At 39.7% G+C, this 72,089-nt stretch overlaps 2 protein-coding genes across 3 annotated transcripts; both read right to left on the reverse strand.

The window, feature by feature from the left end:
• Nucleotides 1-48,240: 48,240 nt before the first annotated feature.
• On the reverse strand, nucleotides 48,241-55,928 carry LOC146590601 (myelin P2 protein). Of its 2 annotated transcripts, none has more exons than XM_085314284.1 (4): nucleotides 54,916-55,928; nucleotides 50,337-50,509; nucleotides 49,990-50,091; nucleotides 48,241-48,472 (listed from the first exon to the last, which is right to left on the reverse strand). In XM_085314284.1, the coding sequence occupies exons 1-4, from the start codon at nucleotides 55,064-55,066 to the stop codon at nucleotides 48,422-48,424; spliced, it is 477 nt and encodes a 158-aa protein (XP_085170410.1). In that variant the 5' UTR covers nucleotides 55,067-55,928; the 3' UTR covers nucleotides 48,241-48,421. The 2 variants fall into 2 exon arrangements, with proteins under 2 accessions (XP_085170410.1, XP_085170411.1); XM_085314285.1 differs by lacking the exon at nucleotides 54,916-55,928 and adding an exon at nucleotides 52,021-52,179.
• A 2,168-nt stretch (nucleotides 55,929-58,096) lies between these two features.
• On the reverse strand, nucleotides 58,097-61,759 carry LOC146590602 (fatty acid-binding protein, adipocyte). Its single transcript, XM_085314327.1, has 4 exons — nucleotides 61,608-61,759; nucleotides 60,090-60,262; nucleotides 59,752-59,853; nucleotides 58,097-58,325 (listed from the first exon to the last, which is right to left on the reverse strand). The coding sequence occupies exons 1-4, from the start codon at nucleotides 61,678-61,680 to the stop codon at nucleotides 58,275-58,277; spliced, it is 399 nt and encodes a 132-aa protein (XP_085170453.1). The 5' UTR covers nucleotides 61,681-61,759; the 3' UTR covers nucleotides 58,097-58,274.
• Nucleotides 61,760-72,089: the final 10,330 nt, after the last annotated feature.

Genomic DNA, 72,089 nt, shown 5'->3' on the forward strand with positions numbered 1-72,089 from the left:
AATATCAAGATATACATGAATGCAGAATCTATATAAGGTTTAACACTGGGCACTGAATCAGATATTAATTAGGCAACGAGGATCAAGTTTGTGTTGACCTGGCACCTCCAACAACTGAGTTTTCAGAAGTGTGCMTGTTCTTATAAGAATTTGTCACAGCACAGTTGTGGTGGCTGCTGCATTGGTCTTTGGGGAAAATGTAGGAACTAAAATCCTTTCAGAATATCTGTGAGAGTGAAATAAAGAAAGTGGCATGGAAAAAARTTCTAATGAAACAAATAAAAAAGTTTCAGATAGACCTGTTGACTGATCCATTGATAGATTAAATAAATGGATTGCACTTGCTTAGCATTAAAATTGTACATTTCCTCTAAAGACAATTGTAGAATTAGATTTTTCTGAAACTTCACTTGATTTGAAAAAAGCAAATCATTACCTATGAATTCTAGAATGAAAATTAAATTATATTTTAATGGAAAATTAAGCGAAATTTTAGTAGCAAAGGCTAGTCAGAGAAATGTCAGACATGCAAATCCTTGAGCTTGCTAGAAAAAGGTGATGAAAACTGATATAAAGAGAATTCAAATGATTGGTCACTTGAATTCCATGCAGTTTGAGAAATAGTTAGTCTGTGCCCTAAATTCTACAGAGAATTCCAGTTTGAAACACTTAATTTTTTCCTTGGGGAATGAGACAGTGTAAAGTATGTACACAGGTTTCCAATTGGCTTTTAGAGCAGAATCATGCACTGAAGAGAGACAACTGAATGTTAAATACAGATTTCTCAACATGTTGCTAGCATGATTCCTGTTGCAAGTAAATTGCACAAAATGAAAATAGCTATAAATAGAACAACTCAGTATGAGAGAGCAATATTACAYTATGTGCTTAATGACATTGATGTTTTCAGCTGGTTAAATCTCATACAGAGGAAGTTGTTCTCCTTATTGAACAACRTATTTTTATTCTCCATCTTGCAGCTGGTAGAAAAAAGCATGATTATGGTAGATTTTTCAGCAAAGGTTCGTTCTTCTCTTTCTCTCTCCACTTCTCATTTAGCAGTCAGCCATATCTCAGCTAGCCTTGTAGCTGCTTGAAAACTGAAAAGATATTTTTCTAAAACTTGATATGATTTGGCCCCTTTTAGTCTATAGGTGGGAAATATACACAAAAAATCACTGTTGGAACAATGGAACATTGTCTTCTATTCCCTAAATTATTAATCTCCTAATAAATCACACACGGTGACTGCACATGGCTTTGACAAGACTAAATTATTGTCCATGTCTTTAGAAATAAATGAGCAAAACTACAAGATAGTGACACTAATGTTCTGTATTGCTTCGAGCTAGTTACTTATATATAGATCTTCAAAGGTGCTTAGGTGCCTTTTAACGTCTGACTATAGTCTCTGTGCTTTCCTTTCTCATCTGAAAGATATCATGAGAATACTTCTCTACTTCGAGGGTGCCTATTGGGATACTCAGACACTAAAATAATGGGTCATAAAAGTACTTTAAAGAAGAGGCTGTGAGAAGTGGAGAAACTCGCTAATGGATTTTTAWAACTACGCTAATCACTTCCTCCCACTAATGTGGATTTAAAATTATACAAACAGGACCACACCTTTCTCAGCCCCACCTGAAATGATATTCCTTGCCTCTGCACTCAATAAAATATTCATGTGGCACAAGTAGAAGCAAACATACATTGCTCTTTCGTCCCTCATATTCTGAGCCTGAAACCCAAAGCAACCTGTCCTTTACAGCTYCTACCTTCAGCTTTGCTGGACGTCTCCGTTGTGCAGCACCACCTCTCAGATTCTGCTTGCACARTACCTCATAGCAGCTCCCTCAGGGGATGAGGCCCTTTGAGAACCACTCTGAAAGCACTCAACATGTAAAAGACCCTGAATTTACCATTTTTCCTCTCAGTTTTCGTCAGGGTGTTGCTATTGTTAACACTTCAGAGGAAAAGAATCCCTCACATGTGAAATTAATCCAAACATAAAGGAAGTATTAGGCACTTTACATACTTTTAAACTTTTTTCATCCAATGGAATAAAGGAGAATACTTGATCTTTTTTCTTTTTTCTTTTTTCTTTTTTTCCCTCCCCTCTAAGGACTTTGTGCTGTTTGGAAGTTGTTGGAAGTTTCTTCTCCAAGCTTAAACCCCCTGTCAGCTCCTCCTCTGATACCAGAGCCCTCTGTTTTAAGGTTAGGCCAGTGACTGAAGCTAATTGCATCCTTCTTGCATGGGAGGGACCACACTGACATGTTCCATTTTCCTGTTTTGAAATCAAAAGATCTCTGCAATTCAGAGAACTGATAGGTTAGCTACAGAAACTTTGCATGTGACAGTATGCATCATCCGAAGTCCTGGACACACTGATGGAAGAGTACTCTCATTGTTAAACACAATATTCTTGATTCAATTACAAAACAATTGCAATCCAAATGCAAAACCAGAATATTCTAAGTATATAAGGTTTTTTTACACAYATTTAAAAGCTTCATAGAAGTGTTGGTTGAAAGAGACTTCTGGAGGTCATTTAGACCAACCTCCTGCTCTAAGCAGGATTATCACCATTCCAGCCTCAGGTTAGCTACAGGTTTCTCATRGCTGGATCTTGAAAAGTCCAAGGATGGACTTACATACAGACAGATTTGATTCGTCCTTATTCTAGGTAGCAGGTAGGATATTGCATAAGAAATACTTTCAATGGGTTGTCCACACAAGGACCAAAGTCAGAAGTTACACACTGGAGCTGAAACTGCTCCTTGCTCTTCCCTCCAGAGAACAGCTCAGCTAGGGAGGGGTGGAGTTTTTGTAGTTAGGAATAATCATGGTGGAAATGATATGTTATGAGAGTTATCAAGTACAGTCTGCCCAAGGTTCCTCTAGGGATAATAACACTCAGTAACCTTTAGTTTTCAGGGTCTACAAAAGAGGCACAGCTGGCTTCAGAAAACCTGTAAATCCCAGCTATTGCTAACTGGTAAAGGCAGTACTGCAGAACAGTATAAAATTATGATTATCACCATCTTTGAAGCTATATTAATTGCCATGGAGTGGGCTCAGAAGGAAACAGCTTGCTATTATCATCCAGGCAGCCCACTAGGAACGTCACTGTTCAGTTTCTGAGAGTGTGCACTTTTGGATGAATGGACAAGCAGTGCTGGCTTCTGATGCCTTGTGTGGAGGGGGCTGAATTACTGAATTGTGTGTTCCTCTTTGATGGAAAAATGTCATTTACAATGTAGGTTTGTCACGTGTAAAACTTTCAGTAGGTTTCTTCAAAGTCTGATTTTTGCCTCTCTGAATACTTCCCTTGTGTCTAATAACTTTTATCTTCCTTCACAAATTCCAGAAAACTGAGCAGGAGAGATTTCTTCCAGTATGAAAGCTGCATACTCCTTAATACATTGCCTTTCATGTCAAAGAGAAATTTTGTMTTAAAGGTGCCTTGGAAAAATGATACACCAACAGCAGTAGTTGCTGATTGTAGAGAYCGGATAAAACGGTCTACACTGCCTTCCCAGCCACTCTGATCTGAATCTGAGCTGTACATGCAGCTCCTCAAATTCTCCACACCYGAAGCCTTCGGGTTTTTTAACTGAATCAGTACCAAAGGTAGTGGAGAATTTTGCAGTCCAGTTCCTGATATAAAACAGAAGAAGATCCAGCAAGAGGGATGAAAAAGAAGCTGTTGTTGTGTATTAATGACCTTTCCCCTAAACTGGCCTTGATTTGTACTGCTAACCCAGGCTGTAAGGCTGTAAACAGTTTCTAGTCTATCCAATAAATATTCTTTGGGTTTTTTTTGTTTTGTTTTTTTTTCAGTTTTTAGAATAGTTTCACCTGATCTCAGGTGTTGCTGGTGTCATTTCTCATTAGCAAAATTTGTAAAACTCACTGTTTTCCCATGAATTTCCTTCATTTGTTTATTATTCATTTGATCTCTTGGATTTAAGCAACTATTCATTTTTAGATTGCCTGTGAATGTTAGAAAACAAAGAACTTCAAGGCATGGAAATAAGGTTTATTGTCTTTTTTCACAAAAATACTTTTAAGTCTGGAAAATTAATCCCTCRGATTTTTTTCATTAGTATTGCATTGCGCAGCATAAGCAGCTAAAATTTCAATAAGGCTGTGATATCAACTAGTTTTCTGCCTCCAAGCAATATAAATAGCATTAACTTTCCACTTGATTTCTACAGGCAAATTAACAAACTATTTATACAACCAAAATAAAACCAAGCAATATTACCCCTTTTCTTTTTAAATTAGAATTTATGGTAATACCAAACCTCAGTCTTTATTTTTAAAAGAGCAACTACCATCTAGAAAACAACATTTTGTCTCTCTGGAGATGCACTTTTGTTGAACTCATTTAAACTAAAAGTTGTCTTTGAAAAAGGCTATTTGAGTTTACSTCCCTTCTTTCCTAGGATACAAGCAGTCAAGCACTTTTTTTTAGCTCAGATTTTTCAACCTTATCTCTCACTGTTCAAATTATATTCAACTAAAATATCAATAACTTGAATAATTGGCACCTAAAATGGTCTGTTTGAGCCTTGGCATCTAAGAAAGCAAGAGGAAAGCCAGCTTTTTCGTGCCCATGTGCCATATTTAGGAGATGAGATGCTGGACCCTGAGCTCCTGCATCGAGCACGTCAGAGGGACCTCCGTGAAGCAGTTTGGCCCTCACGGTCACCTACTGGTGGCAAAGCCATGCAYGACATGACACGTGGGTGGACGCAGGAGGAACCCCCAGGCCTCCGTATGGGGACAGCTCTATCTGCAGCCAGGAGTTGGCGGGGCTGGGTGCGGCTGCTGGACACTGCCACTGGATTTCGGTCTGCGATGAGCCCGTGGGAAAGCAGCAGGGACTGGGCCTGTGCCAGCGCAGAAGCGCTGCAATGAGACAGACCATCCAGTAATCCTACTTAGACATTTGCAAGCTCTTTTTTTTTTCTCCTGRTGGAAGGCTGACTTGGAAATGCACATTGCCAGAGTCCCCAGCTTGCTCTTGGGTGGCCTCCAGGAACTGAAGCAAGAACTGCTATTACGCAAGTTCAAACGATAACCTCGGAGGCCCTGTACTTAAGGATTTGAAACTTTTCTCTTTCTCTGGAAGCCGCAGTAAATACTCTTCTATTGTAGGGGATTTTCAGGATGACTGCTGGCCTTGGTGCCGGCCGTGCAGGTCTGTGAATGACCTCCCACCTCGCCTGGGCTGGCTTTGCCGGGAGCAAGCAAGAGCTGTGCTGACCGAATGCAGCACGCACCCTCCGCCTGGGCGCAGATTCCCTGCGAGAAGGCCCTGTTATTTTTCACAAGGGGAGAGGAGGCCCACAGCATTTCTCACGGTCACATAAAATGTCTGCGGAGAGCTGGGGAACTGCGTGTGGATTGCCTGAGTTTCAGACTCCGAGCGTGGGAGAGTCTCCTGAGAGAAGCAAAGTGTTTTTTTTTTTCCTGTCACCTCTTTCTGACCCCTGACACAGGCGAGCCTCATACCTGTGCTGCTGCTCTCACACATTGGAGGGTGACCCAGCAGGACACATCCTGGAGTCTGGTGCTGTTGGTGCCTTCCAGTGTGCTTCCTGGACAGACCACGCGCTTAAGGTTGCCTCTCCCACCTACAGCTTGGAAAACCAAAAATGAGTGCKTTCAGACTGCTGTCCCATTCAAGTYCCATTCAGGAATTGCCCTCAAAAGAGAAAGCTGGATGACAGAAAAGCCCAGTCTTTCTGGGCAGGCTCAGGGTGAGAGTAACTATAGTGCCTGCTTTGTGGTACCCTGGGTGTAGGCAGCGTGTATGTGTCTCCAGGACAACAGATGAAGAAGAGAGCAGGCAGCCAGGCTTGTTTCAACACCTCTGCACAGRTGCCTGGCACTGTTCGAGGTGCCCTGGGCCATCTCAGGCATCCCCATGGGCTCCACCATGGTCCCATGCCCTGTGGCYTGCTGGAGAAGCAGCTGGGGGCAGGAGGTACCCAGGGCATCCACAGTGGCCCTAGACACCTACATTTAAGACAGCTGCATCAAGGCCTATGTGCTCGCTCCTTTCTCTGAAAAAAATCAGATCCTTGGCTCTRGAAGGACTCTCTGAAGTCCTTCTCATGTGTGAAACAACCAGTCCTGAGAGCTGCTGTGGCAGACCTTGACTTGGAGGGAGAGGCAACATTTGTGTCCCTGGGACTTGGAAGAACTGTCCTCTGTGTTAATTCCTTTTTTGTTTGACTAAATTACTTTTTCATAAAGAAAGCCAACCAAAATGAAAAGTAAAATCAGTTGCAATTACACAGCTAGTTATAAAAAATGTTTTTTAAAATTATTTGTTCTCCAGCCAAACAAATGGAAATATCTTTCCAAACCAATGTTATCTTCCAGTTTAACCTCTTCATTATTCAGTTGTATCTTTCAATTTAAYTTTTTGATAACCTCTTATGTAAAAGAAAAGATTAGTACCCAAACTCTCATTTCCAAATGAATTAGAAATTCATTTGTGATGCAATTAGAAAAATCAGCATTAAATATTTTGAATTAAAATCAAGACTGTTTTTTTTTCTGGATAAATGGATTTGATAAATTAAAGTGGACAAACAAATTGATAAAAATGACTCAAATGTTAAGTTTAAGTGATGAGATGCTAGATTTTTACYTAAATTAATGGAAATTCTTTTATTTTAAAAAAATGCTTTATTTCAGTAGTTTAATTTTAAATCAAATATCTTGTTTCTCTGCCATTTCCTTCATATTCAGATGAGTTGGAGATACAGCTCTAAGGCACTGGCACGCTATCTGAGATAGCTTATTTCCAAAACAGCTTTGCCAATCAGAAGCTTGCACATGTAAAGAGAATTTATACATGTACTTGGAAAGAATGTCAGAATTGGAAAACTGGATGTCTTTGGGTATCAGGGCCAATAAACATCTCATGGATAATGAGATTTTGCACTATGTATTGCATCCGGTGGATAAAATTATATATTTTTTTCTCAAAAAAGTTAGATTTATTAGGAAGAGAAAAAGAGGGTACACTCCTACGTGCATGTGTACAGTGTGTGCTCACTCCTGGAGAGAAAGAAATCTACTAGCAAMATAGTTTTGTTTGTTATCTATCCAATTTTTCCTTTAGTAATAACATATTTTACACTGGGGAAAGCAAGGAATTTGCTATGATAACACTGGAAAAGAAGAATGCATACACGGTTGCAGTTTCATTTTACATGTGTGTACACAAGCAAATTCGTCTTTCTTATAGTACCCGTAACTCCTGTGGTTGGTTATGCACTAGATGCCTCTTTTCATGAGAAGCACAATTTGTATTTTTCAAACACGTTCATCTTTCTATTTGTAAATGACTTGAATTTGGGCTCAAGAGAAAAAAAAAAGAAAGAATATTGAAAGTGTTTCTTGTTTATTGGCTTAATTTTACAGGGAGAGTGAAAAAAAAAATCCTTCCTCATGTCAGAGTCGCTCACTTTTTGGGAGCAAATTTGACACCAAAAAGAAAAAAAAAAGCATTAAATGAGACACAGACATAAGCCCAACTGAAGAGAATTATCCTATAGTGTACTGGTGAAAACTGGGCTTGATTTTAGTAGTTAAAAATCTCTGAAAACCTCACATTTCCAGGCAGATAAGACTGTTGGTCCTGYACATGGCATTCCCTGATGGAGCACACTGCAGCTAGGAGTGCATGGTGAGCTGCTGAGGYGGTGGCAGAGGTGGCTGGTGGATGTCCCTGGGTCTGTCCGTCAATATGTGGGTTGGGTCATCCRTGATGATGTCCCTGCTGTGGGCATTGGTACCAAAATATGATGCCCAAAATTTACTTCTAGAAAAAGCTCTTTTCAGATCAGCTGATTGAACTCTGGCACTTATGATGGCCCCTTTAACATGGGCTGAAGGTCAAATCCTTCAGCAGATCCCTGCCAGCGCCACACCAGCACTCTCACTGGTGACTAAGACTTCCTCTTTTCAGTTCTTCCTGCCCGTTAATAAGCTGCCTCCTATCCTACCGTGACATATGATTTTTACCACTCTTTTACCATTTTTTTCTCCTTCTGGTTAAACTTAACAAATTAAGGAAGTACTCAAAGTATAGCATCTCAACAGATACCTGACCTGCAGAACTAGTGAATATCCTTTATAGGAACTGTGGTTCTGCTTTAATTGTAGAATTAAGACTGATTTTATGTGCAACTGAAACAGTAATAAATAGTTTTTTGYAGGCTACCCTAAAGTGACTCCACACAATATGTGTTTGTTGAATACCCTGCACCATGGCATCACGGTGGCTATAATTCTGACAACCTCCTTCATAAAGGTATCTTATTCATTTCAATGATGTCTGTGGAGAATACTTGATGCTGTGATTTACATCTYGGCTTAAATTTTCCATTGGGCTAAGGAACGGCCTTTATTTCCGCAGGCGCAGTCTGTGCCTTCTGTGTTTGCGCCATCAGAATGAATGGCCAGGGCAAATCTCAGCACTTACGCTTGCAGCTACTTTGGTTGAAAGGGAGGTGTTCTGAACTTATGAGCAAAAATTATCCGAGACTGTAAAATGACACATTCAAATGACGCGTAAGAAGAATGATGTTGAAGGAGATATATTAAAGCATATTTTCTAGAATCAGCTAACTAACTAGCTAACTGGAGCACTCAATGTGAAGAAAAGGACCCAGAGGGGCTGTCCATCAAGTAGGTAATGGATACAGGTACCAGGACTCCAGCTAGTACTGTGACTGGAGAATATACGGCAGTGGAAGAGAACAGATGGATGGGACCTGAAAGTAGAGGACAGTCTGCCACTGCACTACATCTGGCACTTCAGCACATCACTAGAAAGGTGCTATGTTAAATCTGCTTTCACATGATGCCTGAGACATTTTAATTTTCCATTTTTAAAGTGCTCTGTAAAAAAACTCAAGGTGTGTCTGTATTCTCTGACTCCTCTTCTGCATAAGGGGGGAAAAACAAGAAGATAAGGAAGAAGAGATAAGGAAAAACCATCAGGGAGGCCCAAAAGGCAGAGAGAATGCTACTTCTCAAGACATTTGATCTTATGGTATGTATGCTTTTTGCTTTTTTTTTTTTTTTTTTTTTTTTTNTAGGTCTGGCAGTTATCTGTGAGAATCATGTGGTCGTTTCAGAAGGAACATGGTAACTAAACTTCTCAGTCTTGGATGATGGCCAATATTTAGGATCACAATACTAAGTTAAACGAGCAAATTTTAAAGCCTCTTTAAAATTCTCTTGGTATAAATGCAGATTGTTGGACCCATGAAATGGAACAACAGCCACATTTAAACATAGGTCAGCAGAGAAGAAAATATTGGAGGAGGCAATTTGCCAGGAATGTAAGTCAGACCAACTCAAAAATAGGCTGTGGAAAAGCCTTATTTTGGAAGTCTGATTCAGATATACTTGCAGATATGCTTTCAGTTCTTAAAGAAGTGAGATAATAAGGCTTAAAGTAGATTTATCATTGCCCAATAGCAGCATTTCACAATCYGAAATAAAATTGCTTAAGGTTCCCGTAGCACACAGTCTACGTTGCATGCGCCTCCAAGCTGAAAGACAACTGTCTGAAATGATTTGAGAGTACAGTGAGATTGCATCAGCCAGGTGAGAGGTGACTGAAGAAAAGCCTCAGCCCTGAGTCAGCAGAGCGTGGGGTGGTACGGACTGCGCTGGAAGTGGCACAGAGCCACACTGCCTCAGCAGGAGCTTTGGGAAGCATTTTGGCAGAGAGAAACTCTCCTGACTCCTACTCCCTGTGCATTTGTTTCCACCTCCCTACAAAGGATGCAGCTGTCTCCCTTTGGGGGAATCTTCCCTGCTCTGCCCTGAATGCAGCTTTGTTCAGCATTTTTGCATGGATCATGTAAAGTGAATATGGSAAGACAGAGGAGAAACTGATAAGCATGTATCCTTGTTCCAAATGTGTATTATGGCAGCTAATGTGACAAATTRATGTCCTGAAAAGACTAAAGACCTTGGAAATAAAAATGTTGCAGGCTATACAAACRCTGTGTTTATCAATGCAGATTGTTGCAGGACTCAAATTTCATCATATYTTGCAGCAGGTTTCTCTGAGTTGCTTACCACATCTGTTTGGTGGATTATGGGATAACTACGCAAGCAAAAAGCAGCCGTAATTTTTACTCATGAAACCATGAGGGATCAAAACCAACTGCTTTTATAGTAACATGAATAAAGCTGAAATCCTCAGCAACATGACCTTTAGTATCCTAGATGGGACTAGCCACATCTGCTCGTTTTTTTCTTTCACAGTGCTGCGTCAGAGCGTAAAAGTGTCCRTCCAGCAGCTCCGGTACAATATTTACTGATGGAAATATGATGGCTGCTGCATGCTCAGTGCTCCAAAGGGGCGCTGTCTATGAAGAAAGAATATGCTTCTAGGGATATCAATTTTTCAAAAGGCATCAACACCAAGAATTCTGCATGCTACCCTTTTAGAAAAGACACAGTATTAGCCACGTTAGCTATTTCGCTATATTAGCCATTTTTTCTTTTTCTTCCCCCCCCCCCTTTTAGGTCTACAGGAAAAGGACAGACCCTTGCAGTATGACTGTTTATTTGTGTGTGTGAAAATTGAGCCACTTTTAGAAATTTCAGTTCTTCAGAAACCTGGGCAGCTGTTCAGGCTAATAAAGAGTTAGTGAACACTCCTTTCTCTTGTTCAGCCTTTCACTGATTTTGCTAGATGTGCTGCAATATCCCAGGCCTCTGACCACGTGAGATACTAAAACGGGGCGATGACAGTGCTGGATTGTGAATGGAGGAGCCCAGGCACAATATCATCGACCCACAGAACACAGTGTTCGACAGCGGCATGAAAGGTGCTTTGTGAACCAATGGAAAAGCTGAGAAGGGAGCGGATGGGCACAAAAGCTGACTTTAGCTATATATCCCAGCACTGCCTGCATAGGGAGATGTCATCAAACTGAATGCTGCAGCCTCAGACGATTCCTTAAATCACAAAGCCTGCAACTGTTCATTTTCTGCATAGTTCTCCCACATCAGTGGAAGATATATATATTGAGGTGAACAAATACCATTTAAACCAGAAATGCTTAGACAAATATCCTTTTTTTTTAAACTGCTTGAATAGCCAGGGCATGCTTTAAATCACTATGTTCACCTTATTTTTTTGTGTTTAGAACCGTTCTCCATTTAGAGACCTGCAGATTTCTTGGTGTTGCTTCACAGGCATTAGTGATACAAACTGTATCATTTCTACATTAAGTACTGAAATAATGTCTTATTACTTCTAAGGTATGAACCTTATTTTAGTTAAAGACTAAATACAGTGCAAGTCACAGTAATAAAATACATAGACTAAGTTGCTACAATAGGCCATAAGCACACAAGGGTCACACATATCACCTCTACCTGGCATTACAGTATCCTGAAGACTTGAATTTATGTAAATATGCCTCTTAAAGCATCTGAGTATTTCCTGTTTCTGCTGTTTTTTTGACCACCTCTGAGAAGCCCTAGGGGGAAAAAARGAAAAAAACAGGAGTTTCAGATTGCCGTTATCTGAACAATTAATTCAGCCCTCTAATGGAAAGGGGGCATGGATCTTGGGGAGGCTGGTGGCCAAGGTGGGGTGGCTGTACCAGACCAGTTCATCAGGCTCAATGGTGCAATCCCTTCCTGTCGCTGGTGAGCTTTGGTAAGGTGAACAGGTAGAGCTGGGCCAGATTAACAGGCTTGTCAAGCCAGATCTAGCTTGTTAATTTGAGATTTGACACCTCTGTATTAAGTAAATTAGTATTACGCCCATTTTAGGCCRTATTTAGGAGCTAAATGATCTTAGGAACACTGAGATATTTCATGACATGGTAATGCTTAAGTCGTGCTTATTTTAGAGTTTATGGGTAAATTATCAATAACAAACTATTCAGAGCAGTCCTTATTCTGCCTTTGTCACCCTTATYGCAAAGAATTCCATTAAAATTTTCCCCATTTTTCTCATCTTTCTGACTGAAAGAAAAAATACAAGCTGCATTAGATAGCTTAAATTGTGAATATCTTTCTTCATATTATCTATGTCACTCTGTAGTAATATCTTGCTGTGTGGTGTCGTTCTTTTTGTCCTAGGGTACATTTTATATTTTTATTACTGTCAATCTTTTACAGATGGKGAACTGGCATAGGAAGTGTTAGTTTTGTGGTTTGCTTTATTTCATTCCCTGAGAGTTAGCTGCAGTGCTATGAACAGGAAGTAGGTTTTCCTAGATCCTAGGTGAGTTTTTTATCCACAAGTTTTGTTGCATTAGTTACAGTAGAAATTATGGGCCTGACGTTGAAATTACTGGAGAAATCATGCATCATATGTATTATGCAAGTTAGGTCACAAGTTAGCTGCTTTTTGGCTTGAGAAATCTAGGGATTTTAAACAACTGTTATTGCAACCTTTGGAAAACAATTCTTTTGGGGGGCAACTTGAGGAAGAGGTGCTTATTGCCTCTGCGACCACACTGATGGTGCCCAAGAAGATGTGACTGTGTGTCCCTTTCTCTGGACAGAACTGGCAGCTGTAGGCTTGCAAGGTACCGAGCACTGCTGCAAGAATGGACGCTGTCACCCCAGGCCGCAGAGTAGAAAACAAAGAAGAAAGTTTCTTCTTGGTAACTGTTTGCTGAACTATTTGTTTTGTAGCTGTTTGATCGACAGGACTTTTAAAAGTACTTGGGGTTTTGACAGCTAAACAGTAGCTCCCCAGAATCACAGAATCAGTAAGGTTGGAAGGGACCTCTGGAGATCATCTAGTCCAACCTCCCTGATTTCCTGATGCTGATTCCACTGGGGCTTGGACCCTCAGCATGTAAAGCAGATGTGATAACCACTGCACTAGAAACAGATTAAAAGATGGAACCGTAACATGGCATCATACAGATACCATCGTCCTGTTTTCTGGTATTTTTAGAGAGGGATAAATTTCTTATAACGTGTTCAGAAGAATGTCATTTAGAGTAGCCTTTCCTATAGATTATTTAACAGAATTTGGCCTATGAATAGAAAGGGAAAGGATTATTACATATTTTGCAAAAACTGCATTGAAAAATAGTGAAAGCATCTCATTTCTCCAGAAYTTAACTGTTATCTTAGAGGGGTAGAGGCATCAAACTCTACCAGTCTATGAGAGATGGAGGCAATGAATTGTCCTTGCTTCATCGCCTGACACTTGAAGTCTCTTCCAAAAGTCAGCTCAGCATGTTTTTGGGTCAAACAAAGGGAAAAGTAAAAATAATGAAACATAGTACAGGTGAGTTAGATGGGAAAGAGGTATCAGGTGAGTTTGGGAGTGATTTCTCCCTAAATGTTTATTGAATCCCAATTTAATCCTGAAGCTTAGACAGAGAAATTCTGAAAGCAGAATTCTGTTTGGGTGAACTGATGTTTCAATTTAGTTTTGGTAATGGGTTTTACAGGTTTTAGTTAATTGCTCTCTGTCTTGGAAAACAGCCATGAATTTGTGACTGATTGCAAATGCAGACACAAAGTTGAGCTGTATTTTGCAGCTGGGCTCCAATGAACTTAGTGAACAGCTAATGGAAAATACAAAGAGTTCCTGAGGGATCATTTTGGAGAGGGAGGAGCAAAGACTGTCTCCATTTTGGTGAGAAAAAATGTCACTAGGAATTAGAAAGGCTTACAATGAGGTGCAGAATTGCTTTTGAAGGAACTATAGCACAGGAGATTTGCCGTTTTCTTTTTTTCTAAAGAAAGAAAAAGGTTGTTTTTGTCTTAAGAAAGTAAATGAATGCGGGAACTTTTATTATAATATTATTAGTAGTATAATATTATAATATAATTATAATAATAATTATAATTATTATTAGTGGGTTATAGTGCACCCAGATGGAGATATCCTTTTGGACGTGCTGCAGGAAGAAGTATTCTTACAACTTCCAGTCTGTTGAATACAACCKCATGGCACCAAGGCAAAGCAAGCAGCAGAGTGACAAGCTGCTTCCTTTGCCTATTAACAGTCCAGGCCTGCTTCCTCTCCCTTTACTACAGTTATATGTATTTTTACTATATAKTAACAAAGGGCACTCAAGGAAAAGATGCTACCCCCAAAAAGGGAACACATTAAAATATTTTTGGCAAAAAGAACAGTGTCACAAGGTATGCTCTGAATCTGCACACAAGAAAATAGTGGATTTTTTTTTTAAATGTAGAAAGAATTGTACTGTATAGACAAGAGACAACCCAACCTTACCTGTGACAGAAGCAGCAGCAGCAATCCCTGCTCACCACTCCTCTGCACACTCTGTCTAGCATCTTTGCCTTACAACAGGGTGCATGCCAGGTTTTGGACTGGTCATTTTCCCTTCTATTTCTATTCCACCGGGATGACTGACAGATGAGGGTGCACTAGGGTTAACACGGGGGACAGCAGGCACTGCCACAGGGAGAAAGCAGATKTGATGGCTAACAGGCATAAGCTGCCATGGTGGAGATGAAAGAGGTAACTCCAGAGCCTGGAGAAAGCCCAGAGAGAGGAGAGAGAGAGAACCTTCTTCTTGCCCCAAATTCTATTTTACTTAAAATTTCTGAAATAGTGCTGCCCCTTCCTCTTAACCTGTGTCTTCCAGCAACTCTTCTCTTATCCCCCTTCCTATGCCCACCTTTTCTAAAACCTTCCTTGCCATACCACAAAACATAATTGGGCACTCCAGGTGTCCATAGGGCAATGCTGAGGCTCAGGTCTRTCTGCCTGACTGAGAAGCCTTAAGCAAGCTTTGGCTGTGTCCCATCAATGCTGATGTGGCAGCAGAAGGTAACTCATGTAGGAGYTACCATCTCTCTGAGCACTCCTGCTGCTTCATAAAGTATGTGTAGCTGCTACTAGTATGAACTGTCTCTACAGGTATGTCTGTGCATGATAATTTGGAGCCACATGATGATGTGTAAAAAAAAAATCGAGTTCTGTGGAGACACAGTTATGAATCTTATAATCTCCTTATCAAGCTATTATGCAAGCAAAGAGCCTCAGTTTGTGGTAGAACCATCGAAGAAGTTCATTTTGACTACATTTTGCATGTTATAGAAAGCACGTAATCAGAGCAGCTACCTTGGGGAACAGGTCGTTGTGGATTGCAGAGATTAATGTCTAATTACTGGCTGGGAAAAACTCTCTTATAAGGCAACAAACAGGATACAACACAGAAATTAATGGGGCTTCTGTAAAATAGTTCCAGGTACGATATGTTGCTTCTGCTCTTCCCTTGCTCCATCAACTAACAAATCCTCAAAGAATTGTCCCAAAGATAAATTTCTTCACCTATTACCTCAGTATGAGTCAAAGGGTGGATGGATGCGTCTCTGCAAGATGGAGTGCAAGGAGGCAATCCCTTCTGAAGCACAACAATAATTATGACAATTATATGTTAGAAGTACTTTGCAAAGCGGTGTTAAAACATGGCAAGATTTTATTGTAGGGTGAGAAATGAAGAGTCAGAAATAGCTACTATATTTTTTAACCAAAAAGAGTCTGGCTTCAAAACTCCACCAGTGCTGCAGATAGTAAGAAATCTGACAATATTAGATGCTCTATAACAATAAATGTTTGACAGTAATAACTTGTTGCTGCAACAGCAGAGAAAATAGTCTATGAATTGAAACCCACTGCCAATAAGGGCTGTCAAAGGCACTAACCTTTGGCTGGAGATTTTAGTCATCTGATGATGAAAATGCTAGACTTTTGCAATACAAGTGGAAATAGTGGGCTGGGCATGAGAAAGCTGCTATAGGCTGATGATTATATTTTATCCTATTAGGTTCAAGCAAATAYCAGGTGACCTTTACTGGTTTGGCCCATCCATAAGTAACACTGAGTATTTTAACAAGCTTTTAATAAACAGCTTCATGCCCTAGCTGGGATTCAGGAGGGTGGTTCAAAATGGTATTGAAGGTGGGAATTTCATCTGACTACAGGCACCGCTTCAGTTGGAGCCTAGTACTATCACCCAGACTCCCTCTACAGGCAATGGACAAAAATCCCAGTGACCTTAAGTAGCTCTTTGAAAGTGAGATCAGTTGTCTCCTAGATCTTCAGTTCTTCTAGGATTTGTGTTTTTCTCTGTTTATTRTAGAGCACAGATGATTAGATTATACTTAGGCAACTTCCTTCCAGACTTATAAGATTAGAGTAAATCAGTACCACTAAGTATGTTCAAGGATAAAAGTAAACTGAGATACAATAGTATGCTATTGCCACATGGTGTGTTGAGCAGTGATACTTAAACTTCCTATCAAAATGCATGACTGGTGAAAAATACCCTAAAACTGAACAAAAGAAAAATAAAAGTGAAATTGAGTAGTAGCCAAGAACTTGAAGAAGCTGTAGCTCAGGCTTAGACTACACCCACACAGCACATACCCCCAAGACAGCTTACTAAATCATGCTGCTATTTTGTAACCAATCTTTTGCCAACATTTGATTGAAGCTGGTAAACGGGAATGAGGTCTAGCATTTTTAGAGTGCACTRTGTTTTTTGAAAATGTGCCACACTCATTGCATGCCTCATAAAGGGAGGGCTTGGCTTTGCATTTCTTTTTCTTGATAGAGATAACAGGCTTTGTGTATTCACAGCAGTCTTCAGCAATGAAGTGGACATCAGTTCCTGCAGCATTTCCGCCTGCTTGCCTCCACAGTCCCGGTCCTCCCAGCCAGCAGGCCTGCCAAGCTTTGCTGTAACTCAGGAGTGTTTCATCCTTGGCATTGTCCTCATTTTGAGGAGCTCCATGTTTCTACACATTTCACCCCACCCCACCCACACACACTCTTTTCACTGTGGTCTTCTCAAGGGGGTTATCAATACTACACAATACTCCTTCGATGCTGGAATGGCCTGACGGAGAATAAGGGGAAATCATTAAGATTATATCATGGCTCAAGGCTACCTGAATCTTGTAAATCTGGAAAACAAATGTTGAAATCAGGAAAAGCTTCGTGTTGCCCATTGTTAAGTCTCCCATTGAAAGCCTGGGAGAAGAAGAAAAAAATACAATGCATGCTTCTCTAAATGTTGTTGGTCTGCTCAGAATAAATGTTCTAAAAATGCTGTCATGGAAAAATAGTGAATATAATGGATTCATTTTTGTTTGGACACTCATTCATTAACATGAAGAACTATCTGTTTCCTGATGACTTCCTCTCTTGCCATTACAAATTCAATCTTTCCAGACATCTTTGCCTTGTTGTCACCTGATCTCTTCTTTGAGGAGAAGCGATTGAAATTTCGTCTTTGCGGGGCATGTAAAAATGCTTACCTTGGTGAATAGCTAACAAGGAAACATACCAGTTTGCTTGCAAAATCTCAGTTAAATGCAATATGTATGAGGCATTTGGCAACAAGTTTCTAAAAACATTACTGGTTGTGGATACAAATAAGGTAGATGAAACTTTATTCAGTGGGGAGTAATATAATATACCATGGTTGCCAGAATATATCAGTGTTCTTAATAAATTTAAACATGAAGGTATTAATTTTGTAGGTAAAAAGAGACAAATTGATTTTTAGGTTCTCTCTCGACCTTGCACAAGATGTCAAAAGAGATCATTTGTCTTCCATACTTAACATTCAGATTTTTATTCCTTGTGGAAGAAGTTGCTCATGGAGGATTTCAATAAGAACTGAAAGCCTTGGTATTTTCCTTAGTCATGGAATTTTGGATGCTTTCTGCAAATGTTCTGAGCTAGACAAGACTGGCTGCATGCCTCCTGATGGACATGGCATAGCAGGCTGCCTCTTCTGCAGCTTTCATGCTGACCATTGCTCTTTCTTTTTAATGGTGACTCTTTGCCCATGAGTCAGTGCTTCAGGCATGTCATAATCAGCTTTCTCATCATTACCAAGATAAAAAATCCCACAGGCAATTGTCCAGTTAGCTCAGCACAACTGCTCACTGGTTCTTCCACTCATGTCCTCATTTCTTCCTTATGCTTCAACCAGAGGTTTTTTCTTTTCATGTCCTGCCAGAGAAGGTGACCATTGGCTCTATCATGGGCCTAGAGGAGTTGAAGCAAGCAGCTAAAATGGACTCCACCAGGCTCTTCTCCATTTCTCTGGACTACTTTCTACATTGTCAAATCTCTGGGATGCTTTTTACCAGATCTGAAATTTTCTTTCCTTTTCTTGTGGCTCATGGCATTTCACAAAGGAGATGTGCTCTTCCATGGTCCCATTCCTACCCCATCTCAAAGCTCATTATGCGACCTTTCTGTATCTCTGTTCCTTGCCTATGTCTTTTTGGCCTTTCCTCAGTTTTCTTCTTAGAACAAGATCCTAAAGGATACTCCTCATCTCCTAGGCCTGCTCCTGGTCTCTTCTCTTTGTTCCTATCCAGACTATGTCCCTAAAACTAAGCTATGGATGATTCCACTGGCAAATCATTTTCTTTAGTAAAGAGGAATTCAGTACAGTCCATCTTCCTATCTGCAGAAGTTCTCTTACAGTAACTTTTGACGTCTCTCCAGGAGTCATATATAACCGTATCACTCAGTGTCCATGAAATGCAGCTATCTTGTGCTGCAATGGGGAAGTGATGATCTGTTGATAATGTATGTTCTTTCCAACCAATAACTTACTTAACAAACTTTGTTATAACTAGTTAAGAGTTGAAAGATATTATTGTGAAGAGAAATTATCTCTTTCAAGAACTTCATTATCTTTCTGGTCTTTTTCATGAGAGTTTTTTTCCAAGGCTTATTATCTGTTAGCTGAGCAGCCCTGAACAATAAATTTCCCTTGCTCCATATGTTCAGAACCAGATTTTAACTCTAAGATATTTTTTCAAATAATTGCTCATGATACTTAGTTTCTCTTCTAACTATAAAATTGCATGATCCTGACTATTCTCAYTGAGACATGAATTTAGAGGTCTGGAACCCTTCTCCTTAGAGATTTTTAAGAACAAATCATATTCTCATGCCCTCATAGGAGAGGAGGGAATAAATGATCATTTCTATTGCTCTTTTCAGTAATTTTACTTATATATACATATATATATATATAATTACTTATTTAAGCTGAGAGTGAAAGTGGTTTCTGTGAGTCTCAAAAAGACTCAGAGTAGGACATTCCCAGAATAAATAGTGACATTACTGTCATTCAGRCTCAAGATTATCTGGTGCATAAAATGTGCATTATCAGACATTTACTGCACCACAGCATTTGTTTTGACCCATTCCTTCACTGAGACTGGCAAATGCTATGAAGACACTCCCTTCCAGAAACTCCAGGAGATGTCAGTCAGTATCTGCAGCAGACAGCACTGTGCATAAATTGAACTTTCTCAGCATTCTTGCATTCCTGCTTTGATATGTGTTTCTTCTTACCTGCAAGTGTGCTGCACCACTGTTAAGTTCAAGTATATTAATCTAATTTTGCATCAGCGTTACTCAGAACTTCCTCCTGCCTAAGAAACCTTCCTAGCCTGCTTCAAAGCACTTACTGTAACTTTGAAGTTACAGTAAGTCAGAGGAGCCTACTAGTAGGGAAATCTCACTCTTTGTTACCTTCCCTTTTAGAGGAGTAGTAGGAAGCCAAATTTTCAGCCAGGGCAAATCAGCACAAAGCTGCTGAGGGTGGAGAATTATCTGTTCTGATCCAGATGAGTTCTAGTCCTGTGTGCATCTGGAAACAGAGACATGTATCTGAGGGACTCTCAGAGCCTGTGGTTTATTTATTTTCCTGTACATTTCCTCAATCCTAGCTTCCCCTACGTATAGAAAAAGCTCATTTAAATTTAAAAGAATATCTGATCATCTTCGCTTTCCCAGCTTTCTGTCTTTCAAGACAGCTTGAAATTTGTCTAAAATTTACAAACAAAGCAGGCAGCTTTGACTACCATCATATTTAGGGAAGCTTTCCCATTTCTAGCATTTCCTGATCAAAACTTTCTATTATTTCACAAGAGCTGCTCTCCTGAACAGGAAGAGCGTTTCCATAGCTATGATGCTCTATGGATATACGGAAGCAGGGTTTGCAGAGACAGATTTAAGTCGTTGTTAAGTTAGTTGATACAGCTGGAAAGATTGGTCAAGATTTCAGACTCAGGTTCCCTTCTTCAGCTGAGCTGAAATCAGTGTGTTCCACCTAAAAATAATCTACTTTTTTGTTTATTTTCTTTTAACTACAGCCCTATTACTGATGCAGAAGGCTGTATGAGCCTGAAATCTGGTTGGTGGTTGTGGTGGGAATCACTGCTGTTGAGCATTCAAACTACTGTCAGCTTCAATCACTCTTCTGAGAACTGTGAGTCTAAACACAGAAAAAAAAGCCTCTAGTTTTGAGATGACTCTTCATTCAGGGATCTTAGRTATACCTAGAAAAGTTCTTTGACAACAAATGAGTTTCCAAAGCTGAACACTGGGATGTATGTGACCCAGTGAAGTTTCCCAAGACTGCTTTTTTGAGGGAATCAATATGCCTGCCACTGACTGTCCTTCGCCTATTAACTGACACTATTTGCTGTAGACTTGCATTGATTTTCTCAGTACTATAATGTCCTGGAGACATTAGGCAAGAATAGGCTGTTCAAATCTATTACTACATACTCAACAAGTGTTACCCAAGAAGGAAAAAAGAACAACTCTTGAAGTACTGGGAGAAAGGTTGCCCTAGTTCTTAGAAAATCTTTKCTCCTTCTTCTTCTTTGACCTAGCAGAGTCTTAAAGCTGCCAAGTGGTTTCACAGCCTTGAGGCAGAGTCTGGCAGAATCTCAAATGCTGAATGAGTGAAGGCAACCTTCTGAATCCACTCGATAAAAAAGTGTTTGGAAACAAGATAAGGAAAGCAGTGAGCCAGCRTTGGCTCTAATTCCCTTTGGGTAAATAAAGGGTCAAGGCTGCGAGCCTCAGCGGGAAGGTGAGCGTGGAGCGCTGGTCCGCGAGGCGGAGGCAGGGTTACTCTAGGGCAGACTGAGGCACATCTGGAGTTTCAAGCGGAGAAGGGAAAGAAGCCCGAAGGGCAGGTTGCGCTTGTGACGGGCTGGCTCCTCCCTTTCGCCGCACAGGATGCACAACAGGCCGCCGGGAGAGCGCTGCTGCTCTGATGTCAAAAGTTTTCCCCCGCGTGCGGAGCAGGCGAGCGATCTCTCGCTTGTCTCTGCACTAACTTGTGGATCCMCTTTACTTTTGCCGCATAAAGACATCCTTGTCATCAACTCGTGATGGGCCCTGTCTCCTGCCGAGTTACCGGGCTGTTGGATGTTGATACACAGAAATCTCCTAAGCTGAGAGACTTTTTGAAAAGGCTCGGTGTGGAGAGGCATGTCCGGTGCTCCACGCTTTTTTCCTACGGCTCGCCTGGCCCCCTCCCTCCACTTCCACACCCGCAGCTCAAGCTTGTAAAAACCTTTTGAACTATTTAAAAAAATGTACAGCTTGTCCTCTAAGACATAGGAAATTACATTTGATGGTCTATTGTATAAGAATTTCCATATTTAGAGAAAAATCAACAGATACAATCTCTGATTTCCTTTTCCCTATACTCCACATATTTGCCTCCTCTTACATTGCTTGGTTTGACTACTGCCATATTGTAGCATAAGTAGATGTCATCAATGAGAAGATGGATTTTAAAATAATGAGAGTTAGGTTCAAAAGAGCCTAAATCTAGCTACTGCTGGAGAATTCTACGTCTGCCCTGGGCCAGATTCTCCACCCTGGTTCCCATCTGGGGTTCTTGGTGCTTTGTAGTGCTTTTAAAGGTACTTCTGAGATCAGCTTCTACTCAGCCTATGCAAAAATATGTCACATTTATGGAAATCTGGGCTCACTTGTCTACAGATTCTGAACTAGACTTTCTGGAACTGAGAAAAACAAGGGCAGTGATATCAGACACCATTAACATTGATGTACCTCAACTTTAAAAAGGGGATTTCTAAATGTACTGTTTGTGTTTCTTGTGGTTAATTATTTGGCATAACCATAATATAAGTTTTTCCAGTGAAAGTAAACTCAGTGAGGACACTGATTAGGAAAGAATTCACTAGTAGGACTCAAAAACTTTGCAGTAAGAAAACACATTTGTGGAAGGCATGGACAGGAATGCTACCAAGTAAAATACAATCAAAATAGCGTTTTGAAAAATAAGCACAGTGAAAACTAATCTTTCTGATTTAAAAAGAGAATTCTCAAGATTATTAAAAGCATTTTTCTGGCTAATTTCAAAGCCAACAACCCTGCAGTAAATTCAATAAATAAGCTTTTTTTTTTTTTTTTTTTTTTTTTTAAAGCTCTCAAATGAAGATAATAAAACTATCAAGATGCAATTTATCATTTGTCCTTGAGACAGGACTTCAGCCCCTTGTTGATTTAGACAAGAAGAGGCATTCTCATGCTCTTTTTCCAAACTGTGAAATGAACTCCCTCCGACAGCTGCAGAGGTCCAGCTTCTGCTCAGCTGATAGCACAGACTTTGACCTGGCCTTTCCCCAGAAAAAAGCATATGTCTGTATCTATTGCACATATAAATTTATTCCTTTGCTGAGGTTTGAGAGACAAGAAGTCTTACATGGTAGGTGCTAGTCGCATTTCAAGGCACAGATTGAAGGCTCTAGTAATTTGACCAGCAAAATGATTTAGATGTCCAGCTCTCCTGGTAGCAATTCTAGTATAGTTAAAACTAGTCTTTCATGAAGTGTTGCTAAAGAAATCTAAGGACTTAATTCCTTAGGAAACAAATTTAAGTCATTGTCAAAGAGGGACTTCTTCTGAGTTTTGTTTCATTGCATTGGGCTTCGTATTGCAAAATGTAACAGACCTTTATAAACGAAAAAGTTCATGCTTTTTGCCTTTCATAATCCTGCTAGTTTAAACATTTCTCTGTATGTCTTCAATACAAAGAAAGGAAGTGTAAAGCTTGCAAGATGTCTAAGCCTTTCTGTAGTATATCAGTTTACAATATGTAGGTTCAACTAATTTAACTATATTTTTCACTGCCACTCACTTATTGGCTTCTGGCCCTTTTTCACCGGTCTACAAAGAATATTTTGCGCTGTGAAATGCCAATGTAACTACAATGTTTGTATTCACACAGAGAAAATTATAAGCACATGAAAGTAAAGCACATTCCTCATGATCTTTATGCTGCTTGAAGATTAAGAATACAATAGATTAAAAGAATCCAGGAATAAATTGGCCTCTGGGGAGCATTCACAATATTTGTGTAAGCCTATGTTGGTTTAATATATGAATCACAAATAAAGCCCTAATAGAAATGTTTGAAATATTTTCCAAACACTCTCCTTATATGGCCTTTTGTATTTCAGCAATAGTGCTGCTCAGAAAAGAGTTTGTGCCCACACATACAAAATAAAGTGCTCTGAATGCTGCTCAGAGTCCAGTTTGTGCACAAATAAGCAGTTCAGCCTATGTCACTTTATAGAAAGTGAGACAACATTCCCAGAAATCTAGTCTTCCTAAATAAATGGACAAATAGACTCCAGTAAAAATATTTAGCATTTTCTTGTAATATTTATGCAACCTGACCTCTCAAAGGTGATGGCAAAGCTCTGGTAAATACTTAGGGCTAAGTTAAATGAATTCAGTGCAATTAAGTTGATTGGCACCATCTGAAAAGCCTGACCATTAACTGCTTCCGTCAAGAAATTATAACTGCCTTGTGACTTGAGGCAAAAGCTGTTATCAAAAGATGAATCATTTTGAAGTGAAAGATTAAATTAAGTTTTTAGATCTTCTTAAAATGTAGTGGCCAAATGGTAGATATTAAAAACTCATCTAGCATGTGCCAGCTATAAAGCAATAAAAGCAACAAAATCACAGACGACACACTACAGAAAGACTTCCTAAATTATGATCCTTTTTCTAAATTATATTAGCTTAAAACAGCATTCCTTCTTTTGGTATTAAATATTATTTCAGAAATGAATATATAAAAATAGATGTCTGCTTCTTTTTTATGAACGATGAAACATTATCTTGCTCTGACTGTGTGTCTCAACCCTCACTCATTTTCTATAGCCACCTAAATTCAAGGTATATTTGGCAAACACAGACAAGCTTCCAATTATCGAAAAGCCCAGATCTGAATGTAATTCTGCACCTAGTAGGAACTGACTGCTAAAGTTATATTTTATTTGGAATGAGAGAAATAAATCTTCAAGAATGTGTTCATGGATATGAATGAAACCTTTAAACTAATTTCCAGGATATTGGAAAAATGAAGTATTGTTTGGAAGAGGTAAAATATTTATCTGAGGTGACGGAGTATGAAGAAAATATTTACCCTGGAAAAATATTCCTAGTTTATTCACGCCTAGCTGACCCTGCACGAATATTTGGGCAGTATCTGCTCACTTGCCTCATTGTTAAAATCTTTTGGAAGATTTTAAGCCATCCTTATCTGGAACCCAGACAATACCAGGTAACCTAAGGTCCAAACGTTGCTATTCCCTGTGAAAGAGCAGAAATCAGTTTGTTCATCTGATTGCCAACTGGGACACCGTGCTCTTACGGTGAGTTTTGGAGCTTTGGCTTGACCCAAAAGCCCCTCAGTTATTAGACTTCACAGCACGGGGCCTGTTAACATCAGTGGACACAAATGAATCACAGTTACCTGTGCCCTTTGGTGCCTCTTGAGTCAGAATCTGCCTTCTGAATGCTGTTTGCGTAAATTCAGGTTTAAATCACTCTGAACGCTAAGAGAGTGACAGCTATTTCAGCAGACGTCAGCACCACCCGGCAATGAGCTGGGCGGCGTCAGCGCTCGTCCTGGCGAGCTCGGTTTCACCATTACAGTGCAGTGCGTCCCGGTGTCCTGGGGAAGTTCTGCTGGGCTCTGATGTGCCCCATGAACTTACAATTTGGGTGTTTTTTCTTTTCTAAAGCAGTTTTCGGTCAGCACTGCTTTGATGATTTCTGCATCATGCTCCATTTTGTGGTGTAGACATCCTTGTGTTAGCTAATACAAAGAAAGCTTGCGAAACAGCCATCATGAAATGCAGACTGTGCTATAATCAGATCTTATTAGCAATAAAAACATAATTTGACTCCAGTCTCATGCGTGATGCCTAACCTGAATAACCCCTTATGCATGCATTTTAATTGTGCGGCATCTTTAATTGAGTCTTTCGAAGCTATCTGAGAGTCATATCCAGATGATTATAACTCCAATCTCCTTAGGAGCTAAATCCTCCAAATGCTGTGGCCAGAAGGAAACTTCAAAGCAGAACTGCTGGCAGCTTCTGCCTCCTGTGCAGACTCATGGAGTCTGCAGCACCCCAGCCTTTGCAGTGGGACATGCCTGGGGTGCAGCAGCAGCATGGCAGGGAGCCTGGTGTGTGCACCTTGGCAAGCACTTCCCTCCATCCAGCCATAGATATTCCCTCAGGAACAGAGTGCTCCTGGCAAACATTACCTCAGGGAGTGCAGTCACACTGCTGTTGTTGGGAGCAAGCAGAACAGAGAGGCACAGTGTTGCTACTTTTTTGCAGCATTAAATATGAACATTTTTTTTTTCTTTTTACTGGCAGGAAAAAATGAGGAATAGAGCAGGTGCTTTTTTTCTGGCAAAACTGATATGTATTCATATTTCACCTTTTTGACAGCCTGTGTCTATGCCATAGAGGTATCTGTGCTGGTAAACAGAACAGGTTCAGAGCACAGACCAAAGTGCTAGTGTAGGTCTGTCTATGCTATCAGATGGTCCCTGGTACAGTGTTGTCCTAGACATGAGCTGGCACTTTCCCAGACATCATGGTTCATGAGGATAGCATGGGCCAGAAGCCATTCCCAGTTAGCAGATTGGATGTGGTCTCCTAGTTTGGGGAAATAAAAGCACTGAAGTCTGTGAATGCTAACCAGTACTGGTTGCCTTACTGCCAGAGAACAGCTGCTGGTCCCTTTTATTATTAGTAGCACAGATGCAACTCTTGAGACTATTAAAATAACGCTACTCTGTTTCTGTTCACAGATATTCTGCCCTTGACTATAAGTAATGGAGTTGCAACTCAACTTACTGCCTCATTCATCATTAGAAGGAACCAACATGTAAGAAAAAAGAAGAAAGAAATCTTCGGTAGTTTTCAGTGCACAAACAGTACAGGTCTCACAAAACTGTTGTTCATACTTAAATGAATTTTTAGTAAATTGCTATCTAGAGTAGTTTTTATTGTGAAAAATTATGTCCAAGCTGCTAACAATGGTAACTGTTTAAAAAGCCAGATAGGCATTTTTTGAACAAGGCAACTCAAACAATACGCCAAAATACAAACATGAGGAACAAAAAAGTTAGGTAGAAGTAGTCACAGATGCTTCCAGGGAATTCAAAATAAGGCCAAGGTGCTGAAATGGTTGGTTTCAGATCTGAGTGCATCCATCAGTGTCTTAACCTGGATAGTCTCTAAGTCTGATCTTGGCAGAAGGAAACATGACCGAACTTAATGACCCTGTCTTCTTTTGGCAGAAGACTACCACTTTCACAAGTAAAGTACCTCCCTGCTGCTTTGGGCAGGGATTTCCTTTGTTGCTGGGTATGCTTCAGCCCTGAGTAGGTGATCATGTTCTTTTCTAATAATTACAGTCAACTCACATTTCACTGAAGTTAATGGGCAGGGTTGCTCCACGTATTTTTGTGATTTTCAGGTTCTATAACAAATTAGTCATATTATATAAAACTTCATTGAAAGATGGAGGCAAGATACTTTAAATTTTTTTATAAGGTACTTCTGCCCTGTCTATTGAAAAGATAATGAAAATTTTTATTTCATAACACCTTGTTCTGGAGAGAGAGCTGAAGGGGAGCAATGTCTGTTAGCCAGCCTGACTACACAGTCTGGCAGCATATTAGAGGAGGAGTTTGTGTGGAAGTAGAATTTCAGAAATGAAAATGCTCTGTTAAGTTCCTTAGGGAATTTGAAATATAACATTCAAAATGTCCTATTTTAGAATGATGGTTTTCCCACTGAGGCTCATACACTATCCTTGGAATTCAGGTAGGAATGTTGTCCCTCAGACAAGAAGACAGTACATGTTTTCCGTGATAAGCTCACTAAGTTCAGCAGAGGCCATTCTCATTCATCCACTGCACGTGGCCTGTATATTTACATCTACCATGGTCATTTCTGCCCTACTGTTCCTCGCGTGTATAAAACTTGCAAAAAGTAAATCAGCGATATATGTGCAGCTCTTGGCACATCCATTCAACGATTTTATTTATAAATTTAATCAAAGAATTATTTTAGTGAACAATCAAAACAAAAGGTGAGTTTTTTCTTCAGTATGATGTTTTATTTCTTCCTAATCGTATGTATCAAGCTTGTGGCATGAAAACTGAAATAACAGTAGCATTTGTTATACAGCACCACTGTGTTCAGTACAACTGAGAAGACTGTAATCTCTATTAACTTTGCAATATCAGGAAGCTCACTAAAAAATTAGATGATTTGGAACTGTTTTGCTAGGTGAGCTTTTCCATAAATTAGATTGGAGGGAAAGACAAAATATTAAAAACAAGACTAATAGTAGAACACCCATTTTACAGATGGATAAAATTAGACATTCACTAATACCTCATTCACCAATCATTTGGCATTTCAATCTATGGTCCATCTTTAGCTGGTAAAAAAAAATATGATGGAATGGGATACAGGCTTATAAAATCATCTATAGTCCAGGGAAGATGAAGTGAGAATGATTGTTTTTCTCTCTCCACCATTTTTTTCAGAATTCAACAACCTCAGAAAGCTAGCACACAATGACTGAGCAAGAAAAACTGTGATTTTCAAGTAATCATGAAAATTCTTTAAATGGTGGAAGCCATGATCTCCGAATACTGTGGAGGTCAGCTGTATAAATTTATGAATTATAAAATTCAGAGTGGATTTAGACGAATTTGGGGAGGGAAGGTCTAGCATCCAGATAATTCAATTCGAGGAGGTAAAGCCATGGACTGCTGGAGGCTGGAAGCATATAGGAGGGAAAGGATCACTAGGTACATGCCATATTCTTTTATTCTTTTCTCTGCATCCATATCTGGCCACTATTGGAGACCAGATACCAAATAGACTTTCAATCTGATCCAGTAAAGCAGTTTTCATATTCTTATCTCTAAGTGCTTAGGCACAGATTTATTTTAATGCAACTTAATCTCAAAGGCGCTGTCAAGCAATTTCTAAATGATTTGAATCATTTCCTTTCACAGTCCTAATAAGTGATGCCAGCGAGTGTTTGCTGTTCAGCATTTGTGAATATGCTGATCTCTAATCAGATACTAATCTGTTCCTCTGCTGCTTGAAAGAAAAGTTACAACAAATTCAATGCTGTCTCATGAGGGAGGGCTGCAAAGATCAGCTGCTTTTTGTTTCCACTTTTCCCCTACAATAGCCTCCTTCATGGACTGGCTGCAGTAGGCAGCGGCACAGCAAGTGAATTCCAAATCACTCCGGGCTTTGTTCGACCGGGCAGTCAATATAAGACAGACACACAACTGCATTATAACTTCCTTCCCACAACACAGCATTGTTTGGAAGCTTCCCAAAGAATATTACACCAAGGACTACATTCCTAGCCCGATGGGTATTAGTAGCCCAGAAAATTCGTCCCCTCTTTTCCTAGTTACAGAACTTCCTATTTTGTACCTAACTCTTTCTATTATTCTTTCCAGTATCACCAGAGTCAATAAGAACAGAGCTATCTTTACAGACAGATACGCTCATTATAACAGAATAAAAACATTCCCAGTAGGAACTTTATATCATTTTACTGAGTTACTTGTTACTTTATAACATTTTTAATGAAATGGCAGCCACATTTTTAAATGTTAATTTGCTTATTTAATGTTTTCTTCCTCCTTCCTTCCCCCACTCCATTTTTTCCCTCAAAAACAATATATAGTCACATCTTTCAAGCAGTGGGACCTATATGAACACACAAGCATTGTATCAGAAAATACTGCATCAACCATCAATTTAGATGACTGTGATAAGTTATATGTTTTAATTAACATCATATCAGAGAAAACCATGTTCACAGAGGTGATAGCCTTATAAACTCTTGCTGAGCTATCAAAAAAAAAAAGAATTAATGAAGGCAAATAGTCTAGGAAACTAATTGTATGCAAGGTTAGGTACAGCTGAAATACTTCAGTATTTCAGCGCTTAAGACTGGAAGTTATGATATTGAATCCTAGCTATCAAGGAAGATACGTTGGGCAAATTCATCAATAATTAATAGTGTAATTATTCCTTGCTACCGCTCATCTTAGGCATTATAATCCCCACACAAACCTCTCCTTATCTAAGGCCAAGCAGTCTTTGGGCCTGATCCAAAGCTCGCTGGGGACAGCAGGAGCCTTTCTATTGACTTCAATGGGCTTCCGACCAGGCTGTTTGCTGTTATTTGTTTATCAGTACTTTTACATTACTTGTTGCTGCAGTACCTGAACAGCTAATAACTCACCACGTAGAAGTATAATGGGGAACAATTCCTGAAACAGCTAAATGTCACTCTTCTGGCTAATGGTCAGGAAGCCTGTGCCTGGTGATGACAGGACGCTTCCCCCCTGGGCAAGGGGCCAGGCTCTCTTAGGCAGATCCAAAACACGGCGAAAGGAGGAGCGCAGGGCCCGCCACGGCTAGGCCAAGCTGTCAAACCACTCAGGAAATGGCTTTCGATTCAGGCCCCCCTTATCGAGGATTTCTATGCGGATGTCCAGCTTTAATGTCCAGCCTGGAGAGCAGGTCCTGGGAGAGCGGGTGGTGGGCTCAGTGGCTTCCTGTGCTTTCCTCAGCTGCATGCTTCTACCCCACCCTATGCAAAATATAGTTTGAAAAGGGAAATGGGTTCATTAAATCCCCTGTGTCCTTGTTTCAGACTTCCTTGCTGAGCGGTGCTGTAGCTATTGACAGAGCTCTGGACTCACACCAGGCGCCCTGACTTGTGATACCTTGTATAATAGACTTGGCAGAGCACAAGAAAACTACTGGCTTCCATTTCCCTACCTCTGCTCCTGGATACGTGGCTGGATACTGGCTGGATACGTGCAGGGAGCACAAGACGGTGCTGTCCCCCAGACACGCACCAGTACCCCGCTCCAGCGTGTACCTGGGCTGCAGGATGGGGGCAACGTTCCCAGGGGAGCTACCTCTGCGTAAAGCATCCCCAGGCATTTTGCATGCAGGTGTAGAAACCAGGCGCTCACTACCGCTGAAATGCCATAACTGTTCCACAACACTCCAGGGGGGATTAGGACGGAAGATGAGAAATACCTTTTCCAAACTGAAACATCACCTGAAACATCTTTATGGAAGACTATAGATGTGCATCAGGGAAAGGGATTTTCTGTCCAGGTAAAATTTATTATTCTAGATTTAAACAGCACTTAGAATTAGCAGCAAAGGCTACTGAGGTGAAACACATTAAAGGGCACCTCCTACTTGCGTGCAGAGTGTTTCCTCACTTTAGAAAGGAGGGGCACATTTACAGCCTCTTTGGGAAGACCGGTTTCAGACCTGGGCGTCGGAAGCCAGTGCCATCCTCTGCCAGCTCTGCCAATGCTTCATTGCCCCCTGGAAGTCTGAGTCCTGCCCTGCTCCAGCTTCCTTTACAGACATTTTTGGGGAGCATTTGAGCACGCAGGAGCACATAGTTTTCTAGGGACTAAAGGCAAGGGGAAACTGTAACCTTTTGTATGCTTGAATACAACGTAATATGATGATTCAGGGCTCTCTCTAATTTTCAGAGGCTATGTCCTGCCTATGATTCACTTGGCAGCCCTGACAAAATGAAGCGGATATTTCAGTTTTCCACGTACACACTGGTTTATTAGCTGAAGACTTCAACTCTGAACAGAAAATGTACTGTAAGGATGCATGCATGTATGAATTCCAGACCTGTTAGTGCCACATATCTCAAATACGTCACTGATACGTAATGTCTTCTAATACATTTTGGGAGAGACATCATGTAAAAGAAAGAGTAAAAATGATCTTCTTTTATAAAGTGTTGTTTGGCCTAAGGGAAGTATTTCAGTCAGGAAAACAGTCACTCTAATCACCTTTCTCCCTTTGCCAGTTTGGTATTACTATTTCTGTGAAGTTCACTACAATTTTCACTGACTATAGTCTCAAGCCCTGACACAAGCATGCTAAGAAAATGTCTTTTTCAGGATCAGTGCTGTAAGACCTGGGTCTACAACACCCATCCCAGCTTCACCCACAGAAATATTCAGAATAACTTTGCTGAAACTGTGTGCTTAGCTCTGCACCAGCAATCACAATTTTAAACAGCAGATCTCTATTCTTAGAGCTCAAAGATCTTGGAGGTGAATATTACATTTTCCTCATGATCTGTGAAAAGCAGTGTTTGCATTGTGCCTTCTCTTTATATTTGTAGGAAAATATATGGGGAAATTTGTGCAACCTCTGCTCTCTGCCCACTCTGAGTAGGTCAGGCTGTCACTAGGATGGCTAAGACCAGCAATGGCACACAGTCAGAGAGAGTAATGATGCAGGAAGAGGTTTTTAAACTGAAGAAAAAACTCAGGATCATCACCAAATATTACAGATGCATCATATTTTTTTCTGTTAACTATTTATCAGTTTTACGTATTTCTTAGTGCTCTTGTCTTTCATTCACACATTTCTTTCAGAAGCCATTTCAGTGTCCTGTTGCCCTTGCAATGAAATAACAGTGGAAGAAGAAAATAAAGCTATGCAGTTTTAAACTTTTCAGAATTACAAACAAAGCACTAAAATCACTCCTCCCCACCTCAGACAGTGTCAGACTCTCGGTTTCGTGTTACAATTCCTCTGTATCGCTATTACAGCTGGCAGGGTGCAAGATGGATGGTATAACACAAGACAACCAAAGATTGTTACTCGTTCCAGATACCTTCTGGACTGAGGCCAAATAGCAAATATTTTAGTTAGATATTGCTGACCTATTGACATGTCATGAAGTGTATGCCTGTTTGATGGCAGTGGGATGCTGAGCTACAAAACATTCTCAGAATACTAAAAATTCCCCTATTCCTCTGCACCATACTGGGATTGCTGCACGATAATGGGTCGTGCCATTACTGTTCAAAAGCACCAATTCTTAATGAATATAAGTTCCTCTAATCAGCTACCAAAACTTTGCTTTAATACAGTTTATTGACTTCAAAGACTGTGAGTCATGATCAGTTAACTACATCTTCGCCAGAACAGCTTTAAAGTAAAAGAATAAGTATGACTAGCAGTGACCTCTGGCTTAGGATACATGTGACTTTTTAACATAAACCTTAATCCTGGGCAAGGAAGCATTCACATGACTATTTAATACATATTTAAAATACCAAAAAAGAACATGACTTCGTAAGATCACTCATTTACTATTTTCTCTCTTATGTATGGACATAAAAAACTGCATTTTATACATGCAGCTGCTTTGCCTATTCCTCTGGGACACAGTGCTCTGTTGGATGGGAAATGAATTGTATAATCTGCGATTTATTTTCTGCCAAAGTGTTTTTTTTTCTGATTTCATCTAACATATCCTTCAAGCAGATGTTAAATTGGAGAGTGAAAACTCGGTCAGAGCTTTACTGCATAGTCAGCTACAGTTTAATGGAGATAACCATGGATTGTTTAGCATGGTGGTTTGCATGAACACATGAATCAAGTTGAACTTTTTAACATCTTGTGACCTGCTGATCACAATGCCAAGTGCTTGAAGAGGTAGCAGTGAAGACAGAGACATTATTGGCGCCAGTGGCTTCTATGTAGTGCAGGGACAGTGACATTTTGTGCTTGGGAGGTTGTGCACGGGAGCCACCAGCTATCCACCATGGGGCAACCAGCCTAGCTAGCCAAGAGAGTGATTTCCTTGGGCACAAGATGGAAAAAGAGAAATACACAACGAACAGAAAATCTACAGGTACAGGAGCAGTCTTGCAATCCAACTGAATTCCCTTACTAATGGTTAAGGTTAACATATCCACAAAAGTGTTATGTTTTTATGATCAGAGCATCTGTGCCACCTGGCACCAGAGACTGGCCTGAGGATACTTTTGTCACAGCCAGGTATCTTGAGGGAACAATAATATAGCCATGTCTATTGCCTCAGCAATGTTCAGTCCCAATACCCCCAGAGAGTTTGGGAAAAAGTGCTGTATATATGCAGTCTGTTAGAAAACACTTGGGATGTTCTCATTTATGTTTTTTTGCCTATGTACTTCTTCAACATACAATACTTATATTTGATTTACACATTACACTAAGCTATTTTTTTCATTTCCTTTCCCAAACTGAGAAAAGAAAATTCCTCTAGATTTGTCATAAGCAGTGAGATCCATCTAGATAAACGGGATTTCATGTGATGGTAGGCATATTTGATTGATCCTTAGATAAACACTGGAGGTTCAGGAGGCTTGGGAAGACTCGGGTAGAACTAATGGACAAAACATTAAACATAGATACTACATTCTACTACATAGATAGATATTACATTCTCCTTTTTTACAGAACTTCCAGTTCAGTAGGACTTGTGTGGGCCTTTGATACTGTCATATGATCCTCTAGCTAAATGTATGAAAGTTTTTTTCCCTGGCTTTTCTATTTGTGGACTCAGTCAGATTTCCCTGCTCCTACTGCTTTCAATTCAGTTTACCCATGTTTATTTTGTTGCTTTTCTTTTCTTTAAACTGCCTTTCCTGGAGTGGTGTTAGTATCTGAAAACCTCAATTTCATTAATCTGCCCTCCAATAAGTTATTATCAAAGGAAACTTGACAGTGAAGTCACTGGCAATGTAAGGTCCAGAAGGCAAAAAGAAAGGAGTATAAAGCCCTATGTTTTAGGACAGTATGAAAGCTAAACATATGTGGGGATGGTGATAATAAAAGCACACAAATCTTTAAGAAGTACCAAAATGGCAAGATGTAGTTAAGCCTTATTTCTTAGGGCCAGGACTCCTGTGTATGCATGCAACATGTGTTGCACCTGCATTTTAGGGAATTTCACATCCTGTGTGGTGGCATCATTCCTGTAGTTAACCTGTTCTGTTTCAGGATCTCTAATACATGAAAGGGAGCAAGCAGCATTAAAACATCCGGTAGAGAACAATATTCCAGTTTCCTACAATAACATGTAGCTTCAGATCTCTTTTAAAATAGAGTTTATAAAAATTCCAATAGACATAGTAGACACAATAAAGCGATAACTTAAAGAAAATAATCAAAAAACCCCTAGGAAATGAAGTTTTTAGAAAAAAAAGTTGTGTATGATTGAAAACTGTTTGTGCACTTACATTTTTGGTTCAAAGAAGAGGAAAATACTCATTAGTTGACTAGCATGGAGTTAGGAAGAGACTTTATCAGGCCACTAGCGTTGCCTGCTATTAGCAATTGAGTACGATAAAGTAGTAATAGAGTAATAACCATCAGTAGTTCTGAGTCCACTGGTTGATATGCGATGCCTCTTGTCTTCATTTCTCCAACAAGCAAAATGTTTGTCGGAAAATTCAGGGGTAATTAACTTGTAATACAGCACGTTAAATCTAGCTTCACCTTCTTCAAATTAGATTTTGATGGTCTCTATCTACCACAACTTTTCTACAAGTATTCCTCTCTCTCATGTTCTCAGGGTGTAGCACTCAGAAATATTTCAACAGTAGACCACCAAGGTCAAAAGGCCAGTAGTACAGTTACAGAGAAGTAACAGAGGTGAGAGACCTTTCCTGGACTTATCGTAACACAGTTTGTGAGTAAGTTAGACTCAGGGTTGATTTAGCACTGTCTGTATCCTGTTATACTGTATGATGTATACGACTCAGCTGGAGGAATCTAATTGTTCACTTATATAGACAGAAAAATCCAGAAAAATCTTAAGAATCTTTTTGTTCTTGGTCTGATCATTATCCTAAACTTTTCTTGCAAACCTATAAAATTCAAAAAAAATCACGCATCTGCAGACACAAAGAAATTCTATTTTAAAACCAGATGCAAATCATACTTTATCAAATTTTATTTTTCATTGGCCTCCGTTAACTAAGAAATAAATAGCAGACCACATGCCAATCTGCTTAATCCATAAGATCAACCTTTTCATTATTAAATCATTGTTCATAATTGCATATCTAAAATATCCAGATTTGGAAAGCTATAATTTCAGAAAGTACAAAAAGTATCATTGTCATGCTTTGGGGAAACAAAGGTTTGAAACTGAATGTGCCCCCTGGCACCATATCAGCTGCACAGTATTGAAGGATGAAAGAAAAGTAGCCAACAAGGACCCTGCCAGCTAAAAATTCAGCAAAGAGATACAATTTTTACAGCTGGTCCTGTCAAACAAATACTGATCTACCACAGTTCTGGTATATATGTACTTTCCACCATGGTTTAAAATGTGTGTTGCTGGGAAGAACATGAACTGAAGATACCTTTATCTAGGTTGAAAGAAACACAAATAAACTTGGATCGAATTTAATAGATTTCAAAAGAGGAAAAACTACCAAGGTCATAAAGACAGACAGACATATATTTTACCATTCACAGACCTTTTGATTTAGCAATCTCCTTGCTTTTATGAACCATACAACAAAATACTCTTTGCTTTCTCTGCCACTCTTTTGCAGGCTCAGGCTTTCCTGAAGTGTTACCACATAGACTTTGGGGAAACAGATGGTCTTATTCTCTTATTTTCCTTGTGTGACAAACTCCTGAGTCCTAGCCAAATGAAATGCCCTTAGTCAGATACCCAGATTTTCGTTTATGGAGCCCATGAGATGGGAAACCCAAGATAAAGAACAACCCACAGCCAAAAACAGAGTGCAGAAGAAAAGGGCTAACTTGCATGAAGACAGTACTGGCAAGAAACTGTAAAGCGAAGCTTATTGGAAAGCGTAAAACATATGTTGAAAATAAATACGATTTTTGTATGAAAAACGTTTTATCTTTTCTTATTCAGTGAGAATATTTTTAAATAAAACTTTTTTTAGAGTATTTTCAATTTAAACAGAAATACTTTCTATCAAAAGTGAAAATGCTACTGATCATTATTTTTCTTTTTCATATTGGAGAAATGCATGGGAAAAAAACAGCAGTAATATGAAAGAATATTAAAAATAAGATCATTTTCCTCCCAGTTTCCAGCACTCACTATCTTTTCAATAGCAGAGAAAGGAAGGAAAGAAAGCCCTTTTCTTCTTCTTCTTCTTTCTCTTCTTCTTCTTCTTCTTCTTCAGATGGTAAATTTGACCATTTTTTGTATACAAACATTCAATGCTGAACATAAATGAACATTTGTATTGCTGTATAAAATAAGTAAAGGTGTGTTTATGAAAAAAAATAGCTTTTATTTCCTGGCTATAATCATCACATAGCGTTACTGTTCAACCATTCATCCATCTTCAATATAATTCTTAATACAGAAGTAAATAGTATATGTGTTGGATTTCATATGTTTGAGATTTCTGCTGCCTGAGGGCTAGATTTCCTACTATCGCTTGTTATAGGTGACTATGTATGCTCAGTGACTGTACTGGAGATCAATACTGCCGAAGACATTCTTTGGTCCACTGCGTACAGTAGCCAGACTTCAGAGCATGTCCTCCTGTTTGGATTAGTAGTGGAAAAATAGAAAAGACTCCCTTTTTTTTTTTTTTCTCATGAAAAGCCTTTCCTCTCTCCATTTTGAGATCAGTGTCAACTTTTTTTATGTGATTCAGATCAGATTCCCTAAGTAAGTGCCTTGGGAGACAACATGAACTGACTGAGGTGAAAAACAGGAGCAGTGGGTTTCTGCGTTTTCATACTCTAAACAAGGCAGTGTGAGATAACCTGGCAATAGGTTCTTTACAAAATAACAGATTCAAAATGATTTTCCCATGTACATCTTGACACATGACTCCCAACACCCGTCTGCCATAGCTACCATTCACTTGCTACAACAACATGTCACCCTATTCTAGTTTCCCCATAAGAATGTGACTAGACATTGGGAAGTCTTTGCTTGTAAAAATGACAAAGCAAAATGCAGTTTGTCTTACTGTGGATGCTGTTGAGCTGAGTGAGGTCAATTTAAGAAGACAGCTGAACAGCAAATGCCAGAGCATCGTGCCGCTGTGATGCTGGGGAGAGGACACGTTGTCTTTCAAAGCTACTGCCTGCTGCAGTTTTGCTTTTTGTTTTTCTTCATCAATATTTAGCTGCCATGAAGTAGGAAACCTATGTTTTTAGGGACACGTATGATGCTCTGGTTGCTTGTAACACAAGCTCCTCAGAGCAGAAACCACGCACAATAGTCTGCGTAGCACAAGGGCCCTTGAGCAAGCCTCAGTGTGCTACCACGACTGGACTGCAATTATCGTGACTGGTATGAATATTAACATAACATGAGGTAGACAGTAGTGTCCCGACTTCATTGTCTTCCGTGTAAACTAGGACAAAACCGTATTTTTAGACGTACTATCTTTCTCTCTGTAGCTGTCCCAACCATTATTATCAAAGGTTATATGCCTATATACAGGTGTGTATATGTGTCTGTGTACAATGTTAGGCCTGAATTTACTGAAAGGCGGTGAAGGATAGGGCCTACACCTACATACTATGGATCAGCATGTGTACGTTGCCCACATGATAGAGGAAGGGTCATTCACTTGCCCAAAGTCAAATAAAGTATCCATTTCAGTAATGTTCTGTTAAATTATTGTCCAGTATTTATTTCTTATACATAGAAGTGGTAGCCTCATCCAGGAGAGCAAATGTGAATATCTTTACAGAAAAAAAACACACACACATATTTTAATAGAGAAGAACATCTTTTATATAGAAGTTGTAGATAAAATTCTAGAAGGAATGAAAAATTATCTCACATTCTATAGACTTATTAAATCTGTAGGAAAAAAAATCAAGATCACTTTAATCAATAATGTAGTTTTTAGAATAAATCCTTTTGAGTCTTGTCTCCATAGAATCTTTCTGACGTCACTTTTTTCAGATCCTATGGACTTTTTACAAGAGCAAACCCCTGGCAGACATGGTGAGGAAGCCTCAGCAGGAAACTGAAACACAGGAAGTTCCACCTAAATATAAGGAAAAACAACTTTACTGTGAGGGTGACAGAGCACTGGAACAGGTTGCCCAGAGACGCTGTGGAGTCTCCTTCTCTGGAAATATTTAAAACCCACCTGGGCACGATCCTCTGCAACGTGCTGTAGGTGACCCTGCTTGAGCAAGAGGGATGGACTAGATGATCTCCAGAGGTCCCTTCCAGCTTCAATCATTCTGTGGTTTTGTGAAAGGCAAAGATATCTAGTGCTATACTCTTGTGAGGCCTTTACACTTACCTATTCCCTTCCATTACATGGAAGTCAATTACAGTATTATTGAGTTTTAAGCTAATGATCTGGCTGGGTTAACTAAGGAAAGCAAACTTATCCTGTCTCACATTTATATGACAAAGGGAAATTCCATTTCTTTTCTATCTTTTGGCCATGTTCTCTCCTCCTCAAGAAACTTATTAGTTCACAGGATTAAAAAAGCTATACAATATGAATGCATTTCTAGGTTGTGGGAATACATAAACTCTGCATGTGTGTGTGCGCGCGTGCATGCACGAGCTTGTGTGTTTGTGTGTTATAAAAAGGATGTGTTTGCAAAAGCATGTGAATTACAAAGGATAGTGTCATAGTTTATACATTATTTCCTCTAAGTATCCTCTATTCAAATCCAGATGGTGCTTGGAGAATTTTCTGCTACTGAAAAAAGAGTCCCTTTCCTCTTGGCTGCCGAACATCCTCGCACTACACCTGGGAGTGACGCTGGTCACATTCCTCTATCTCCCAGCTTTGGATCTGAATGTTCCACCACGTTATTATAATGCAGATGTTCAGATCAAGTCCCTGAGGTGATGTTTCTATTTTCTTTGGAACATACGTAACATGCTGTTATTGAACTCTAACATCCTTTCTATGTTTCACCCTTTCCCCATTTGTTGAAAATGCTCTCTGCAGGCTTACCAAGAAAAGAGGAAGAAGAAAAGAAAGCTATTTGGTAGAGTACTGAGTTATTTCCTGATTTAATAAATAAAATTTTAGAATCCAGTTGCTATATTGTGTTACTATTTTTTGAGTAGAAAAACTGCAGTATTTTTAGAAACAAATGAGGAGCTAAGATTCAAACTTAGTTATGCTTCCAGAATTTTGAATGTTTGTTAGATTCATGAGAATCTCCTGGGAGTCCAAACTGTGTAACAGAATACATCAGCATACTGTTTCATTTAGTTAAGGACGTTTCAGCCCCCCAGATTCCCACGTATTTTACAAACACAAGAAATGCATATAAGTTACCAGAGAGCTGGAGCTACTTTTGAGTTAGGATAGGAAATCATTTGGAGATTAGCCATCAGATTAGCTCTAGGAAATTAGCCCAAGAAGTGAGACAGGTTGTCAAATCCATAGGAAGAACAGGAAGTAAGACAGGTAGGATGTATTCAGGTAGAAATGAACAAATACTACCACAGTTATGAAACATGCCAATACATGGCCAGGACCATACTTGCACATTTCAGTAGAAGGCACCAGGTCAGCTTTTCTGTTCATGTAAGTAGATAATTTTCAGGCATGCTAATGGAATCGAACCTGTTTATACCAGCAGAGAAATTCAAACCAGAATTTGGATCTAATTTTCCAGACAAGAATCCTGGTGTGCTGGTGGCACAGTACAGTCAGACATGTGAGTGCTTTCGTTGTATCACCAGTGCAACACTACTCTCCAGCTGGTTGCTCCTTAAAGGTCTGCCATCAAAGAAATATCAACTGTAGTCCTGTTAGAAGATGAGTGATATAAACTTGCCATGAAGGTCTTTTTAATATTAATTGCCTGTAAGTTAATCATGCAGATCCTTTTACCACTCAGTGAAGAAAAGCAGGTACTACTAAGCTATTATTTATCTCCTAAAGAGAGAGAGCAAATAAAATACTTTGTAAAAGTCTATTACTCCCCACTGACTATGTAGGGAGCTATCTCAGATGGAGTTGTTTAAGGTAGGTGAGATGACTGCTTCCCTGAGAACAAGAAAGATGGGAGGCCAGGATTCAAGAGCAGAGTAATCTCAAACTCAGCAATTTATGAACATGAGTCCAGATTAAACTATATACATGTTAAAGTTCTTTGTTCAATCAAGGCTGACTAAGCAATAGAAATGGAGGAAAAGACATAGCTGAATCAAAGATGGCTTTGGAGGAACATCTGCTAGGGACCTGCTAAATCTGGTAGCCCAGCCAGAGGCAAGGCTGCTGAAATACCAAGCCCCCAGCTCCAGCCAGTTGTGAGGCTAAGCCTGTATTCCCAGTAGGCACATGCACAGACACACATGTGCCATACATATATTTATATATTTGTATAAATATACACACAGCTGGCCACATAGATCAGAACAGACAAACACTCAGCATTCACACAAATAGGACTTATCTTGTTCCTCTTTCTGGCTGATCAGGATGAAGGTTCATTAGTGGGAAATACATACATACATAAATATATATACATATATATATATACTCACACACACACACACAAAGTAGATCTCCAACAACTGGGCTTAGATGCTCAATCTACTCCGTAACTGGCCCCTGGATCCCCAGTCCCAGTGAGGAAGGGCAGAAAAGCACACCAACCAGCTCACATGGGACTGGTCCTGTCTATCCCACTATCTGCTATTGTGCCTCTGGACTCCTTAGTGCATGTTGGGACAAGCCTTTTATCACATACCCCAACAATGTCCTAATACGGAAAATAGAAAAAAGCACAAGATCACAGACTTCTATAAATGAGAAGACATTGGTTGCGGTATTCATAACATTGGAAGACATTTATTGGGGCATAACACTGGAAGAAATTATCTATTTGGCTACTTTCATTCAGGCAGAAATATTCACTTCTGAAAGTTAAGCTAGACATTTAAATAGCCCTGGAGAATATGGAGTTAGGAGAGGAAGCAGAGATAAACTAGTACAGACCAGCTGTCTGAGGAGAAGCAGATAGATACACAGCGTGCTGTGAGCAGTGTGAGCTGATGTGAGGAGCAAGGTTGGCCCGTGGGAAGAAAGGAGAGTAGATAAGAAAAGATATGCTTTAGTCTCCTCAGGTTTTGAAATCGCACATCTAAATGTTGTGTAAGGYGTTTTTTGGGGGGAGGGGCAAAATAGATCATTTTGATTCAAAGTAGTTGTTTCTGCAGAGCTTCTGGGGGCATATCTTTGCCAAATACATCCCTTACTGGCCTAGGCACGGATGTTACTCAGGCAGCAGAAACTGTGCTCACAGCCCAAGTGGGGCACATCGGAGACACCTGCCCGCAGGAGGTAAAGTACTGAGGCTGCACCCGGTGAGACCTTCCAAGAGGTCGCAGCTGCCTTGCTGTGACCTCTCCCCGTAACAGCCCACAGCAATGGGCGGAGGCGGAGGCGTAACTCCAGCCACTGAAGAGTTTTTCAGAATCTCATTTTTGATTGAGTTAATTGCCATCCTTCAAGTTAAAGGGAAATCAGCTGTGCTGGATATTTTTCAGGAATGGTTTAGTCCCTCAGTGCTCAGGGACAGTTTGCATAGGCAGATTCTGCAGCCAGCAGGCACCCAGGAGATACCCAGCAGTGTTTGACAGCAGTACTGATAACTATGGATTTGTTTGAGCAACGAGGAACAGTCTTAGCCATTTTCCTTATCACTTCGGCTATTTTTTTTAAGATTGATGCTATTCATTCTGATAGCAGTCAAAAATGTAAATCATATTGGCTCTGAGCTACTGAACAACAACAGCTACAGGGCTTTCCAGGCTGGTTTCAGGTGGAAGAGCTGTTGCTGATGCAGAGTTTGAGAATATTTTCAGTTCAACATATGTCTTTAATCTTTGCATGCCAGTCCTTAAAGAGAGGGGTCGGGTCACAGGTATCTCATATGTAATTCTCTTTGAGCATCCAGACCCAGTGCTATTATGTAGCTTTAAGGGAAGAACTCTGGCTTGACTAGGCACTCTTTTTAGGGAAATTAAGTAAAAAAAAAAAGCAAAAGCAAACAAACCATCTTCCAGCTGTTTTCACAGCCCCCTGTGAATAACCTGAAACATGCCAAAGAACAATACAGCAGTCCTTTGCAGTTGGTAGAAAAGCTTTGGAAAGACTGTACTTAATCACCATCTGGTGACTCCCTCTGTCAGAGTGGAAATGTGGCTAGCATAGCTTTCTCTGGAGATACTGGGTTATCTTTACAAACACTTCAGGTTCTTTGAAGTGATAACAGCAATATGACTACATTCCCAGGCTGGCTGGCTTCATCATAGAATGCTGCATTCAGATTACCCAGATTTAAGATTTTTTTTTATTTATTTCAGATTCTCTCCCTCTCTCTGCCTTTTTTGTTTTCTCAAACTATTCAACCTTCAGCTATTTATTTAGCTTGAGGAAAACAGTATCTTTCTGGTGCAAGCAATTTAAGTCTCCTATTTCATATGATGGATTACTTAGAAAATGTGAGCAATAGAAGGAAATCATGAAAGTCTATTCATACTCCGGGTAATCTACTACTTTGCTTAAAATTACTTTTTTCTTTTAGTGCTCAGTTTTTGACTCATGAGAACATGTACTTACGGAGCTGAGAAGAGATTTGGTAAGCTGTGATTCTCATGATAAGAAATGCAGAGGTTAGCTTCTGCCACACTGCTTCTTGGATACTTTCAGTAGCCACCGGAGCTTGGTTTGGTTTGCACCCTAGTATGAGGTTTGTCTTTTTTCAGTTATGTCACGTTTTTCACCCATATTCAGTCTGCAATCCATTATAAACTCCTACTGTTTGAACTAGTTCTTACTTGTTCCCTATCCGGTGTTTGTGCTGCTATTGATCCTGCCTAGTGCATTTTTTCCTCTTAAATGTCATCCTGACCATTTCAGACTATTTCCTGAGTTTGCTGAAATCATTTGAATTCAGACTCTTTCCTCCAGTGTGTTTGCATTTCCTCTCATCTTTGTACAGTCTATAAATAACATCCAGGTTACTACTCAAGAGATTCAACAGGACTGAACCAGTAGAAGTCCACTTGATAGATCCTTTCATTTTGACAGTGAACTGCTGACAATCCAAACACATTTTTTTGCATCAGTTTGTACCCCTTTTCTGTAGTAACAGCTTAATCTATCCTAGATTATTTATAAAAATGTCTTACAGGGTTCAGTCAAGGCCTTACTGAAGCCAACACAGATGGCTGCTACTGCTCTTCTTCCATCCAGGAGACTTGTCATTCTGTTGTAGAAGATAATGAGATTGGTTTGAAATGGTTTGTTCTTGATCAGTTCATAGTGACCTCCATTCATTCCCTTGCTCTCTTCTCGGTTCTCCTAAATAGTATGATTTATTTGCATTTTTTTCTGAGAATTGATGTTAAGCTGACTGCCATGTAATTTCCTGGCTTTTCTTTCTATCCCAGTTAAGAGGTGGTTGTCTTCTTTCTCTTCAGTGTGAGATAGCAGAGCTGTGTCCTTCCCTGTAATTATATTTACGTAATGGATCTTAATCAGGATTTTGACTTTAGTCTTACTTTTGGAATTGCATTTTCCAAGCCACAAACAATTAAAAAGAATTTTACATGTGAATATAAGATATCCACAATATGTGGCCTTTGCAAAGGTACATAAGAAAAAGGAGGGAATACAATCTTAAAATTATTCCTTTTCCTTGATAGATGTTTTCCAAAGTCATCATCTCAGACTATAACAATTGCATTTTTATTTCACAACATACTTTCTATCCAAGTGGAAATAGAGCCAGTATAAACTGTGATGATGCTTCCTGATTACACTGAATCCCTCAGAAAGAGGAAGCATCAGGAAGAGACCTAATGTTGATTCCTGTGCTCCTGGCCAAACGGTTCAGATTCTGTCTGGAAAGTGGAGACATCTATACTCCTACCTTTTCATAATCTGACTGCTTTATCTCTTGCTAACATAAATGAAGGCATTTGTGCTAGATAGCTAATTAGGGGCCTTGAATGTTACGGCTTACAGTTTCAAATTGCTTTGGATTTTTATTTTTTACAGGAAGTAAAGAAAACAAGAAGGAATTAATATTCCTTTGAAATGACTTTGCCTATACAAGTTTATAAGAGTCAATAGGCTATAAAACTCTGCATATGTGGTATAAACTATATGGTACAAAGTATAAGAAGGTGGAACAAAGCCCTATAAAGCTGTTACCCTCTGCTAGGAGATTCTGTACACAAGATGACTCCACATTTACCATCTCACAGATTTTTGTAACAAATGCGCCGAGCTTCCAAATAAAACATACATATATATTTCAGTTTTCAGCTCTGGAAACTTGTGCTAGGATCTGAAAGATAAATGGTATTATTGTTGGCATGTTCAGTGGTATTGATATGTTAAATATCTGCCCTTTCCTGTAATTATGCCTAAGATCTCATAATTATACCCCAAATTCAATCAAACTGGATACAGGTTGTGCTTTAGCGGGTATGTCACATAGCTCCACTACTCCTGCAGCTTCTACCCTGACACTGGGGGAGATTATGAGCTTAAAGCACAAGATCAACTTTAACAGTGCTTTCAACCCAATTGCTTGAAGAGGTCCTACTATGAAGTCTTGTCCACAAGGAAGTGTGCCAGGAAGTAGATATGCCCACTTGGAAGTGAATAGAAATACTTTTTTGCCCTTACATATTTCTGATCACATTATAAGAAATAATAAGATCAATAATTTTAATATGATTGCTTTTAATTAGTATTGCATTGATGACCTGAAAATATATCCAGCTGTGGTTGAGTAACTCCATCCATTCTAATTCTTGAATCATTGTGTTCCATCTTGCTTTAATTTTAAAAACATTTATAACATTTGAGGAAAGTGTATTTAAATATCGATTTGCTACTTGAGAGGTGAAAAGAGCACAGGCTCCTTCAAAAATATCGTTAAGATCAGCATCTGTGTAATGTAGCTTTTTCTCTTTGTAGTGTCTTAGTGACTGCATCATTCCTAATGCTGTGCCCTTTAGTCCGAATAACATCATTATATTGTGTTTTCCATCTGCAGTACGATGGCCAATAGCCAGTCACAACATTTTGCATTGAAATAGCAAGGATATGCTCTAATTACCTCCCTAACAAAGAACTTGATTACATCTAAATTCCTGGGTTCCTGAAGGCAATTTTTCATGGTATCAGCCTCTTCATTTCTGACTGATTACCCCTTCAGCTCTGCTAACCTTTCACTCCGTTGTACCGCCAACGTCGAGAGAACGCCTTTAATCCAAAACAAAAATTAGTGAAGGCAACAACATCTTAAAAGACACAGTTGAGCAATTTCTCTAGCATCCGGTGGTTATCAGCATAACAAGTTGTTTCTCCCTGAGGAAATACTACGAGCGGTGAGGATGTCCTACAAAGCACAATTCCTTTGATAACAGCCCCCTCCCCAAATCTTTGGCACGTTCACCTGCATGTTCGGTGTCTAGTGCAACTGTCCAAACACGCGGTAACGTTCCCGTGACTGAAACAGCAGCAGAGGCCAGGTGCTGCTCCACTGGCTGGGAGCAAATTCACTTTGAAACGTACATTTGCCCCCAAATCTGCCACCTAAGCGAACTTTGCTAAAACATTCAAGAAAGGTTTAAACCTACTATGTAAGTTGTCAGCAGGATAAAGATTTTCTTTCTTGAAAGTCAGTGGCCTTCCCCTCCTCCTCAGCTCTCCTGCTTGTTCCCTCCTTTCCATTCCCTTCCCAGAAAATCCTCAGGGTGTGATGAAGGAAGGAAGAAGGCTACAGCCCCACGGATGTAGCTCCTTGACCCCAAGAGATGCTTTCTATCACAGTCACCTTCTGCCCCGGCCAAGGCAACAGCGGCAGGACCCACAGGCTCGTACTCGATTTCGGTGGTCCCAGTGGGAGCGACTGGATGAACGCAGGTTCCCRCGGTGCCCGCTTGCTTCTGGCTGCTCTGCAGCAGCGAATACCCTGTGCGGGCAGCTCCCGCCGCCGAGGCAAGTGGCAAGCGGCGTGGGAAAGGAGGCACGACAGAGCCCGGAGGAAGAGTGACGAACGGGAGAAGCACGTGTGCCCTCTAAAACCAGCCACTTTCTTCATTAGCTGGACACTAGATCAGGCCAGCTGGTTTAAATAATGATATTTATATACCAGCATCAGGCTATTAATATTGAATTATATGAGGGCGCACACAGGCAAGGGAAATGGCAGGTATCGTGCCTCAGTTCAGACACTCATTGCAGGAGGACCTGACCCTTGTCAAGAGTTTAGGAAAGCAGAAAAACTAATTTGCGGTAAGACACAATAAAACGGCCTTGAGACCTCACAATCTGTTTAAATTCTCCAGAAGACAACCCCCTCCCCGGACTGCTTTACAGACACCAGAATCCCCAAATCCTCCATTTCTATGCCGATTTGTACCACCTGCTTTATTGTTTTTGCCTTCAACACTATCAGTTCAGTTGCACTTTTCCTGTTTTGGAAAGTCCTCAGCTCTCAGGACATTTTAAAGTGACCTCTGTGTAGAGTACATGTGCCGAACACTAGGCTCCTAATAGCACAACTACATTTAGTCAGGAATTTAAAAAGCCCAAAGCAACAATTATTTTAATCCCAAGACTCTAGGAAAATAATGCAGTTAACAATTCCGTACAGAGAATAGAAGGGTGATGGGTTATAGCGTAGAAAAGGAGAAGATAGTAAATAAATGAATGTGGACTGCGCAAGTGGTGCTTTTTTTTTTTTTTTTTTTTTTTCCCCGCCGGTTTTTTCAGGGCCGGGAAAAAAAAAAAAAAAAAAAAAAAAAAGCTTTGTATCGAAGTGAGTATTTACTTCCTTTTCTTGAGGAAATAAAAAGCTGAAGGCGAGGAAAATATGCTATTTAACCTCAGCGAAACAGTTACAGGTTGCTGTCAGAAAAGCCGAGGAAACGAAGAGCCTGTCGCAGCGGCGACTGCCCCTTTCCCCGCGGCTCGGGAGCGAGCGACGAGCTCTGCGCGGCAGGACCGGCCGGCGCGGGCCGCCCCGACAGCCTCGCCGCGGCCGCTCCGCCCTGCAAAGCGAGGCTGCGAACAGCCAAACCGGCGGTCCGTTTCAGTATTCGTTTCTTAACTCTCCGCTTGGCTGCACCAGTCTAACGTACGACGTTCAGGATCTCTCTCAGCCTTGAGAATTCACGTTCTGGAGTGTAAAATCAGCAGGCAAAGGTTCCTGTCAGCACTGCCGCTCGTAACAAGCCAAAATAAACGCTTTCACCTGTCACAGCGGTCTTACCCCCACAGAAAAGGCGGGGAGAGTCCGGTATAGCAGCACGGAGGCCAGCGCAAGCTTCCCACGCGCCTAGGCAGGACGGAAGGGTGAAATACCCCACTCCACGCAGTCAGCACGAACGTCGTGGTATCACAGAATACCGACTGCTGGAGACAAAAATTAATAAGCTGCTAGAACGCCTTCTGATTAAATCGATTTGCAGAAATCGTCCGGGCTTTGTCTGTTTTTCCCTTAGTTAAAAGCGCAATGTATGTACAACGGGAGCAATGAAGAGCTTAGGCAGCCAGGCCTGGGAGCAGATCTAACCCCGTGAAAGCTCCTTCATGTGCTTAACAGTAAGCTCATGCTTAAATGCTCAGCACTTCACAAAATGTAGCCTTCCAAGCTTAACACTTCTGGAGTTCATTCACAACAGCTGTGCACTTCATTTTACGGTGGAAAAAACTATTTGGCAGAAAACCATGAATTATAACCTGATATCTTTTTCCTCCAGTAGTTATTCTCTTACAAATAAATGCCAAAATATATGAAAAATAGCACTACAAGAAGTATAAAAAATGACACTAAACTATAAAATGTTGGATATGAGAATAATACAATGATGTAGTAAAATTATAAGTAAGAAATTTACAGAAAGTCAAGAAATCTGATGGTAAGAATGGTTTCCCTATAGGAATTATTTGGCAATAAAGTTGTCAATAGGAAAGGAATATTGAAGCCATGAGGTGAGAACTATTACATATATCAAGGAAAAAGTGTTAACACCCTTGTAAGACAAATTAGTTGTGTTTCACTATTTTACTCAGAAATAGTCTGACAACTTAGGCAGACAGGAGCAGAAAAGATGAACAGCATCCAGGGAAGAAAACCTAAATCATTCATGCAGAGACAAATACTATTTTATGTGTTGAGAAGCTTTTATTGGATCACCACAATACTTTGGATTAGTTACACTATGGCTCTGAAATATCAAATTATAATGTAGTCATCTCCCCGATAAAAGGAAATAAGAAAATAAAGAAGCATGAGGCTTTGGTCACTGAACTAAGCTGAGTTTTAAGAGCTAGTCCCAGTCCGGTGCAGAGGAGGAATTTCTTCACACTCTCTCATAGATTCTAGTGCAGACAACTCCTTTCATGGCACATTCCTAGGACACAAAATAAAATATTAATTTAAACCTCTCCCTGATGGGAGGTGCATCTGCTTGAGTAACTACAAAAATCAATGAAAATCCAAATATCACGTTGTACAGCTCTATATAATTTTTAGAATAAACAGCAAAGCTGTTTTTATATTACTGTGGAAAAACTTGTTATTTTAACAGCATCAGGCAATGAAGTGGCATATAATGATAAATACATTGCAAAATCGGAGATGARGTAGTAGCTATATAGCTATGTAGCTCATTCAATTTTGCTCGGCTTCCAGAAAGATATTTACCTTCCTTGGTGTTACTGACTTGACAGAAGTATCAGTCTAGTCTATATGCCTAGTTTATTTTACCACAACCCATGAACACAAACTTTCAATTTAAAAAATGGATTTTATTTGTGGAAGCAAAAGTGGCCTATGCAATTTCAAAGGTCAGACCTCTGGCCTATAAAACTTTGGATTAATGAGTCACAAAATGTTTGTGCTGAGCATCTCACCCCGTGCCTGGCTCTTGGTGACTCACAGCCACAGGGCCTGAGCAGCAGAGAGAGAAGCGTCACGGAAACCTTGTCTTCTGCAGACTGATGGGGTTTGCTGTGCCCTAACCCTGACAACGTGCTCTAGGGAGACTTCTGAACTGCAGACAGCAGGACATAGGTGCAAGAGGGGTGCTACCTCTCTGCTCAGCTCTTTAAAGGTGTTTGAATAATCAGGAGAACTTTACAGAGAAATGCAGTCACAGTAAAATGCAAAAGCAAATCAACCTTCCAAACATATTAAGAGTTTAAAACAAAATTCAATCAGAACAAACTCAGGTATTAAGACTTAACGTTGCTGTTTTCAAACAAGTTACTCACRCTAGTTTTCTCTTTAAAAACTTTAATGAACAAAATACTTTCCTTCATTCAACAGTAAGCCTTTATTAAAAAAATACTGCAACTAAGGCCTCCAAAATGTATGATAACACTGGCTTTGCTTTCCTGTGCTTTCTGTGTGACTGTTGGAGAAAGATAGATTAGCCCTGATGAGAGAAACAGATAAGGGAAAGTCACCACCCGCCAGCCTTCATCAAAGACTCAGTTCCTGGAGTGCGGAGGGCTCTTTGGTGGAGCCATCAGGACCTGTCAGTCCCTGCTATGTTTTATCATCACAAGTAGAGTCAGATGCAGAGATAGCAGCTTTCATACCATAAACCTCAGGCACCTGCTTAGTGAGCCTGGCGTGCTCATGTGGACAGAGCAAACACAAGTTTTTTAATTGACTGGCATTAATGGAAAAAGATGTGGAAAAGCTCTGCCAATATAATCACTTCACAGACAATTTTCTGTATAGAATAAGATTTATTTCCTTCCAGCTTGTTTCCTAAGCTTGTTTCCTTTTTTCTCCATCTTTATTTCTCTCATAAGCCAAAGGGAAAGCCAAAGTTGACAGACCATTTAGCTCGAAACAAACTGAAGGTTGCATCCTTTTACCATTTGGTAGTTTATAAGGAGAGAGAAAGTACGTACTTACCACCACCATTTTCCCATCAACTAGTCTTCGCCTTATCGTAGTCTCTTTGCCGTTCCACTTCTGCACTTGCACCAATGATCCTTTCTCAAGGGTTACGACACTCTGCAAAGGCCAAGAGAAGAGTTTCAAAACGTGATCAAAGTTTTTTAGATTAGAGTAACGATTCACTTTTTGGTTAGCAAGATCCACATTTTCTGCTAATGACACACTTAGTAACATCGGTTTCAGCTCCATACTGCTTCCTCTTTTGGTACTTTCCTTGCTTGGAAATTTCATAATGGAAAAACTCCTCCCGTCTCTCTTCCTGGACACCTGGATCCCTTGGAGATCATTTAGAGCCACCTTACCTTGACTTTCCGGTCATCTGCTGTCATTTCATCAAACTGCTGGCCCAGTTTGAAGGAGATCTCTGTATTTTTGAAGGTGCTTTCAGTTCTGATAGTTACCACATCCCCTTTCATACTGATGATCACATTGGGCTTTGCCAAGCCACCTAGTTTCCTGGCAGCTAAGCCCACTCCTATAAATCAGAAAAAATATAGCATTACATTCTAGGAAACAAGAAACTCATTATCATTTCCTAAAACTTCTGTGGAAAAATAAGAAAAAGTTTCTTCTTGAATACTATAATGTCTGATTCAGATGAGACCGATTTCTCATATGTGGAAGCTGCATACAATATTACTTTTAGAGGCTGAGGCTTCCCCAGCTGATGCATCTCAGCAAGAAGTAAAGATACATGTGAGTGTACAGTTGTATCCATTTAGCTAAGATGAAAATTAGATGGTTAGTAATCTGCATTATATTTATGTAGTCATGTAATTGGTAGAAAGGTCCATAGAAAAGGACTGCAACTCATAAAAGCTTGAAAAAATCCTTTTATTTTTGTTAGTCTCTATGAATTTGAGAATCTGAACTTTTGTTAACCAGCCACAGGGAAGAAACAAGATATTGAACACCCAATACGCTGGTGCTTATTCTTCCAAACATAAAATATACTGAAAGCTGAGCCATTCCGAAGTTACTACTAACGTCCCTTAGGAATCCTAATGTCTAAATCTCAGTGAAAGGTACAAGTATTAAATAAAAAAAAATTTTGAGTATAAGAGTGAAGAAGTGCAGAAAATTTCAATAAAAATCTTGTGTTGAGAGCCTTTTATATTACCTTGTGCTTTTTAGTCCAATTTATGGTAACAACCTGTGAACTCCGTTTTATAAAAGCAGAACAGGGATAGCTATAGTTAGTGTCTTTTTAATTCTGCTCAGATTAAAAGATCTACATAAAAGGGTATAAGGTTATCTGTAAAGTATAACACTGGTTGTGCTAATTATTCAAGTCTGAAACAATTCTGTTTAGACCTTCAGAAAAATGTCTGTAGCTGGATTTTCATCCCGCATTTACTCTGGTTAATTAATTAACTGAAGTTCTTTTGTTACTGAGTTTAACCTTTCAAATAAAGGGAATTAATGTTTCAGTGAATCATTTATATAGCAAAAGAAATGCTGGAACTGAGTGTCTGTGCACTTGTTATCTATAGATGAAGCCAGCATTAAACTAAAAAACAATGCCCAATTTATTACATTCCTGGCATTCTTCAGTAACAGATAGATTCATTCATAGAATTCAGGCCTCTGAAACCCAAGTGTCATGAGACATCAGCTCCATTATACATTGTAAATTATCACAAGTCATGAGTTTAATAGTGTAATCAAGAGAAACTAAAAAAGTCCTGCAAATTCATAGGTCCTTCTACAGGAAGGATCCTGCACAGGAAAATGGATTATTCAGATCAGTTAGACAGATGTAGATTTATTATGATAACCCGGTAACTGCCTTTCTCCTTTTCCATTTTAGAAGCTAAATGTAATAAATGAGATTATACTAGAAAGTAATTAAAGTGCTTATGGCCAGAAAGAAGACATTATCTGCGATAATGATGATGATATCTTATTCTATCATAAGATGAAGAAGAGAAAGTTTAAAGAAAACTTAAAAAAAAAACTTTAAAAAAAGGAAATAGCATTTCTCACCCAATTCTTTCATGTAATCATCAAAATTTTCGCTGGAGACAAGCTTCCAGGTTCCCACAAATCGGTTACACATCGTATTGGCTTTACAAGGCGGTGGTCCTCAAAAGAAAGGCGGCAGCAGCAGCAGCAGCTCTTGGAGGGAGGCAGAAGGATTGTGCGACTGATTCAGACCTCAGACGCCTCCTTTTAAAGATGCCCCGTTCTTATAACGGTCAGGAGGGGCCAGTGGGAGAGGCAATGCCAGGGCCAGACAATGTGCACCTTGTCCAAGGCCGGTTGTGTTAGTACCAAGGCTCAGGGTGATGCTTGCCACGGCTTCCTCCACTGAATAAATCAGCGCAGTGAGGAGCATGGGACAGGGACGCGAGGCAGAACAGGCAGGTGACATGGTGGTGGGGTCTAAGCAATATAATGCCACCCGGCACACTATCGCTACACCCCTACGAAGCCCAGCTCTGGCTTTCCTCCCATTAGTGTAACTCCTGCTATCACCATTATCACTGCTGTCACCTGTACGCTAGTCAGTTAAAATAAAGCCATGGGGATGTGGGGAAGAGGTAGTGAGAAGCTCCTGTGTAAAGGGGGAAAAGCTATTATTTTTTCCTTTCATGATCCACGATCGCCCCCCCCCATGTATTCCACTCTTTAAATACAAAATTAAATTGTTCTATCCTGTTTGCTTTTGCATCAGAGTTATGATGCCAAACTGTGGGTTCTGCCCTACATGTTCCCCAGCAGCCCTGTGAAGAGAAGAGACAGCTCAACTTTGCTGCCTCTTCTTCTACAATAAAAAAAAAAGATGTTCAGAAGATCAGTGCGTGTGTTCAGATCAGGTTTTGTGCTTGACAGGTAGAGTCATTAAAATGCTTAGTTCAAAATCACATAGTGAAAAGTGAGCAGGTTTGCTGGATTGGGAGGAGGGAATATACTCCTTTCTCTCTAYGTTTCTGCACAGGGATACTCGGTCTGTCAAAGGCTTAAGGGCAAATCTACGGCAATGCAGTCATATAAGGTCTTGCATTAAAATGTGTCCTATTTTTCCCAGATTTCTTCTGGTCTACGATCATGAAGGGCCATGGTCTCTTCTGTGCCATGTGAAACTGAGAGGGTCACTTATGCCAGACCTTCTTTTCCTTCCAAATAAGACAATGCAAGAACCTGCCACAAAAATCTCTTCTTCCGGTGACGTTATGAACTAGAATGTGTAAGTATGCCTCAGTTCCTATGTATATAACCTAAACTTCCAAAAACAGTGCACTTCTAGTATTATTGTGTTGTATTTARTAAAAAAATGGAAGCAAAAAGCAAATCCATAGACCATATGTATATCTGAAGGGCAGGAATTTAAAGCATTGTAATTCAAGACACTTCAAAGTATCTGAGAGTATAATTCAACATCAGCTGTAATTCTATATTTCCCCTTCATAAACAACCTTTTGGTTGGAGAAAGCTATTATTTGCTATATTAATGGAATAGATGGCTTATTTCCTACTTATATGAACAAAAGCTGCATGTTCTATTTTGCATGATTAAACTTTCTGATTTATGACCGTGTACAGGGACTTCTCAAGCCTCCATTGTAAGGATAAGTCATGGGACTAAGTCTCTCGTGTTTAGGATGGAAAGAGTCAGATGGAGCTGATGCTGGCCAAGGAGACTGAGGTTTGGGCCCTCTCTCCAGAGCTGCCATATGTAGGAAGGGGAACATGCTTAAACTGAAAAATGATAAAACCTGAACAGGGTAACAATCTCTGGATTATACTGCGGTAACATATGTCACATGTTACCAGTTTTGACTGTATATGCAAAATATTTTTGTCTCATCAGTTGGTCAGGACTCCAATAAASGTAATTTCAGCAGAATTTCCCATTGCTTCTCTGGTCTAACTATAGTGCAGTGTAAGAAGAGAAAGTCCAGAGTAAGTGAAAATGAAAACTAATAAAAGGATAACTCCTTCTYGCCATAGTAGGAAGCAGATGGTGTRTCTGTCAAATGTAAATAAATGTCAGTCTGTGAAGATGTGGACCACATAATAACTTTTCAAAAGTAGGGATGCATTATATCACATTTTGTGTGAAAGAATAGCCAGCTCTTTTATCCAGTCTCTGGAAATGAGAAAGTTAATCCTAAATTAACCTTTCCATTATTTGTCAAGGAATAATACAAAAATATTCTACAGTTGCTCTGCAGGCATTCTTTGTTTTTCCATTTGATTGTCTTATCCACAGAAAGACACTTTAACAAGGCAAGATTGGTGTCTGTGGAAAATAGAGGATGAGTGGAACATTGTAATATCCGGCCCAAAGAAATTGAAGAAGAGCAAATTAGTCAGAATAGAACAGCTAAACTGCAGTACCAGTAACCTTAAGAACAAAAGTGACAGAGAATTATTTATACAGACAAAACCCCAGTCTTAAGCAGTCTCAAACAATGTTGACATTGCTACCATCTATCTCTTTGTCATTAAGAAAAATCAGCAGTTTCATTTAAAGGATCTACAGTCTAGAAAGAACAAGAGCAGGGAATTCTATCTTCAGCAGAAATAATGTATGTGGAAACCAATCTTTAAGTATAAAAAACCAAAAAGGACTGTGAGTACGTGTAACTGATAAGAAATAGACTTGATTCACTTTTTCTAGTCAGAAGAAAGCAAGATTTGAATGTGAAGATTGTGAAACATCACTAGAGATAGGGGTAAATCTGGTAAAAATAGAGGRAAAACATGCAGGGAATATTTAAAGACAAATAAAAAGTAAATTTCTTAAAGAAATTGTCAATTTCTTTAAAGAAAAGATGATCTAGACAAATATCATCCAAAAAAAAAATCTAAAYTCAATTCTTTGGAGAGTAATAAAGAAAACATTTCTGCAAGCAGAGAACAGAGGCTGAACACCTTTTTGCTTAAGGCACGGTGGATGTTCTGGCACTGATGCTTGTGCTGCCAAGGGTTCAGCTCTGAACGTGGAGCCAGGAGTCTCTCTCCTTCCAGTAGTTATACCAGACAGTGCCAATAGCCTTTTGTCACTTAAGCTTGTAAAACCCATGAGACAAGGACAAGATCGCTTGGGGCAACAGAAAGTTTGGGGCAGACCATGGAGCTTGGCTTGACAGGTCCTGTTGTCAACACGCAGGCTTGGTCACTGAAGAGGTCCCGTGGTTACACGTAGAACTCAGACTTAYAAACTCCAGGCAGTCGGGTTGTCTTGCAATGCTTGGTGAATTCCCAAATTGCTGGCTGAATCCCAGCCGCTGCCACATTCCTTTCAGTGGAAACTAAGAATTAAAAGAAACACAGAAAATAACAGAAAGATCAAAGAGCACAATAAGCCTTGCTTTGTCTTTCTTTTGAGCCGTTATGAATCTGTGCGAATGAGTCCCCCTTCCCTCTTGTCATGCAAGAAATGTTTAAAGGATTGGTGAATGAATGTGCTAACTGGATACAAATATCTCCTCCTCCTCGTAGCACTGAGAGGCGCCTGCTGCAATAGGCAGGTAGCCCATGGGGTTGGCAGGAGTCCGGTGAGATCCTCCGTTTTCAAAGAGGAGTCCTGGGGACTGCTGTTTCTGATTTTCAGAGTAGTTCAGCACTTCAGAAGAGAGGGAGAGATCTTTTCTCTTCTGCACATAAGGACAGCTCGCTGACTCATCTTTACCACTTAGAAATGCATACTGTGATCTCCATCCAGGTCTGAGTGTATAACCCCCTCATCATTCTTTGCCAGAGAAGATTTAACTGTACTTATTCAAAAAATCACTAGCCTGATGCCTATCTTACTGCAAGTTTTGGATATGCCCATATTCTAAGAAAGCACCACCAGTATTTCCTTAYGGTGTTGGCTCAATTAAAGTTTATGAACAGAATGCCACCTTATTGAAATTTGTAACAGCTGAAGCTTTAAATTGCTTTTTTTTCCCCATTTAAAAATAGTATTTGATTCATTCACAAAGTCTGAATTTGGATACTAAAAGAGATGGTGATGYTTTAAAAATACATTACTTCATTAGATGTTGGGCTCTCAAAAAAATCAGGCTGCCAAAGTTACAATCGTATCTGCAGGTTTTATTTAGATGCTTAAGGGAATGTCAGGTTTTTGGAAAATATGAGCCCTTATATGAACAAAGGGACCATATACGGAAATTTGACTTCTGGAATAAAATATCTCCATATGAGTGGATGAAAGAATATAGTTAACTATAACCTGATCTTCATTATTTATAAACAGCTCACTTAAGTCAACGTTGCAGCTTATTAAGACCATCCACACTAAATTGGCTTTCTTCTGTTGCAGTAAGCAAGAATCTCTCTTCACATGTCATGTGTTTCTACTACTCTAAAAGTTCTCTATTTTAAAGAGTGTGGAAAAGGTTTGAAATTAAAAATACAGATTAGGTATCTGACTTACAGTCAGTCTCTTGAAAAAGTTACTATCCTTCCTCTTTGCAATTTTCTTCTTAAAGTTTGTAAGAATAAAGATTTGGTTGGAAGATTTTGTAGCTATGTTTGTAGGGGCAGAACAAATCTCCTCCATGACTTCTTGAGGAAACTGCTTGCCATTTCTAAAGTCCATATGTTTGTGTCACTCAACCATAATTTTATCTTTAATTTTTCATAATATGTTTTTTCATTCTGTTAAGTTCGTTTAATATTGTCTTTATAGGCAACTCTGAAGCATACTTCATACCTCATTTTACTATCCAACTGCTATTCTTTAAGCTGATGACATTTCCTAAACAAGGAAGCCAAACTAAAGAGTTTGCCTGTTAGTACATTTTTTTTTTCATATTTTTTGCAGAATTTGATAATRGTCTTTTAGAAATGATCTCAGATTACTCCTTATTTCATTTGAAGGGTAGAAGCTCCTTCTTTTCACTTCCTCTCTCTAGCTGTATTAATAGTTCATGAACTTGGTAACAGCTTGAGTCATATAGAAGAAAGTTCAAGTATATGAGATCTTTCCCGTTGGCATTAAGTACTCAGTACTGTGGCTTCTGACAGMGGAATTCAGAAATGTTAGGAATATTTGGAATTTGGCTCACAAGTGGTTGACTTAATCATTAAGCTCAAGATACACCCTTTTCTGCATTTTGTGGCTACCATACATCTTTTTAGATTCTTCCTGCCCAGGTTTTCCCCAGACTTCTTAAAGTTTGAGATTTTGTGCTCTTTCTAGGTATAGAAAATTGTAGCATGGATGGAAGATAAGTTTTGAAATAACAGGCCCAGTCTAGAGGGAGTAGAAGAAGGTAGCTCAAGAATAAGAACAGTTGGAAAAACTGGTGTTCAAAAGGTTTGACAGCTAGAGAGGATAGYGTTTCCATAAAACCTTTCTCTACCAGTTATAAAATACAGAATACAAAGACTGATGTAACCTAATGTAAAATGTATGTAGGAAGTAAAGGAGATAGTAACACTAGTAAACTTTCATAAGGTTTTTTTGTGGGCCTGAGAGTATTTTTTAAGTTATGATTTTTAAGTTAAGGCTTCTAGTCCAACCTAGGATGAGAAGAAAAGGAGCATTAAAAACAATCATATTCAAGAGCCACAATACCTATAATTTCTCACTTCAGGTAGAACTGGATAAAATCAGGCCACTTCAGATGATACCATGATGAGGGCTTAAAATTTAGGCATTTTTTATCTGCTCTCCAATCAGGGTCATAGAAGAGATGTCCGGTTCCTGGCTCATGCCTGAAGTCAACACTGCATGCCTCATCCACAATGATCTCTCTGCTCCCTGCCCAAGTGATTACTTCTATCTTTTGAAGCCAGAAAAGTAGCAACTCTTTATTCATTTTGTGTTGTGTACTCCTCAGCCATATACTTCTTGCAGTCAAGAGAATATAGAGGCCACCAAACAATGTTTTGTGTATAGATCTGCCTCTGCCTCTGTCTCAGAACAAATGTCGTGTTAAGTTAGGGAACGTGTCTGAATCACACACTTGATGTGCTCTGATCCTTTTTCTACAGTAAGATGAGCCACAGCTATCTAATCACAGGTTTGATACAAACTTTCCTRTGCAGTGCCATTCCCATGTTGCACCCACCCATTCTGACAATTTCCAGCACAAGAATATGTTGTAGAAAGCCAAACATTTTATTGAATAGCCACAATTTAGACTGCATTCAATTGTTCTGGGATATATCTGTAAAAAGTAGAGTTCTCTTTAAAATATATTTGTGGAACTTTTCTTCTTCCGTGAAGTTGGTTTTTCTACAGATTTAAGCAGTAGTCTTGTGTGATGATGGCTTCTTCATGCTTTTTCATAAACTCTTTTGCAGACAACATTGTTCATGGTGCATTCCTAGAAAGAAAAGTAAATTTAATCAGCTTTTAACTCTCATGGAATATTTGTTAGTCAGAAGGTAGAGAATTGCTTTTCCATTGGGAACCAATACCAATACATTCGGAAAGAATATGCATTTGTCCTCTCTTAAAGCCAATTGCCTGAGCAATGAAACTCTATTTTGAGAGCTTTGGAACCAAAAGTCAAAAATGTTTCACAGAAACATAAGACTGAAAGAACATTAAAGCACTGTTTCAGTCACCCCAAGGAAATGCCTAATCACCTCTTTTAAAATCCTTTAAGGATCCTAGGGCTTCCATGGGTGAGGGATTAACTCTGGAGCCAGGCATTTGTCTTTTCCTCCTTTCACCTTTTGTATCTGTGGCTTGTCTCACATACGCGTAGGCACGCACACACACGCACACGCACAGTCCTACACACCTTTCAGACTTGCAGCTGTTGGTATCAACTTCTGCGTCAGGTTCTGTCCTCATCTATTTTTCTGTTTTTGCATTAGATCTAATCTTGTTTTCCTCAAACTTTCCTAATTATTATTAAAAGCTATTTCTATTTATTCTCCTCTGAACTTTATCCAAAGACACTTAAATATTAAATTTGTGGATACATTTTTTTCTCTAGAGGAGAACAGAACTCTTTAGGAATTCTGTATACCTATATCCTTTTGTAGCATATTGGAATCTTAGTTACCTTTATGAGCACATTTTTAATCCCCTCCCAGATTCTTCAAAGTGTACATGTTTTTCTTAAAACCAGAGAGCAGTGCTGGGAAACCCCAAACAAAGCAGCTGAGCCTCACTGGCACCAAGTCAAGTACAACAGTTATCTTCTGTTTCTGACCAGATAACAGCAACTAACAGAACTCAGATATAGGGAGGCTGGGCTGGATGATCTCCAGAGGTCTCTTCCAACCTTACCGATTCTATGATTCTATGATTCTATGATTCTATAGCTTTTCTTTTTTATTGACATCATATTATTAATACATTTATTTGTGATCCCTAGCACAGTTCTCACAGATTGCTGTTGATTCTCTACCAGCGACAAACAGGATTATTTTGCATAAGCATAGAATAGGCACACTTAACACAAATTTTGTTAATATTTCCTATATATTATGATGGACTTTATGATCTACTATGTAAGAAATTTTCCCCATGATGATGCTGATTTTCCTTGCAACTCTTTCCTAACGATCTCTTCCTATGGAAAGCAAGCACGTTCATACCTTTCTGGCTGTGAATGTTAATGTCATTCCAGTTTAAATACTTGCTCTTGTTTTGTTCAGAGAGACTTCTTGTTGAGTAAATGCATGGAGCCTTTTCAAATGTCTTTAATCTCYCCATTTGAATACAATATAAAACATTTGTCAAAAAAAGTATTCTGAAAAATGAATTAAGTGATTGAACAACAAAAATCAACTCACCACCACAAGAGTCCCATCCACCACTTTTCTCTTTATTATAGTCTCTTTTCCATCCCACTTCTGCACCTGCTTCAGTGAGCCATTATCTAGGGTTATGACGTTCTGCCAAAGAAAAAAGGCAATATGTGGCTATTTTGTCAAGAGTCCTTCAGCCTGAAGAGAAGATTATTTCTATGCCCAGGTAGTATTGAAGTGCGGGGAATCAAACTATCTACAAAACATTCTTGGTGCTCACATCTTTTAAAGGAGCATTTCTATAGCAGATGTCAAAATCACAGCTCCTTCCTCCTACTCACGTATCTTTTTTGAGAGAAAAAAATTGACACTTCTGGACTCACCTTTGTTTTTCTGTCATCTGCTGTGGTTTCATCAAACTCTTCACCCAACTTGAAAGAGATCTCTGTATTTTTGAAGGTACTTTCTGTTTTGATGGTTATCACATCCCCATTGATGCTGATGGTTACATTGGGTTTGGCCACATTAGCCATTTTTCTGGTGGCAAACCCCACACCTGTAAATAAGATAGGACATTATGAAATTCTTATCTTCATTTAGTTTTTTTTTTTTTTTTTTTTTTTTTTTNTCACTTATCAAAATCACTTTTATAAATTCTTTTCATGAAGGTCTTGTTTATAGTATAATTTAAAAAGAAAAATATTGGTCAGCCAAATGTAGGCTTTTTTTTGCTCTTATTTGTGGAATAAAAGACCAGCACTCAACTCCCATTTACTTTCTTAAATTTTTAGTAAGCCTATGTTGCAGAGGTTCCTTTGTGACATCTCACTAACTAGTCCATTTATAGGCCAAGCCAGGTGGGCTGAAGTGAGGATATCCTCTCCTCTGTTACTATCAGAACAGCAAAAGTAATATGAAACCTGAGACAAGATTTTAATGCCAAATATTTGCTTATACTCTTATTCAAAATAACTGCAATTAATTTTACACTATCTTGCACTATAGTTATATCTGAAAGTAAATAAGCAGAAATATATGAGTGCTTCTAAGCCACAAAACCAAATGAATAAACAAGCCAAAAAAAATCATTTAAATCAGAGATATATTTGTCTGTGGCTAGGCTGAATAAAAGGAAATGATTAAGAAATAACTGGCAATGCTTATGCCCTGAGTAAAATCTGGGGTAAAGATTAAGAGTACAAGAGTATCGCTGAAAGCTTTCTGAACGCTGAAGTCTCAGTGAGCAGTTTAATCTCTAAAAAAAAAGGCATTTTTTTAGGATGTACTGATCCTATCTGTGCAGGTTTCCCTATACTTCCTTCACCCTACAAGAATGTAAAACTCCTTTAAGACCCAATTTTAATTCAAAAGAAGAAACCTACATCTGTAGAGAAAAGTGTTATCCATGAAGTCTTTTCCAGGTATCTATTCTGGAGTCCATGCAATTTCCTATATTCATATACACTGGAGGCAACTACAGAAGTTTCGGCCATGATAATTAATCTATATCCTAGTCCAATAGTAATATAAAGATGTTTAGATATGGTAAAGCTTGCTGCATTTTAGCATTATACTACTTTGCATTTCCAAAGGATAAAAGTAAATCCACACAAAATATTGCAGTGGTGTGTTTAACCTCCAGTCATAGCGTTGCTAAGTGGGCATGCACAGGCTTGGTTTACCTGAAACTATTCCTCTCAGTCAAGGTTCTTCTGCTATAGGAATTTGGCACCACTAGTCCAAACAGCCAATTTCTCCAGTTTAAGACTGTCTAATTAAACTAGTTGGACTAAAAAGCCCTTGGTAAAAAGAATAGCCAGGAAAACCAAGTGCAGAATAAAGTTCACATTCAACATTCCTTCCCTGGTCCAGATAGAACAGCTCCAAATAATATTTCTTACCTAGTTCTTTCATATAGTCCTCAAAGTTTTCACTAGAAAGGAGCTTCCAGGTGCCCACAAACTGGTCGCACATGCTGTCAGGCTGGATTACAGTCTTCCACAGGATCAAGCAGAAATACAGGACGGTAGAGTAGTATGAGCTCCAGGAGACCAGAAGTTATCTTTAAAAAGGAGCCTTGGCCACATGACACTCTAGGATAACCAATGAAGAGGGAGTTCCAGTGCCCAGTGTTTTCCTTCCTCTCCCTTCCCCTCCTTTGCCAGTAGGTCATAGTGTTATTATTCATATGCCCTTATTAGCACAAAGATCACTGTCTTGTTTTTATTTATTTATTTTTATCATTCAAGAACACTCTTCATTAAAGACAAATATTGAAGTCATATTTTCTTTGGGAAGAAAAAGGTAGGCTCAACCCAGAGAGGGTTATGTTCTCTCCCATACCCTTCTTTTCATTTCACTCCTCTATCAAGTGAATGCAGCTAAATTCCCAGACTGTAAGACCAGAAAGGATCATGAGTGTCATTTAAACTGCTTTCTGCACCACTGCAATCAGAGACTTTAACTAGAGAGAGACAGTGCTGCAAGAAGAAGTGGATTTGGGGGAGAAAGAGACTGTGGAGTGGGAAAGAATTAAGGGAATAAAGCAACTTCCTTGGCTGGGATCTCCTTCAGGATCYCCACCTAAATCAATTGACCAGTAGGTTTTATTCTGCTTTTCTGTGCTGGAGAGGGGATATATGGTTCTGTGAAAAGAGAACAAAGTAACAAAACAAATGATTTATTTCCCTTTTGCTYGTGTGCGTTCTGAAGACCTATGTCCCAGTAACTAGCCTGATGACTAGTTCTGGCATCAAGCTAGCCTCTAGTATCAACCCTGCACATGTCATTTACTTTCCATTTACACTCTTTAGGCAGCATCTATCTGAGACAAACCCAGCATAAGGAGGTCCCATTTTTACTGGTCCTCTAAGTCATATCATAGCTTAGGTCACAAAAACTATATCAGAAAGCAGCCAAGCAGTTTCTTAGACTTTGTTTTTGGCTGCAACATGCTATTCGAATGGCAAAAAGTAGCTAAAAAGTTCACACTCCATCCCATGCATTGCTCTCTAGGTAGATTTCTTCAATGGATCATCTTGGTCCACATATCTGGGGAACTGTTGATCTTGGAAATAACAAAGTTAAAGAAATTATTAATATAGAATCATACAATAATCCATGTGAGAAGAGACCTCAAAAAGTATCCAATCCAACCTCCTGCTCAAGCAAGGCCATCTCTGCGCTCATAGCAGGTTGCTCATGGCTTTGTCCAGCTGGGTCTTGAAAACCTCCAAGAAAGGAGACGTCATGACCTCTCAGAGCTACCTGTGCCATTTCCTGACTGATTGTGGTGGAAAGGGTCTCCTTATATCCAGTCTGGACCTCTCTTGTTTCAATTTATGCCTGTGGTCTCTCATCCTCCCACGATGCACTGCTGTGGAGAGTCTGGCTCCAGCTCCTCAACCCCCTCCCCCCAGGTAAAACTGCTTCTGTCACAAGAACTTGATGATCTCTGCTAGACTTTTTCCATTTTATCCATGCCTTTCCTCTATTAGGTGCCCCAAACTGGATACAGTATTTTAGGTATGGCCAAATGAGTGTCAAGTAAAGGGAGACATCACTTCCCTTGACCTACTGTCTGTGCTCTTGTTCATACAGTCCAGGATGCTGTTGACCTCCTGTGTTGACAGGGCTTGGCTTGCTGTCCACCAAGACGGTCAGGACCTTCTCTGCAAAGCAACTCCCCATCCAGTCAGTTCCCAGCCTGTATTGGTATAAAGGCTGAATATGTATATGTATATGTATATATATATATATAAAAAAATATATATATATGTATGAGATTAGTTACCTTCTTGTCCCTTTAAGACTACAGACTCTTTGTGAGTAAAATGATTTTTTCAACTTTTCCTTTTTTCTGGAATAGCTAAATCTTAAGTTTGTTCCATTCTTTTTCAGTTTTTATAGGCCTACTGACTTTGGGTTAATCCTAAAAGAAATAAAATAATTTTCTAATTATTAGTGTCCTTGATGCTTCTCAGAGGTAAGAGGAGAAGAGGAGAGAGACATGCTGAGGTCCCCTTTAAAAGGAAACTCTGAGGGGTCCTGAAGTTTGTGCCATTATCTTGTTTATTACTTAGGATTATTGGCTTGAGAAACACTGAACCATGTGTGAGCAGTTTGTAGGAATTCAAAAATTCAAAACCAGAAAAATACAATGATGACTTGAAAGAATTAGGTGAGGAATGAGGCAGTGCCTCCAACAGAAGGTAGAAAGTTCTTGCTGAACTCTGTTCCTGCACTTACTTCTCCTGCCTTTGGGGAACTGTGCTGTGTGCAGCTTACTACCATTAGCATTCATTTCTTTGGATGGAAAATAAGGCTTTTATATTCAAAACCATGGCCTGAGAGTGTGAAATGGGTTTCCTTTGGTGTACAAAGCTGCCTGCAACTCTCACGCTGTTCAATAGGGTTTCTCAGGAGAGAGGTGAAGTACTTGCTACATACAAATCAATTTAGAACAGACAAACTCACCCTCCCTAGGCAATTACTTGCACTTATTTAAAGTGAATCTGAGCTATTTGCAGATGACTTGCAAACATGCTGACTCAAAAACGCAAGCTGAAGAAAACCAGCGTGTGGGCTGACTTGCTTGTTTGTTTCAGAGCAAGCACTTATCTGTGAGCCGACTCATGGACTCTCATATTTAGGAATTATTCTGCTCACGGTCTCTTGTTCCTTGAGAGAGATTTCCTGTGATGAGAGACAAGCTTGTGGCATTGATGGCATCTAATGCAAACCCTGCCTGCTCTCTGAGACACAGGTCTTGAGTAACATAATGTTACTGGTAAGGACTGGAGTACTTAATAGCCATGAAGAAATCAGTGCTGCCTCTAAGCCTGGAAACCTAGGCAAACTGGTGTCTRCATCACTTGCAGGAGTGTCTTTGGCCAGCAGGAAGCTGGACAGCTTGAAAACGATGCTGTGATCATCAGCACTGATGGGGGTCTAATAATCATCAAAAGCAAGAGCATCTTCGGAAATGTAGAAACTTCCTTCAAAATGGGAGAGGAGTTTTAAGAAACCAYAGCAGGTAAGAGGAAAAACAAAGTGAGGATAGGGGAAAGGAAGCTGATGAGGGTCCAGCACAGAGAGGAAGGCCTGACAAAGTAAACTCATCATAGAATGGCCCTCTCAAATGTGAAAGCATGAATTAAAAAATCATAGTTATGACTAATAACAACATCCTGGTTAAATAGAAGCTTCTTTATCTGGTTTCTCTTTGCCCCAGAAGGGCAACTGTGCACAACTTCTTAGACTACTGTAGCTATCAAACTCATGAGTACCAATGAGCAGCAGTGTTTTGGACCTACACAGTTGGCCCAAATATAGTTCTGCTACTCTTTGGAGACAGATCTGGCTTATCTTCCCTTTTGAATCAAAGAGTAAAAAGATTTCAGTACTCAGTTCCACATCTGATGCTGTATTAAACTACTAGCCTGTTGATAATGACCTCTGTTGAAAACTTTCTTAAAAGGAATTTGCTTCTTATGTAGGGTTACTATTGACATACAAGCCAATGTTCATAGTAAGAAAAAATACATGTTTTATGGAAATGTTGTCAAAAATAGGGATTTTCCTCTAAGCAGAGAAGCAAGTGTGGCTTCATGGCCAGCTTCCTTTTCAGACAGTAAAATCTGCTGAGAATATAGTGAGCTATAGTGGCTCCCTCACGCCAGTAAGGACGAACCACATCACAGTATTTTAGTACTGTGGAACTAGTAAAAGATTCTTCTGTCACCTGTCTGGCTAGATATCAGAGTGGGAATGTGATCTAAGGCTCAAGGCTAGTTTCARGAAGGGGTGAGCTAATGCTGGTGAGCAGACAGGAACAGGTGAAGAAATGCCCCACTCAGCCCGCCAGCTTGCTGCTCTCCTTTCTGACTGAGGTTCAAGACAGGTAAGTTTCCTTAGACTTCTACTTATTCAGGAAAAGGTATAACTAAAGCTTCAGTCATCATGATGTAACTCACCGACAGGTAAAAATACCAGCTTTAATTGGCTTGAAAATTCAAGGGTTTCAATGACTCCTTTTCTGGGAAAGGAGGTGAGCAGAATACGAGTGCGTCCCTTTTTCTCTGCTCAGGAGAACGGTCCACAGTGGCAAACTTAGTGCTCCTCAAGCGCTTGCGGCTGAGTCCTGAGGCTTGACTCAGGACTCACAGCACTGTTGCACATTGGTCACTTTGCTGAAGGAATCAAATTYGTCTGGCAGCAACAACAACTCTATAATTTCCTTGGGTGGCTACGGGCACACAGATTGGTGGGTCCCAGCACTAGATTTTTATTTTTAGTAATGCTGAGTACTTGTATTTCCTCCTGGACTTCAGACCAACCTGTGAGTACTCAACATGCCTAAACAGGCCTCTAGTACCTGAAATTAGTACTGTGACAGTTGAAAAATCCAAAAGGTGCTTCTGAAACATTGAGCTTAGTTTGTGGTAATACAAAGAGTAGAAGTGAAATCTTATAACTTCAAGGTATAGTAAGAACAAGCCTGAAATAAAACCTAGTGATTGAGAGCATTAACTTGCAACTAAAATAAGCATTGTTACATTTTCTGAACTTGCTTTAAAGAAGAAGGGAAAAATGTACCTACGGCTGGGAGAAAAGTCAAGCCTCTGGAACCCTGCCTTTGCTATGCTGTGTTTCATGAAACTAATGTTTATAGCCAGGAATCTGGCTTTTTTCAGTGGATTGTTGGGCAATAATGTACACACTCAAACAGTTGTGGCTTATGCCAGGTGAGTGCTGCTTCTGAGCAAAACACTGATTTCTCTTATACTGCTCCAGCATGTATATATGTTTTCTGATTCCTGGAGCAGGTCAACTGGTGGTGTGAATCCCATCAAGTATAGCATCAATTGCAGTGAATGAGTCATAAGGAACACCAGAGAAGAAGGAAAGTGGRATATTTACTTGTCAGKTTTTTTTTTTTTCATTTCAATGAAAACAGATACAGGTATACTAGCTCCTACAGATATCAGGTGATAGACTTCCAGAATATAATGTGGGCATTTCTGGTAATGAACACTCAAATTTTAAGACTTCCAGAATATTAAGTTCAGCAAATATAACAGTGAGATTAATGATAAATCTAGCTCACGGACTTCTGAAGACCTGCATGAGAAAAGATCTTATTTTGCTGGCTATAATACGGGTACTACAGCGTACATTGCATATTTCTAAATACCTACCAAATTTCCTTGTCTAAAGAATAGCTGTTCCTGATGCTTAAATCTGTCTAGCTTTTTCAAGCATTATAGCAGTCTTATATCAGTGCATTTCCTCTTGCAAATGCACAGTGAAAGTCAGTCTTGGTCTGACTCTCACTTTCTGCCCTCTGTGGGCTTCATTTAATTGTCTCCCAGCAAATAAATCATAATTGTTCTTCTTATTCTTCTTCAAAAAAAACTTTTCTCAGTTCTTTATCYTTCAGCTTCTTTCTAGATTTATGTATTTCACCAGCCTTGCAAAYGGAGAAATCCTCTGTTTCCCAAACTGCTTTTAGATTTCTTCTAGCAATTTGCAGATTTTCTGGTACTGTTSTGAAAAATCCTGCTATTGTATTTCTCCAGACTTTCCTCTGAATAATCCCAGACCATCCAGCTGAAATCACCTCTTATAATATCCATCTGATCGAAGTGATAAGATTCTTGCTTACATCTGCTTTGGAACTGCCTGACAAGGCTCATATCCTCTTCTGCCTTTTTTTGGAGACTTGTATAATACTTTCTAGACAGAGATAGGCTTGTATCTTATTTCCAGAGATTCACTACGGTCAGTCAAGTCAAATCGCAGGTCTTCAGAGGTACTGACTCAAATTAAATATGAGAAATTAACCTGACTTTACTTGTCTGTCTATTAAATGACTCATATCTCCTGGAAATCACACAGTCCGCTGTTCTCTCCCTTTGGAGTCTGAGAGCAGAGCGCAGGACACAGGCTTCTCAGCTCCTGGGAACGAATGCCCTCAGGTCTTCATTATGCTTTTTACAAATGGTCAGACTGGTCMGCTGAGTGCTCTGTTCCACTAAAAGATATATCTGAGGATAATAAAAGTGCATCTGCTATTGTAAAGCCTGGAAGTGTCTCAGAAAGATCTTCAGGTCAGTTGTCTCCGAGTCTCTTCTTTATGCTTTAAGTAAGAGTAATCCCGAATCCACAAAATATATGAGACAGTATTTCACTACTTGTTAGCACATGCGAGAGAAACTGTATTTTGAGTGGAAGACAACAGTAATGAATCCAAATCCTTCACTGTGTAGCTGAGAAGCTTATTTCTATTAGCATGCATTTAAAATATTAAAATTAACAGGTTAGACTTTTTGCTTATTGTAGGTAACTTGTATAGATCTCTCTTTGCTGCTTAGATGAACCCAGGTAAACACTACTTCTTTTCTTAGTGAGTGGTTAGCCTTATAACTTAATACAATTATTGTAGACATTTCTTGCAATATTATGATAAAATAAATGGAAGGCCTGCATTCAGAATCCTTCCACTGTTTTTTCATCTATTGTTAGACATTCTTTGTAAGCAAAGGCAAAATCTTCAAATGGAGATGACAGACTTACACATTTTGGTAACGTGTAATAAAGATATTAAAGTTTAAGATATTCCTCTGAAAAGCTGACCTTCTCTTGCAACAGTTGACCTCTTGTGAGGCAAGAACTTTCCCAGAATTTCACTGTTCTTTCTTAGAAAGATAAAGCACAAAGCATAAGAAACACTGTTTCAACAAGACTAAAAAGARTCTCTACAAAGCATATTAGCTTAGCTGAATCTGCATTTTGAGTAAATAYCATGCATATTTTCTCCTTCCTAGGCTCTGCATCTCTTCATTCTGCATGCCACATTTTATTGCTAGCAATGTTATAATCTGATGACTCCATTATCTCCTATTGTATCTACTGGAAAGCTGTGTTTTATTACAGAAGAATTTGGAACACATCCTATCACTCCGTGTAAAAGAAAGGAAAGAATCATGGTATGAAATGCACCAGTTTCAGAGACCAAGCATTAATGGAAATAGTAGTCTTGCTCTGGTGCTTCAAGATAGCCGGCTGCCTGTGAAAGCTGGCTGCTCTCCCTGCTCTCTGCAGTGTTGTGAAGCTGACTGCTGCCCCCGAGTGCTGGAAGCTGGAGGAAAGGAGAGGGCTGCTGGTTTGCAGAAGCCATGGGCCACTGCCCAGCAGTGCACCTGGTCTGGCTCCACAGCCTCGTATTAAGGTGACTCCATATCACTACCTCCTCTGCAGCATCTCTGCTGAATGTCACTGTGTCACAGTGATCTAGCTTCATCTTGTACTGCATAAACCAAGTTAGGAGTCAAAAGAATCGTTGAGGCAAGAAACGTAAGGAGTTTTCCAAAGCAATCTATTACTCCTGTCCTTCCCTCTTTAGAGAGTGGTCTCGCCAGAAACAGCAATCAACTGTCAAAAGTCAGCAATGCTTATGTTTGGCGTGTAAAAAAATCACATCCTGAATCAGGGAGTACCCRTGAAGTTCATTGCTTAATCTCGGGTAATAGACCAGCTCCTCAATGTTAATGCTGTAGATGGGGTGGAGAGTTGGCACATGCCRGGTAGGTCACCCAGGCAGCTGGGAGCCGTGCTGTTGCATGGGCAGGAGCTGCTGTAATTCATCCTTCACAGCAGGTACCATCAGGAGGATCATGTACAAGACAGTGGATCTCTAATCACAGCCTTCTGGTGGAGTCTTGATTTGAATCTACGCAGTGCCTCTAAAGCTGCTAGAGAGCATAATAGCATCTAGCAAACCCTGAAATGGCTGTAGTCTGAAAATGACTTTAAAATCCTCTCTGCCTTCTACCTTTTCCCCCTGAAGAATCTCAATACAGCTGGGATTMTTTGGAAGTTGGGGCTTTTTAGAAGAGATAATATGATTTTCCAGGAAGAGCAAACATCTAATAAACGTTTTATTTAGTTACCTCCCATGTGCTTTAAAGGGGGCAGGGAGCTGTATTTATCTAAACATCTTCCCAAACTCATCTAACACCAAAAAGTGCAGCTTCAGCCTGTACTACTAAGACTACTGTTTTTGAACTGTCAAAAAGCTGACAATAAATAAGCAGATCTGGAAGTCTTGTCTTACACTAACATCAGTTATTTGTATTTGCATATTAGCGATTGTAATGCTGGCATGGCATTTCTTTGTGGAAGTACTGTGCATGACYGGCTACTGCCATTGCTTGCTAACTTTCAGAGTCTTTTCAGGTTAAAGCTGCAGAGTCCATCTGAGCTGTTCACCAAAGGCCTGAAGTACGCAAGGCGGTTTGCAGAAGTGTTGCTGCCTGGTTTTCCCTACAATAAGCTCTCACTGACTTGGCCACCTACATGCTTTTCAGAACTTCTGATGTTTGTTGTTCATTTAAACTACACTGAGTTCTGGCATTCCTCATRGTGGGGATTATTGTAAATACTTGGTCAGATGTTTGCTCCATGATGTAGGTGCAGCAGTTTATGCCACCTTATCAGAGGCTCCTCTGCAAGCGCTTTTGATATCATKAAATACCTTGTGGAAACACCAATGGAGAATATAAGAGCAGATCAAAGCAGATCTTCCCACATAAGAACTGAAGGAACTAGAGAGCAAACATGCTATTTGGCTAAACAAATGTTCTTCTTTAACAATAGACTCTGTTCTTCCTCAGCCCTTCCAGGTATGATTTCCTCATTCTCTCATATCATTTTAGTCTTGTTGCCAAGTTATCTAATCTGAACATAATTTAACTGCTTTTATGCTCTAGTTTGGCTTTGGGATAGGCATAGATACTGTTCAAAMAGTACCTTTCATGTTAGTTCTGTTAATACAAACTTCTAGCAAGCCAATACTAATGTGGAATTATATTCAAATATTAGAAAAWCCTTTCTCTCATTTATAACTTACTGCCTGTCTCATTGCTCTTTCAGCTCCTCACCCCAGTTAAGGCATGGCTGTCCCATCCCTGCTGTTTATTGAATTGCWGCTGTGAAAAAGCTCCCCGCAGTTCTTACACCTCCAAGTCCTTCTCTGCTTACAAGTGTGACATGAGTAAGATCATCAGCTTCAAGAGTGGAATATATGGAAGGCAAAAATTCCAATTCTGACTTTTGAGAAAGACTCCTGGGTCAACAGAGTATGAGTCAGTGATATCGGTTGTTTCAGAAACACAKCAAAATTCACTACAACGTACAGAAATGGGCTTAGTCGAAGAGAATACTTCACAAGTTTATGTTGTACTGTTCGTTTAGTTTCCAGGTAGTGACTGAAACCTCTTTAGTGTATTTTCACGTAACTACACAAGCGCTAAGGTGTTGCCAAGTTCTCCGAGATGATTTAACTGTGTATTTGTGTGTACTCAGAAAAAGCAATATGTTTCCTTTCAGCCTTATTCAGTCCTGTTTTTAAACACAAGCCTGAAGACTGAGATCTTCTTGCCTCAGCCTCCTGCAAGCTGYTACAGCAGTACTGAACAGGGCTGGCAGAATTTGATTTTCCAGTTTTCTGGCTATATTCCTTTGTGCTGAGAAATGCCAATCAGTCAGCTAAGGCTTTTTCAGGTTTAGATCAAACAGGTGAAGGAATAATTTATGCTGTATGGCCTTTGATGGCCTAAAGCAGGGGGCCTAAAATGTTTTAAACTGTTAATCACAAGGGTAGTGGTTCTCAGAAAATATGGCTTCAAAGTAACTGCAAATAAATTTGTGTGACCTTGACAAAGATTATTGGCTTTTCATACCCCATATTACTGTTGAAAAATTAGGGCTTAGTTACCTAGCAGGCACTGGTTAAGCTAGGAGGGGTGAAAAATATCTCTTTTCCCTGGAATTAGTTCAGTATTTATATATTCAACTATACTACTTCTGCTATGGTGGTAGCCTGATACTGCTAAGTATTATAATAGAGGTCAGTATGGTATTCTACTCTAATTCCATTCTAAGTAGCCTGTAGAGAACAATCTTTTAACATCTTCTRGGTAAGGAAGTTAAATGGTATGTGGGGAAAGTATCATGGGTTGTGTTCCCCCCCCCCCCCACCAAGTGTCTCATGAAATGCAGTTGGGGTATAAACCATATGAAGAGCAACGAGGAWGACCTGACTAGCTCTCTCTGAAATTAGCGGTAGTTTTCACTGAAAGACTATCTCTGTTTATGCAAGTGAAAGGGGAAAGAAGCAAGAGACATGTCACTGAATAGTGAAAGCTGAATGCAGATTAGAATGAGCCCAACAAGAGAGAAGAGTTAGAGCCAGAACGAGTTGAGAAGTAGAGCGTACAGGAGACAATCTGGTTCAGCTCTCCTTCCAGCCTTGCGTTCTGCACAGTGTCTCATCTTGAGGGCGGAGTGCCCTTTGTCCAAATTAACTTATACTTTGAGGG

This window comes from Rhea americana, unplaced genomic scaffold (assembly GCF_003343005.1).
Source record: "Rhea americana isolate MKP2758 unplaced genomic scaffold, rheAme1 scaffold_40, whole genome shotgun sequence".
Taxonomy (NCBI): Eukaryota; Metazoa; Chordata; class Aves; order Rheiformes; family Rheidae; genus Rhea; species Rhea americana.

What these genes read in the sequence shown, in the direction of transcription:
- LOC146590601 (XM_085314284.1), bottom strand. Translation starts at nt 55,066, where the DNA reads ATGGGTTTTACAAGCTTAAGTGACAAAAGGCTATTGGCACTGTCTGGT. An exon ending in ACCGTGCCTTAAGCAAAAAG is followed by an intron (nt 50,510 to 54,915) that starts GTGTTCAGCCTC and finishes TCTGATTTATAG; the next exon opens with GAGTGGGCTTAGCTGCCAGG. An exon ending in CAGATGACCGGAAAGTCAAG is followed by an intron (nt 50,092 to 50,336) that starts GTAAGGTGGCTC and finishes TGGCCTTTGCAG; the next exon opens with AGTGTCGTAACCCTTGAGAA.
- LOC146590602 (XM_085314327.1), bottom strand. Translation starts at nt 61,680, where the DNA reads ATGTGCGACCAGTTTGTGGGCACCTGGAAGCTCCTTTCTAGTGAAAAC. An exon ending in GGACTATATGAAAGAACTAG is followed by an intron (nt 60,263 to 61,607) that starts GTAAGAAATATT and finishes TCTTATTTACAG; the next exon opens with GTGTGGGGTTTGCCACCAGA. An exon ending in TGGATGGGACTCTTGTGGTG is followed by an intron (nt 58,326 to 59,751) that starts GTGAGTTGATTT and finishes TTTTCTTTCTAG; the next exon opens with GAATGCACCATGAACAATGT.